The sequence below is a fragment of the Engystomops pustulosus genome, unplaced genomic scaffold, assembly GCF_040894005.1.
Source record: "Engystomops pustulosus unplaced genomic scaffold, aEngPut4.maternal MAT_SCAFFOLD_26, whole genome shotgun sequence".
In the NCBI taxonomy this organism is placed as follows: domain Eukaryota; kingdom Metazoa; phylum Chordata; class Amphibia; order Anura; family Leptodactylidae; genus Engystomops; species Engystomops pustulosus.
In genome coordinates this window covers 49589-121677 of record NW_027284962.1, presented here as the reverse complement: position 1 = coordinate 121677, position 72089 = coordinate 49589, and the positions used below count along the sequence as shown (strand labels likewise).

Genomic DNA, 72089 nt, shown 5'->3' with positions numbered 1-72089 from the left:
ATTCCCTAATGATGGGACCTCGATGAGCTGGGGTATTGTCCTCCATGCGAGGTTCCCACTCTCCAGCAGCTGTTCCCTAATGATTGGACCTCGATGAGCGGGAGCATTGTCCTCCATACGAGGTCCCCAGTCTCCAGCAGCCGTTCCCCAGTGATTGGACCTCGAAGAGCGGGAGCATTGTTCTCCATGTGAGGTCCCCAGCAGACATTCCCTAATAATGGACCTCGATGAGCTGGGGCATTGTCCTCCATGTGAGGTCCCCAGTCTAAAGCAGCAGTTCCCTATTGATGGGACATCGATGAGCTGGGGCATTGTCCTCCATGTGAGGTATATAGTCTCCTGCAGCTGTTCGCTAATGATGGGGCCTTGATGAGCCGGAGCATTGTTCTCCATGTGAGGTCCCCAGCAGCCAATCCCTAATAATGGACCTCGATGAGCTGGGGCATTGTCCTCCATGTGAGGTCCCCAGTCTCAAGCAGCAGTTCCCTAATGATGGGACCTCGATGAGCTGGGGCATTGTCCTCCTTGTGAGGTCCCCAGTCTCCAGCAGCAGTTCTCTAATGATGGGACCTTGATTAGCGGGAGCATTGTCCTCCATGTGAGGTTTCAGGTTCTTTAGTAGCAATTACGTAATGATGGAGCCTCCATGAGCAGGAGCACTGACCTCCATGCGAGGTCCCCAGTCTTCAGCAGCCGTTCCCTAATGATGGGACCTCGATGAGCTGGGGTATTGTCCTCCCTTGCGAGGTTCCCACTCTCCAGCAGCTGTTCCCTAATAATTGGACCTCGATGAGCCGGAGCATTGTCCTCCATACGAGGTCCCCAGTCTCCAGCAGCCGTTCCCCAATGATTGGACCTCGAAGAGCGGGAGCATTGTTCTCCATGTGAGGTCCCCAGCAGCCATTCCCTAATAATGGACCTCGATGAGCTGGGGCATTGTCCATGTGAGGTCCCCAGTCTCCAGCAGCTGTTCCCTTATGATTGGACCTCGATGAGCGGGAGCATTGTTCTCCATGTGAGGTCCCCAGTCTCCAGAAGCCGTTCCCTAATAATGGGACCTCGATTAGCTGGAACATTGTCCATGTGAGGTCCCCAGTCTCCAGCAGCTGTTCCCTTATGATTGGACCTCGATGAGCGGGAGCATTGTTCTCCATGTGAGGTCCCCAGTCTCCAGCAGCCGTTCCCTAATAATGGGACCTCGATGAGCTGGGGCATTGTCCATGTGAGGTCCCCAGTCTCCAGCAGTTGTTCCCTAATTAAAGGACCTCGATGAGCCGGGGCATTGTCCTCCATGTGAGGTTTCCAGTCTCCATCAGCAGTTCCCTAATGAAAGGACCTCGATAAGCAGGAGCACTGACATCCATGTGAGGTCCCCAGTCTCAAGCAGCAGTTCCCTATTGATGGGACATCGATGAGCTGGGGCATTGTCCTCCATGTGAGGTATATAGTCTCCTGCAGCCGTTCGCTAATGATGGGGCCTTGATGAGCCGGAGCATTGTTCTCCATGTGAGGTCCCCAGCAGCCATTCCCTAATAATGGACCTCGATGAGCTGGGGCATTTTCCTCCATGTGAGGTCCCCAGTCTCCTTCAGCAGTTCACTAATGATGGGACCTCGATGAGCTGGGGCATTGTCCTCCATGTGATGTCCCCAGTTTCTGGCATTTCCCTAATGATGGGACCTCGATTAGCGGGAGCAGTGTCCTCCATGTGATGTCCCCAGTTTCTGGCATTTCCCTAATGATGGGACCTCGATTAGCGGGAGCAGTGTCCTCCATGTGAGGTCCCCAGTCTCAAGCAGCAGTTCCCTAATGATGGGACATCGATGAGCTGGGGCATTGTCCTCCATGTGAGGTATATAGTGTCCAGCAGCCGTTCGCTATTGACGGAACCTTGATGAGCTGGAGCATTGTCCTCCATATAAGGTTTCAGGTTCTTTAGCAGACGTTCCATTATGATGGAGCCTCCATGAGCTTGAGCACTGTCCTCCACGTGAGGTCCCCAGTCTCCAGCAGCCGTTCCCTAATGATGGGATCTTGATGAGCAGGAGCACTGACCTCCATGTGAGTTCCCCAGTCTTCAGCAGCAGTTCCCTAATGATGGGACCTCGATGAGCTGGAGCATTGTCCTCCATGTGAGGTCCCCAGTCTCCAGCAGCCGTTCCCTAATGATGGGACCTCGATTAGCTGGGGCATTGTCCTCCATGTGAGGTTTATAGTCTCCAGCAGCCGTTCGCTAATGATGGGACCTTGATGAGCTGGAGCATTGTCCTCCATTGAGGTTTCAGGTTCTTTAGCAGCCGTTCCATAATGATGGAACCTCCATGAGCTTGAGCACTGTCCTCCATGTGAGGTCCCCAGTCTCCAGCAGCCGTTCCCTAATGATGGGACCTCGATGAGCTGGGGCATTGTCCTCCATGTGAGGTTTATAGTCTCCAGCAGCCGTTCGCTAATGATGGGACCTTGATGAGCTGGAGCATTGTCCTCCATGTGAGGTTTCAGGTTCTTTAGCAGCCGTTCCATAATGATGGAACCTCCATGAGCTTGAGCACTGTCCTCCATGTGAGGTCCCCAGTCTCCAGCAGCTGTTCCTTAATGATGGGACCTCGATGATCAGGAGCATTGTCCTCCATGTGAGGTCCCCAGTCTTCAGCAGTCGTTCCCTAATGATGGGACCTCGATGAGCGGAAGCATTGTCCTCCATGTGAGGTTCCCACTCTCCAGCAGCTGTTCCCTTATGATTGGACCTCGATGAGCGGGAGCATTGTTCTCCATGTGAGGTCCCCAGTCTCCAGCAGCCGTTCCCTAATAATGGGACCTCGATGAGCTGGGGCATTGTCCATGTGAGGTCCCCAGTCTCCAGCAGTTGTTCCCTAATGAAAGGACCTCGATGAGCCGGGGCATTGTCCTCCATGTGAGGTTCCCAGTCTCCATCAGCTGTTCCCTAATGAAAGGACCTCGATAAGCAGGAGCACTGACATCCATGTGAGGTCCCCGTCTCCTTCAGCAGTTCCCCAATAATGGGACCTCGATGAGCTGGGGCATTGCCCTCCAAGTGAGGTCCCCAGTCTCCAGCAGCCGTTCCCTAATGATGGGACCTCGATGAGCTGGGGCATTGTCCTCCATGTGAGGTTTATTGTCTGCCGCAGCCGATCGCTAATGATGGGACCTCGATGAGCTGGAGCATTGTCCTCCATGTGAGGTTTCAGGTTCTTTAGCAGCTGTTCCATAATGATGGAACCTCCATGAGCTTGAGCACTGACCTCCATGTGAGTTCCCCAGTCTCCAGCATCCGTTCCCTACTGATGGGACTTGATGAGCGGGAGCATTGTCCTCCATGTAAGGTCCCCAGTCTCCAGCAGCAGTTCCCCAATGATTGGACCTCGATGAGCGGGAGCATTGTTCTCCATGTGAGGTCCCCAGCAGCCAATCCCTAATAATGGACCTCGATGAGCTGGGGCATTGTCCATGTGAGGTCCCGAGTCTCCAGCAGCCATTCCCTAGTGATGGGACCGCGATGAGCCGGGCCACTGTCCTCCACGTGAGGTCCCCAGTCTCCAAGCAGCCGCTCCCTAATAATGGGACCTCGATGAGCTGGGACATTGTCCATGTGAGGTCCCCGGTCTCCAGCAGTTGTTCCCTAATGATGGGACCTCGAATAGCGGGAGCATTGTCTATCATGTGAGGTCCCCGGTTTCCAGCCGCTCGCTAATGATGGGACCTTAATGAGCTGGGGCATTGTCCTCCTTGTGAGGTCCCCAGTATCAAGCAGCAGTTCCCTAATGAAGGGACATCGATGAGCCTGAGCATTGTCCTCCATGTGAGGTTTCACCATCTTTAGCAGCCGTTCAATAATGTTGGAACCTCCATGAGCTTGAGCACTGTCCTGCATGTGAGGTCCCCAGTCTCCTTCAGCAGTTCCCTAATGATGGGACCTCGATTAGCTAGGGCATTGTCCTCCATGTGATGTCCCCAGTTTCTGGCAGTTCCCCAATGATGGGACCTCAATTAGCAGGAGCATTGTCTTCCATGCGAGGTCCCCAGTCTCTAGCAGCCGTTCCCATATGATGGGACCTGGATGAGCTGGGGCATTGTACTCCATGTGAGGTATATAGTCTCCAGCAGCCGTTCGCTAATGATGGAACCTCCATGAGCTTGAGCACTGTCCTCCATATGAGGTCCCCAGTCTTCAGCAGCAGTTCCCTAATGATGGGACCTCGATGAGCGGGAGCATTGTTCTCCATGTGAGGTCCCCAGTCTCCGGCAGCCGATCCCTAATGATGGGACCTCGATAAGCTGGGGCATTGTCCTCCATGTGAGGTTTATAGTCTCCAGCAGCCGCTCCGTAATAATGTGACCTCGATGAGCTGGAGCATTGTCCTCCATGTGAGGTTTCAGGTTTAGAGATGAGCGAACATGCTCGTCCGAGCTTGATGCTCGGTCGAGCATTAGGGTACTCGAAACTGCTCGTTGCTCGGACGAATACTTCGCCCGCTCGAGAAAATGGCAGCTCCCGCCGTTTTGCTTTTTGGCGGCCAGAAACAGAGCCAATCACAAGCCAGGAGACTCTGCACTCCACCCAGCATGACGTGGTACCCTTACACGTCGATAGCAGTGGTTGGCTGGCCAGATCAGGTGACCCTGGGATAGACTGCCCGCGCTGCTCGGATCATTCTGTGTCTGGATGCCGCTAGGGAGAGAGCTGCTGCTGGTCAGGGAAAGCGTTAGGGTGTTCTATTAGCTTACTGTTAGGCAGGAGTGATTCTCAAAGAACCCAACAGCCCTTCTTAGGGCTACAATAACGTTCTACTTTTTTTATTTTAATTTGCATCTAGTACCATTTTGTGAGGAATTAGCAGGGGGACTTGCTACCGTTGTGTTTAGCTCTTAGTGGCACACATATCCATAGCAAAGACCGAAGTGGGAAAATTTAGTAGGGGTTGGATTTCAATTAGGCACTAACTCAGTGTCATCTCATCTGGCATAGTAGTGTGCTTTGATACTTGGCTAGAAAATAGCCATAGGAGAATACAAAGAGCTTACTTACGCCTACAGTAGCGTTCTATATATTTGATTTCTGGTTGATCTGCTGGTGGCTGTACTTTCTGCAGTGCATGTACTAGCCAATTCTGAGCAATTTGTAGTGAGACTTGCGACCGCTGTGTTCTGCGCTTAGTGACGCACATATCCATAGCAAAGACCGAAGTGGGAAAATTTAGTAGGGGTTGGATTTCAATTAGGCACTAACTCAGTGTCATCTCATCTGGCATAGTAGTGTGCTTTGATACTTGGCTAGAAAATAGCCATAGGAGAATACAAAGAGCTTACTTACGCCTACAGTAGCGTTCTATATATTTGATTTCTGGTTGATCTGCTGGTGGCTGTACTTTCTGCAGTGCATGTACTAGCCAATTCTGAGCAATTTGTAGTGAGACTTGCGACCGCTGTGTTCTGCGCTTAGTGACGCACATATCCATAGCAAAGACCGAAGTGGGAAAATTTAGTAGGGGTTGGATTTCAATTAGGCACTAACTCAGTGTCATCTCATCTGGCATAGTAGTGTGCTTTGATACTTGGCTAGAAAATAGCCATAGCAATAGGATAGCATTGTTTGGTTTTAAAAACTCAAAAAAAAACAAAAAACACAAAAAAAAACAAAAAAAAGTTAAAAAAAAAATAAAGTTATAACTCTCATTTTAAAAATGTTTAACCCGAGGGCTAGGGGTAGAGGACGAGGGCGGGGACGTGGGCGTCCAACTACTGCAGGGGTCAGAGGCCGTGGTCCTGGGCGGGGTGAGACACCACCTGCTGATGAGGGAGCAGGGGAACGCCGCAGAGCTACACTCCCTAGGTTCATGTCTGAAGTTACTGGGACTCGTGGTAGAGCACTGTTGAGGCCAGAACAGTGCGAACAGGTGATGTCGTGGATTGCTGACAATGCTTCGAGCAATTTGTCCACCACCAGTCAGTCTTCCACGCAGTCCACCCATGTCACCGAAATCCCCACTCCTCCAGCTCCTGCACCTCAGCCTCCTCCCCCCCAGTCTGCCCCCTCCCAGGAAAATTTGGCATTTGAACCGGCATACTCTGAGGAACTGTTTTCTGGACCCTTCCCACAGTCACAAACCACTTGTCCGGTTGCTGCTGAGCAATTTTCCGATGCCCAGGTTTTCCACCAGTCACAGTCTGTGGGTGATGATGACCTTCTTGACGTAGTGGAAGTGTGTAAAGAGGTGTCCGACGATGAGGAGACACGGTTGTCAGACAGTGGGGAAGTTGTTGTCAGGGCAGGAAGTCCGAGGGGGGAGCAGACTGAGGGATCGGAGGATGATGAGGTGACAGACCCAAGCTGGGTTGAGAGGCCGGGTGAACACAGTGCTTCTGAGACGGAGGAGAGTCCTCGACCAGAACAGGTTGGAAGAGGCAGTGGTGGGGCCAGACGGAGAGGCAGGGCCAGAGCTGGTGCATCAGCGCCAAATGTGTCAACTAGTGAAGCTCCCGTGGCGAGGGATCTTGCGGCGAGGGCTAGATCTTCAGAAGTCTGGAGGTTCTTTAAGGAAACACCGGATGACCGACGGACTGTGGTGTGCAACATTTGCCAAACCAGGCTCAGCAGGGGTTCCACCACTACTAGCTTAACTACCACCAGTATGCGCAGGCATATGAATGCTAAACACCCCACTCAGTGGCAACAAGCCCGTTCACCTCCGGCCGTGCACACCACTGCTCCTTCCCCTGTGTCAGCTGCTAGTCAGCCCCCTGCCCAGGACCCTGCCACAAAAACCCCATCGTCGCCTCCACGATCCTCCACAGCATCCACCAGCGTTCAGCTCTCCATACCCCAGACGCTGGAGCGGAAACGCAAATATAGTGCAACCCACCCGCACGCCCAAGCCCTTAATGTGCACATCTCCAGATTGCTTAGCCTGGAGATGCTGCCCTATAGGCTAGTAGAGACTGAGGCCTTTCGCAACCTCATGGCGGCGGCCGCCCCTCGGTATTCGGTCCCCAGCCGCCACTACTTTTCCCGATGTGCCGTCCCAGCCCTGCACCAGCACGTGTCAGACAACATCATCCGTGCCCTGACCAACGCCGTTTCTGACAAGGTCCACCTGACCACGGACACGTGGACGAGTGCTGCCGGGCAGGGCCACTATATATCGCTGACGGCACATTGGGTTAACTTGGTGGAGGCTGGGACCGAGTCTGACCCTGGGGCTGCTCATATACTGCCGACGCCGAGGATTGCGGGGCCTACCTCGGTCCAGGTGTTTCAGGCCTACTATGCCTCCTCCTCCTCCCACCCCTCCTCCACCTCCTCCTCCGAACTACCATCCGTGGGCACGGCGCCATCAGTCGGTAGCTCTAGGCACAGCAGCAGTGCCGTCGCTAAGCGACAGCAGGCGGTGCTCAAACTGCTGAGCCTAGGCGACAAAAGGCACACCGCCCAAGAGCTATTACAGGGCATCACGGCGCAGACTGATCTGTGGCTGGCACCGCTGAACCTCAAGCCGGGAATGGTTGTGTGTGACAACGGCCGTAACCTGGTGGCGGCTCTGCAACTCGGCAGACTGACACATGTGCCATGCCTGGCCCATGTGTTAAATCTGATAGTTCAGCGTTTCCTCAAGACATACCCCAATCTGTCTGATTTGCTCACGAAGGTGCGCCGCATCTGTGCGCATTTCAGGAAGTCCAGCCCAGATGCTGCCACTCTCAGGGCAGCGCAGCGCCGCCTCCAACTGCCCGCTCACCGACTGTTGTGCGACGTGCCCACGAGGTGGAATTCAACACTGACCATGTTATCCAGAGTTTACCAGCAGCGCAGAGCGATTGTAGACTGCCAGATGTCAACTTCCACCAGAACTGGTAGTCAGGTCAGTCAGCTTCCTCAAGTCTACAATGAGGAGTGGACGTGGATGTCTGATATCTGTCAGGTGCTGAGTAACTTTGAGGAGTCAACACAGATGGTCAGTGGCGATGCCGCCATCATCAGCCTCACCATCCCGCTGCTTGGCCTGTTGAAAAACTCTCTGGTCAGCATGAAGTCGGAAGCTTTGCGCTCGTCACAAGAGACAGGGGAAGAATATTCCCTTGTTGATAGCCAAAGCACCCTCAGGTCTGTTTCTCAGCGCATATCGGAGGAGGTGGAGGTGGAGGAGGATGAGGAGGAAGAGGAGGAGAATGTTGGCGAGACACAAGAGGGGACCATTGTTGAGTCCTTTACTGTTCAGCGTGTATGGGCAGAAGAAGAGGAGTTGGAGGAGTTGGAGGAGGAGGAAATGGACAGTCAGGCCAGTGAGGGGAGTGAATTCTTACGCGTTGGTACTCTGGCGCATATGGCAGATTTCATGCTAGGCTGCCTATCCCGTGACCCTCGCGTTCAAAGAATTTATTCCAGCACCGATTACTGGGTGTTCACTCTCCTGGACCCACGGTACAAGCAAAATCTTTCCACTCTCATCCCTGCAGAGGAAAGGAGTGTGAGAATGCATGAATACCAGCAGGCCCTGGTGCACAAGCTGAAACAGTATTTCCCTTCTGACAGCGCTAGCGGCAGAGTGCGTAGTTCTGCGGGACAAGTAGCGAGGGAGAGTAGGCGAGCAGGCAGCTTGTCCAGCACTGGCAAGGGTACGCTTTACAAGGCTTTTGCCAGCTTTATGTCACCCCAGCAAGACACTGTCACCTGTCCCCAGTCTCGGCAGAGTAGGGCTGATCTTTACAGAAAGATGGTGAGGGAGTACGTAGCTGACCATACCATCGTCCTAAATGATCACACAGCTCCCTACAACTACTGGGTTTCAAAGCTGGACATGTGGCACGAACTGGCGCTGTACGCCTTGGAGGTTCTTGCCTGCCCTGCCGCTAGCGTCTTGTCCGAGCGGGTTTTCAGTGCAGCTGGTGGCATCATCACCGATAAGCGTACACGCCTGTCGACTGACAGCGCTGACAGGCTGACGCTTATTAAAATGAATAAAGGCTGGATTTCTCAGAATTTCCAATCTCCACCAGGTGAAGGAAGCTCAACCTGAATAATTGATCCACTCCTCCTCCTCCTCATTTTCCTCCTTCTCCTCCTCTTTGTACAGTAAAGCAGAGGAAAATGGCTATTTTTTGACAGGGCCCACTGGCTCTTGCTATAGTACTTCATGCATTTAATTTTTCTGGAGGGCCACCTACCCGGTCCTCTGTTTGAAACAATTTTTGTGAGTGCCACATACAGGCACTCAATCTATTCCATTTTATTGCAGGGCCACCTACCTGCTCCTCTGGTTTGAAACATTTTTGGGACTGCCACATACAGGCACTCAATCTATTCCATTTTACTGGAGGGCCACCTACCTGCTCCTCTGGTTTGAAAAATTTTTGGGACTGCCACATACAGGCACTCAATCTATTCCATTTTACTGCAGGGCCACCTACCTGCTCCTCTGGTTTGAAACATTTTTGGGACTGCCACATACAGGCACTCAATCTATTCCATTTTACTGGAGGGCCACCTACCTGCTCCTCTGGTTTGAAAAATTTTTGGGACTGCCACATACAGGCACTCAATCTATTCCATTTTACTGCAGGGCCACCTACCTGCTCCTCTGGTTTGAAACATTTTTGGGACTGCCACATACAGGCACTCAATCTATTCCATTTTACTGGAGGGCCACCTACCTGCTCCTCTGGTTTGAAACATTTTTGGGACTGCCACATACAGGCACTCAATCTATTCTATTTTACTGGAGGGCCATGTACCTGCTCCTCTGGTTTGAAAAATTTTTGGGACTGCCACATACAGGCACTCAATCTATTCCATTTTACTGCAGGGCCACCTACCTGCTCCTCTGGTTTGAAACATTTTTGGGACTGCCACATACAGGCACTCAATCTATTCCATTTTACTGCAGGGCCACCTACCTGCTCCTCTGGTTTGAAACATTTTTGGGACTGCCACATACAGGCACTCAATCTATTCCATTTTACTGGAGGGCCACCTACCTGCTCCTCTGGTTTGAAAAATTTTTGGGACTGCCACATACAGGCACTCAATCTATTCCATTTTACTGCAGGGCCACCTACCTGCTCCTCTGGTTTGAAACATTTTTGGGACTGCCACATACAGGCACTCAATCTATTCCATTTTACTGGAGGGCCACCTACCTGCTCCTCTGGTTTGAAAAATTTTTGGGACTGCCACATACAGGCACTCAATCTATTCCATTTTACTGCAGGGCCACCTACCTGCTCCTCTGGTTTGAAACATTTTTGGGACTGCCACATACAGGCACTCAATCTATTCCATTTTACTGGGAGGGCCACCTACCTGCTCCTCTGGTTTGAAAAATTTTTGGGACTGCCACATACAGGCACTCAATCTATTCCATTTTACTGGAGGGCCACCTACCTGCTCCTCTGGTTTGAAAAATGTTTGGGACTGCCACATACAGGCACTATCCAAATTAAATTGTCTCCATAGCAGCCTCCACACGTTGTCTCCATTGCTACCTCCAAAAGTCGTCCATATAGCTGCCTCCATACATCGTCCCTTTATCAAACGAGGTGTGTCAGGCAGAAATTTGGGTTGTTTTCATGGATTCCACATCAAAGTTGTTAACTTTGTCGCCACCCTGCTGTGTTATCCACAAAATATACTGGCAAACTTTTACCATTTAGGGATATTATTTCAGCGCTTCTTGCGCATCTGTTTACATTCCCCTCACCCGGCATATCCTAAACTTATAAGAACGCTACTACACTTGATCTTATACAAAAGGTTCTTAGAAGTGCTGTTTGGGGAGTAGCCTAGAGACAGGGGCTTGGATTGGCGAAAGCTCGCCTGGCAGCGGAGCGCCAGCTCCATGCGCATCATGCGCTTCTTGCGCATCTGTTTACATTCCCCTCACCCGCCATATCCCAAACTTATAAGAACGCTACTACACTTAACTTGGTGCAGGCTGGGACCGAGTCTGACCCTGGGGCTGGTCATATACTGCCGACGCAGAGAATTGCGGGGCCTACCTCGGTCCAGGTCTCAAAGGCCTACTATACCTCCTCCCACCCCTCCTCCACCTCCTCCTCCTCCGAATTACCATCCGTGGGCATGGCGCCATCAGTCGGTAGCTCTAGGCACAGCAGCAGTGCCGTCGCTAAGCGACAGCAGGCGGTGCTGAAACTGCTGAGCCTAGGCGATAAAAGGCACACCGCCCAAGAGCTATTACAGGGCATTCCACATCAAAGTTGTTAACTTTGTCGCCACCCTGCTGTGTAATCCACAAAATATACTTGCAAACTTTTACCATTTAGGGATATTATTTCAGCGCTTCTTGCGCATCTGTTTACATTCCCCTCACCCGCCATATCCTAAACTTATAAGAACGCTACTACACTTGATCTTATACAAAAGGTTCTTAGAAGTGCTGTTTGGGGAGTAGCCTAGAGACAGGGGCTTGGATTGGCGAAAGCTCGCCTGGCTGCAGAGCGCCAGCTCCATCCCAAGATCCAACTAACATAGTTGCAGCACCTTTAATCTACTACTAGTTCACTGCCTCCATAATAATAATAATAATAATCTTTATTTATATAGCGTCATCATATTCTGTAGCGCTTTACAAATCATAGGAAACAAATACAAATGTAATGTAACAGAGCACAACATTTGTATGGAACAACAGGAGTGAGGTCCCTGCTCGCCAGAGCTTACGGTTTATGAAGAAGATGATGGGGTAACACGAGGTAAAAGAATATTTAATGGTCAAGCCATTCTTCTTAGGGAATAGAAAAAAATATAATAAATGGAATTGCTGTCGCTTGAACCACTCAGCCGTCATCTTATATACCAGGTCCAGGGTGAATGGGACTGCAGAGAAGTCTGGTGCCTGTTGGTTGCTGGATAACAGATGGGAGGACGACACAGGACGGGTTAGTAGAAGAGTTAAAACTTCATGCAGTTAATGAGTGTTATAGGCTTGCCTAAAGAAATGGGTTTTAAGAGCACGTTTGAAACTTTGGAGGTTAGGTATTAGTCTGATAGTCCGGGGCAGAGCATTCCATAGAATTGGTGCAGCTCTAGAGAAGTTTTGGAGACGCGAGTGGGAGGTCCGCACTAGGGTAGAGGTTAATCTAAGATCACTGGCGGATCTAAGAGCACGGGTTGGGCGATAGACTGAGATAAGAGAGGAGAGGTAGGGGGGTGCAGCATTATACAGAGCTTTATGGATGAGGGTTATTATTATTTTAAACTGTATTCGAAAGGAGACTGGCAGCCAGTGCAGCGACTGGCATGAACTGTAAGCATACATGGTCCCCTTATCAAACGAGCTGTGTCAGGCAGAATTTTGGGTTGTTTTCATGGCTTCCATGTTAACTTTGTCGCCACCCTGCTGTGTAATCCACAAAATATACTGGCAAACTTTTATCATGTACCGATATTATTTGAGCGCTTCTTGCTCACCTCCTTTGGTTCCTCTCTGACACCCATTGGTTTGAAGCCTGAGTCCAATTAGGGTATGTCGCCATGCCACTCTCTAGCCTGCTGCCGCTGCCTCTGCATGCCGTCCCCTATAGTGTCAGGGTCAATTATTGGATGTTTTAGATGCTATCTAGCTTCATTCTGTCACTCTGTCATGGCCATGCTGTTGCCCATAATTTTGGCATAATGGTGCGATTAGGCAGCCTCAGAGGCATCCATGCATGCTGCCCCTGCTGTTTCCTGTCCATTTCCGTGGTGTTTCCATCCTTTTCTGAGGTTCCCAGGTGTTTGGCCAAGCTTCCCTGTGCAGAGCCTTGGTCCCCTTGAAAAATGCTCGAGTCTCCCATTGACTTCAATGGGGTTCGTTATTCGAGACGAGCACTCGAGCATCGGGAAAAGTTCGTCTCGAATAACGAGTACCCGAGCATTTTAGTGTTCGCTCATCTCTATTCAGGTTCTTTAGCAGCCGCTCCATAATGATGGAACCTCCATGAGCTTGAGCACTGTCCTCCATGTGAGGTTCCCAGTCTCCAGCAGCCGTTCCCTAATAATGGGACCTCGATGAGCTGGGACATTGTCCATGTGATGTCCCCAGCCTCCAGCGGTTGTTCCCTAATGATAGGACCTCGATGAGATGGGCCATTGTCCTCCACGTGAGGTCCCCAGTCTCCAGCAGCCGTTCCCTAATAATGGGACCTCGATGAGCTGGGACATTGTCCATGTGAGGTCCCCAGTCTCCAGCAGTTGTTCCCTAATGATGGGACCTCGATGAGCTGGGCCATTGTCCTCCACGTGAGGTTCCCAGTCTCCATCAGCAGTTCCGTAATGAAAGGACCTCGATAAGCAGGAGCACTGACCTCCATGTGAAGTCCCCAGTCTCCAGCAGCAGTTCCCTACTGATGGGACCTCGAATAGCGGGAGCATTGTCTTCCATGTGAGGTCCCTGGGTTTTCAGCAGCCGTTCGCTAATGATGGGACCTTGATGAGCTTGAGCACTGTCCTGCATGTGAGGTCCACAGTCTCCTTCAGCAGTTCCCTAATGATGGGACCTCGATGAGCTGGGGCATTATCCTCCATGTGAGGTTTCAGGTTCTTTAGCAGCCGTTCCATAATCATAGTATCATAGTATATAAGGCTGGAAGGAGACGCAAGTCCATCAAGTCCAACCTTTAAGAATTAAATAAATGTTTTATCCCCATAACCCGTGATACTTTTTCTCTCCAGAAAGGCATCCAGGCCTCTCCTGCACATGTACATAGAGTCCGCCATAACAACCTCCTGCGGCAGAGAGTTCCATAGTCTCACTGCTCGTACAGTAAAGAACCTTTGTCTATGTTGATGGTAAAATCGCCTCTCCTCTAGGCGTAGAGGATGCCCCCTTGTCCTGGTCACAGGCCGAGGTATAAAAAGATCTTTGGAGAGATCTTTTTATAATGATGGAGCCTCCATGAGTTGAGCACTGTCCTGCATGTGAGGTCCCCAGATTCCAGCAGCCGTTCCCTAATGATGGGACCTCGATGAGCTGGAGCAGTGTCCTTCATGTGATGTCCCCAGTTTGCAGCAGTTCCCTATTGATGGGACCTCGATTAGCGGGAGCATTGTCTTCCATGTGAGGTTCCCACTCTCCAGCTGCAGTTCCCTAATGATTGGACCTCGATGACCGGGAGTATTGTTTTCCATGTGAGGTCCCCAGCAGCCATTCCCTAGTAATGGACCTCGATGAGCTGGAGCATTGTCCATGTGAGGTCCCCAGTCTCCAGCAGCCGTTCGCTAATGATGGGACCTTGATGAGCTGGGGCATTGTCCATGTGAGGTCCCCAGTTTCCAGCAGTTGTTCCCTAATGATGGGACCTCGATGAGCTGGACCATTGTCCTCCATGTGAGGTTCCTAGTCTCCATCAGCAGTTCCCTAATGAAAGGACCTCGATAAGCGGGAGCACTGACCTCCATGTGAGGTTCCCATTCTCCAGCAGCAGTTCCCCAATGATTGGACCTCGATGAGTGGGAGCATTGTCCTCCATGTGAGGTCCCCAGCAGCCATTCCCTAGTAATGGACCTCGATGAGCTGGGGCATTGTCCTCCATGTGCGGTCCCCAGCAGCCGTTCCCTAATAATAGGACATCGATGAGCTGGGGCATTGTCCTTGTGAGGTCCCCAGTTTCCAGCAGTTGTTCCCTAAAGATGGGACCTCGATGAGCTGGGGCATTGTCCTCCATGTGAGGTCCCCAGTTTCCAGCAGTTCCCAATTGATGGGACCTCGATGAGCGGGAGCATTGTCCTCCATGTGAGGTCCCCAGTCTCCAGCAGCCGTTCCCTAATGATGGGGACCTTGATGAGCTGGAGCATTGTCCTCCTTGTGAGGTTTCAGGTTCTTTAGAAGCCGTTCCATAATGATGGAGCCTCCATGAGCTTGAGCACTGTCCTCCATGTGATGTTCCCAGTCTCCAGCAGCAGTTCCCTAATGATGGGACCTCGATGAGCTTGAGCACTGTCCTCCATGTGAGGTCCCTAGTCTCCAGCAGCCGTTCCCTAATGATTGGACCTTGATGAGCAGGAACATTTTCCTTCATGTGAGGTCCCCAGCAGTCGTTCCCTAATGATTGGACCTTGATGAACTGGAGCACTGACCTCCATGTTAAGTCCTCAGTCTCAAGCAGCAGTTCCCTAACGAATGGCTGATGTAAATGGTTTTGAATGGTCTGATCTGACACTTGGTGCCTCTCATCTCCCTTACATGTTCAAAAAACATCAGTGTGGGATGTGGTCAGAAGAGGTCCATTCCTCTGCCTGTCTGTAACGCTACCTATAGGGGGCGCTTTGTACCATATAATGCATCAGAAGATCCAGAAATTTCCTGTACACAAGTGTTTTATTCACAGGTAAAAACAAACAGAAAAATAAGTTTTCCTTATATAAAAGAGAGAGCAGATGTTATATACAAGTATATAAGAGACAGCGCAGATGTTATATACAAGTATATAAGAGACAGCACAGATGTTATATACAAGTATATAAGAGACAGCACAGATGTTATTTATATACAGGTACGAGAGAGCGCACGCTTTATACATAGACAGCACTGATATTATTTATAAAGGAGCACAAGCATTATACATGCACATACATATACAGGTATGAGAGACAGCGCACACATCATACATACACATATATAAGAGACACGTTGCCTCAGTGGTTCAGGGATATACATAGATATTTGCACTGCCTGTATATATCTGTATACTCCCGTAGGGGCTGCAGGTATATACAGCAATGCGAGCCGTGTCTGTGACTATATACAGATATGTGATGTACATACAGTACAGGTATATGGCTGGTGAGATATAGCAGGGGATATAGCATTACTACCCCCACCCTTTAGTGGTAAATCCTAAGCTGGGGCAGAAGGGAGTTGTGAAATAGTGGACTCCGAGGTCATCTTTATGAGGTACCATAATAGATTAAAGTAGTGGGAGGGTGACTACCGAATCTTGTGCATACGACCAGCAACATCGTTCAACGTGGCCCGACGTGCCATCGCCCATGGGGAGCCGCCCGACGCGCCATCGCCCATGGGGAGCCGCCCGACGCGCCATCGCCCATGGGGAGCCGCCCGACGCGCCATCGCCCATGGGGAGCCGCCCGACGCGCCATCGCCCATGGGGAGCCGCCCGACGCGCCATCGCCCATGGGGAGCCGCCCGACGCGCCATCGCCCATGGGGAGCCGCCCGACATGCCATCGCCCATGGGGAGCCGCCCAACGTGCCATCGCCCATGGGGGTGGGGAGGGAAGTGTCGCCCGACGTGCCATCGCCCATGGGGGGGGGGGGGGGGGGGTCAAACGACGTGCCATCGGCCATGGTGGGGTTTCAAACGACGTGCCATCGCCCATGGGGGGGAGGGGGGGCGGGCGCCCGACGTGCCACCACCCCGGGGAGTCACCGGAGATGACACGAATGGATATCACCCGGTGAGTTACCGGAGGTGACATCAGTAGCCACGACTGGATATCACCCGGAGGAGTTACCGGATACATATAAAACTTCTGTATTATAACATAAAAAAATCTAATAAAAGAAATCAGTAAAATCTATATAACACATCTACAAGGGCAGAGGAGCTGTAGATACCCAACACGTCTGACAGCTGAGATGATGGAAGAAGAAAGGTTTGTGCTGGTGATGGATCTTAAAGAGGACGTCCCCTCAGCTTTATGATAAGAAGTCTGTTCACTGCTGGACCTAGATCCTGTGAAGCCTTTAGGATAGAAGAGCGCCCCCCAAAGACACACAGGGTGAAGGATCTCATGGCCACATGACATTCTCTTATTAGTGAACGTCCTGCACTGTATGAGCTGCACTGTGCAGTCACCATAGTGCGCGAAGGCTCAGATGCTGTATCTGACCCACATGTTGGTGCCCCCTATGGTGGTGGAGTTATGAGTGAAGCGGCAGAGGTTATTGCACTTTATGTCCCCGGTCTCATGGTGTTCATGCTCCGATCTCTCGCTCGGTCACTGGGCTCTTTCCCAGGCTCCTCTCCAGCTTCCGGTGTTTTCTCGGAGCAGTGGATGAGGCAGCGGGAGGATCTTCTCGTAGGATTTGCCGGATGCGCTGGATGCAGACGTCCGTGGCGGCTCGGGTCTCTGGAGAAAGGTGTGCGAGGGTCAGGAAGCCGTGGGGGAGGTCGTCCACCACCTTCAGTGTCACCGGGCGATTGAGGGCCCGAAGTCTCTTGGCGAACATCACCGAGTCGTCCAGCATCGGGTCCAGGGCACAAGCCTGTGTAGAGAGGATAAGCGGGCATGAAGGGCAGAAGGACTACAAGGAGGGGTATATAGGGGTGATGTGGCATCTCTGCCTGGACTCACCACAATGTGGACGGGTGGCAGACCCTGCAGCATGCTGTCCGGAGCCAGTAGAGGCGACATGTATGGATTGTGTACAATGGCCGACGTCTGGAGGCTCATATTGGCCACCCCGTTCTGGGAGCGCAGGGGCTGGAAGCCCTCGGGAAACCCCAGCAGTAAGTGAGGGCTGGCAGGTGGAGGGGATGTGTCCTCGGCTGCGGGCACTGGGGGGATGTTCTCCTTGGAGTGTGCGGACGGTTCCTTGTCCGTGGAGTGCTCACTCTCGCTGTCTGTCAGGAAGAAGTTGACCTGATCTTGATGACTGCTGGGGGACTGTTGCTCGCCTGCGCCGGGGCTTGACTGGACAGACAGGGAGGGAGGAGACTGCTGGTTCCGGTCTTTGCCGCCTTCTGATCGGGTCTGGGCCCCTCTGTGTCCGGTGCTGTTCTCGCTGTACTGGTGGAGGCTGAGGTCCTGGATGGTTTTGCTCTTCAGAGACACTTGTCGGTTTATAGTGTCCTCTTCCACCAGCGCTGCCTCAGATACGCTTTTCCTGATGGTCTCTGAAATATGGACGTCCCGCGATGGTTACACATACGATATCCCCATGTATTAGCTCACCCCCCAGCGGATCACATGCCTTACCTGGACTCATCTTCTTATTGCCCTCCATGAGGGTGCTGAGCCAGGAGGCCGCGCCCTGTCGGATGTCTCGTAAGAACAACGCTGTTCCCCGCTTCATCTGACTGACGGCGCTCTGCTTCTCCAGCGCTCTCTCCTCTACCGGGACCCGCTCCGTGCCTGCACCATAGAGGAGAGCACAGAGTGACCACAGGTCCAAGGAGAGGAGGACCCTCCGAATTGGCAATGAAGGGGATCGTAGCATGCATTGGGAATAAAGGGGGGGGAGGGGGCATCGAATAGGGGGGTAACAAGCATTGGGCATAGAAAGGGGGGTAATAAGCACTGGGCATAGAACAGGGGGTAACAAGCATTGGGCATAGCATAGGGGGGGTAACAAGCACTGGGCATAGCATAGGGGGGTAACAAGCACTGGGCATAGCATAGGGGGGTAACAAGCATTGGGCATAGAATAGGGGGGTAACAAGCATTGGGCATAGAATAGGGGGGTAATAAGCATTGGGCATAGAATAGGGGGGTAATAAGCACTGGGCATAGAACAGGGGTTAACAAGCATCGGCATAGAATAGGGGGTAACAAGCATTGGGCATAGAATAGGGGGGTAACAAGCATTGGGCATAGAATAGGGGGGAAACAAGCATTGGGCATAGAATAGGGAGGTAATAAGCATTGGGCCTCGGAACCGCTGCTAGAACATCAGCAGGGGGTCTTTGGTACCTGCGTAGGCGCTCAGACACTTGGACAGGACGCTGAGGGGCAGTAGGGGGTCCATCAGGGTGAGCAGGCGGGACGGGGAAGCTGTGGCCTGCAGTAAAGTGGCGGGGTAGGCCACCATAATCCCATCCGGTAATCTGATGCCGACAGAGGCAGCGCGGAGCGACACGGTGATGCAGAGATTCCCACCGGCGCTGTCACCCGCCAGGCAGATCCGCTCTCCTGTGGAGCCTGAGGGGAAGATGGAGACGTCAGAAGTCGAGAGGCCAGAGGGGCTTCTGCAGGAGAGATGGACGCCAACCACATTAGGCCCCACTCTGTCTACACACCCAGGATCAGACCCCTCACCCGCTGTCTACACGGCCAGGAGGGACCCCCACGCTGTCTACACGCCCAGGAGCGGACGCCCCCCCCCCCTTCCCCCCCGCGCTGTCTACACGTCCAGGAGTGCCCCCTCACCCGCTGTCTACACGCCCAGGAGCGGACCCTCACCTTCTGTCTACACGCCCAGGAGTGCCCCCTCACCCGCTGTCTACACGCTCAGGAGCGGACCTCTTCCCCGCTATCTACACGCCCAGGAGCGGACCCCTTCCCCGCTATCTACACGCCCAGGAGTGCTCCCTCACCCGCTGTGTATGCGGTTACTTCAGTATATTATAAGCGATGCTCACCCAGGAGGCGGCAGTGGCGCAGCGCCCAGCAGTAGGCGTAGAAACATTCCTCCAGGGCCCTCGGGAAAGGCGCCTCCGGGGCCAGGGAGTAGTCCACGGACAGGATGGGGGCCTCCAGCTCCTGGGCCCACGTCCTCAGGTAGGGCTCGTGAGACTTGGAGGTCTGGGCTACAAAACCCCCACCATGGAAGTGAATAATCAGGTGAGGGGAGAGCGGGCCGGGTCGGGGTCTCAGGCGGAGGTCCAGGCTCAGAGGACCCTCAGGTTTGGTGAAAGCATTGAGTTCCTCGCTCTCCTGAAACAAAGATGGATGGAAAAGAAGGTGACATGTCTGAGATGTTACATGACCGCTCCCCTGCTCATGGTGCACAGCACACCCAGAGCTGCTATACATTGCGCTCCCCTGCACATGGTGCACATCACACCCAGAGCTGCAATACACTGCGCTCCCTTGCACATGGTGCACATCACATCCAGAGCTGCTATACACTGCGCTTCCCTGTACATGGTGCACATACACCCAGAGGTGCTATACACTGCACTCCCCTGCGCATGGTGCAAATCACATCCAGAGCTGCTATACACTGCGCTCCCCTGCAAATGGTGCACATCACACCCAGAGCTGCTATAAACTGCGCTCCCCTGCACATGGTGCACATCACATCCAGAGCTGTTATACACTGCACTCCCCTGCACATGGTGCACATAACATCCATAGCTGCTATACACTGTGCTCCCCTGCACATGGTGCACATAACATCCATAGCTGCTATACACTGTGCTCCCCTGCACATGGTGCACATCACATCAAGAGCTGCTATACCCTGCGCTCCCCTGCACATGGTGCAAATCACACCCAGGGCTGCTATACACTGCGCTCCCCTGCACATGGTGCACATCACACCCAGAGCTGCTATAAACCGCACTCCCCTGCATGGTGCACATCACATCCAGAGCTGCTATACACTGCGCTCCCCTGCACATGGTGCACATCACACCCAGAGCTGCTATACACTGCCCTCCCCTGCACATGGTGCACATCACATCCAGAGCTGCTATACACTGCACTCCCCTGCACATGGTGCACATCACATCCAGAGCTGCTATACACTGCACTCCCCTGCACATGGTGCACATCACATCAAGAGCTGCTATACACTGCACTCCCCTGCACATCACACCCAGAGCTGCTAGACACTGCCCTCCCCTGCACATGGTGCACATCACATCCAGAGCTGCTATACACTGCGCTCCCCTGCACATGGTGCACATCACATCCAGAGCTGCTATACACTGCCCTCCCCTGCACATGGTGCACATCACATCCAGAGCTGCTATACACTGCCCTCCCCTGCACATGGTGCACATCACATCCAGAGCTGCTATACACTGTTCTCCCCTGCACATGGTGCACATCAGATCCAGAGCTGCTATACACTGCGCTCCCCTGCACATCACATCCAGAGCTGCTATACAATACCCACGCCTGCACATGGTGCACATCACATCCAGAGCTGCTATACACTGCACTCCCCTGCACATGGTACACATCACACCCAGAGCTGCTATACATTGCTCTCCCCTGCACATGGTGCACATCACATCCAGAGCTGCTATACACTGCGCTCCCCTGCACATGGTGCACATCACATCCAGAGCTGCTATACACTGCGCCCCCCTGCACATGGTGCACATCACATCCAGAGCTGCTATACACTGCGCTCCCCTGCTCATGGTGCACATCACATCCAGAGCTGCTATACACTGCGCTCCCCTGCACATGGTGCACATCACATCCAGAGCTGCTATACACTGCGCTCCCCTGCACATGGTGCACATCACATCCAGAGCTGCTATACACTGCCCTCCCCTGCACATGGTGCACATCACATCCAGAGCTGCTATACACTGCCCTCCCCTGCACATGGTGCACATCACATCCAGAGCTGCTATACACTGCGCTGTCCTGCTCTATGGGCACAGGTTTTCACCTACCTGTCCCTCCCGGAGCTGGTATGATATCAGGCGCATGTGAACGGGGCCCGGTCCGGTGTGGGCCACAGGTGGGTTGATGGTGACGGTGCGCTGAGGGTCAGAGGACAGCGGCATCTCCAGGGACACAGGGGGTACAGTCAGGGTCTTGTTGATGCGCACAGCGGTGGAGGCGATGCCCACTAAAGACTGAGGAAGAGCGGGGGGACATTACATACCAATATACTTTGTGTCTGCTCTGCTTGCTGTCAGTGAATAGGAACATTCGGATACAAACCAGTGCAGGCCTGACACTGCTAACAGCTGGGAGTTTGTTACCGTGGATTCTATGTACTCACCGTCAGCACCTCCATCTCCGTGATGTTCCAGAAGGACTTCCAGAAGTTGACGTCCAGGTTCTGGGTGATTCTCTCAAACTCTGCTCCTCGAAGCTCGGGGTCGATAGCATACCGGCCACTGATAAAGAAGGAGCTAGCGGCTACACCTGCCGGAGAGGAGAGGGGGAGACGTGTGAGGCGGCAGAGAAGAGGGGAGGAGAGGGGGAGACGTGTGAGGCGGCAGAGAAGAGGAGAGGGGGAAACGTGTGAGGCGGCAGAGAAGAGGAGAGGAGAGGGGGAGACGTGTGAGGCGGCAGAGGAGAGGGGGAGACGTGTGAGGCGGCAGAGAGGAGGAGAGGAGAGGGGGAGACGTGTGAGGCGGCAGAGAGGAGGAGAGGAGAGGGGGAGACGTGTGAGGCGGCAGAGAAGAGGAGAGGAGAGGAGAGGGGGAGACGTGTGAGGCGGCAGAGAAGAGGAGAGGAGAGGAGAGGGGGAGACGTGTGAGGCGGCAGAGAAGAGGAGAGGAGAGGGGGAGACGTGTGAGGCGGCAGAGGAGAGGGGGGACGTGTGAGGCGGGAGAGGAGAGGAGAGGGGGGACGTGTGAGGCGGGAGAGGAGAGGAGAGGGGGGACGTGCGAGGCGGGAGAGGAGAGGGGGGACTTGCGAGGGGGGAGAGGAGAGGGGGGACGTGCGAGGGGGGAGAGGAGAGGGGGGACGTGCGAGGCGGGAGAGGAGAGGGGGGACGTGCGAGGCGGGAGAGGAGAGGAGAGGGGGGACGTGCGAGGCGGGAGAGGAGGGACGTGCGAGGCGGGAGAGGAGAGGGGGGACGTGCGAGGCGGGAGAGGAGAGGAGAGGGGGGACGTGCGAGGCGGGAGAGGAGAGGGGGGACGTGCGAGGCGGGAGAGGAGAGGAGAGGGGGGACGTGCGAGGCGGGAGAGGAGAGGAGAGGGGGGACGTGCGAGGCGGGAGAGGAGAGGAGAGGGGGGACGTGCGAGGCGGGAGAGGAGAGGAGAGGGGGGACGTGCGAGGCGGGAGAGGAGAGGAGAGGGGGGACGTGCGAGGCGGGAGAGGAGAGGGGGGACGAGCGAGGCGGGAGAGGAGAGGGGGGACGAGCGAGGCGGGAGAGGAGAGGGGGGACGAGCGAGGCGGGAGAGGAGAGGGGGGACGAGCGAGGCGGGAGAGGAGAGGGGGGACGAGCGAGGCGGGAGAGGAGAGGGGGGACGAGTGAGGCGGGAGAGGAGAGGGGGGACGAGTGAGGCGGGAGAGGAGAGGGGGGACGAGTGAGGCGGGAGAGGAGAGGGGGGACGAGTGAGGCGGGAGAGGAGAGGGGGGACGTGTGAGGCGGGAGAGGAGAGGGGGGACGAGTGAGGCGGGAGAGGAGAGGGGGGACGAGTGAGGCGGGAGAGGAGAGGGGGGACGAGTGAGGCGGGAGAGGAGAGGGGGGACGTGTGAGGCGGGAGAGGAGAGGGGGGGATGTGTGAGGCGGGAGAGGAGAGGGGGGGACGTGTGAGGCGGGAGGGGGCGCACTTACCGTAATAGGTGGACAGAGTCCCCTCAGCTGTCAGTGAGAGCATGACAGGAGGAAGAGGGGACAATGTCACATACTGATACCGAACACCACATACAATCACAGTATACAGCAGCGTGCTACATAAAGTATACAGGAGGAAAAGGCATGCGTTACAACAGAACAGGGGGTAGGTACATGTGACGGGGGTGTGGGGGTCTGGCCCTGGTTATCGCTGTCTGCTCTGTATTATCTATCTGCACAATTTCCCCTATAAGTGCAGAGAGACACGAGCTCAAGCTCCACCGCAGCCCCAAGACATGTAACACCCCGAGAACTGCACATAAAGCTGCAATACAGAACAAGCCGTCAGCTCCTGAGCATCACCCACCAGCATCGCCTCAAAAATCCTGCGAAGGATCACCACAACAATCACCCCCAATCCTTCCCAGCATCACCCCAACAATCACAGCCAATCCTTCCGAGCATCACCCCAACAATCACTGCCAATCCTTCCGAGCATCGCCCCAACAATCACCGCCAATCCTTCCGAGTATCGCCCCAACAATCACCGCCAATCCTTCCGAGCATCACCCCAACAATCACCGCCAATCCTTCCGAGCATCACCCCAACAATCACAGCCAATCCTTCCGAGCATCACCCCAACAATCACCGCCAATCCTTCCGAGTATCACCCCAACAATCACCGCCAATCCTTCCGAGTATAGCCCCAACAGTCACCGCCAATCCTTCCGAGCGTAGCCCCAACAATCACCGCCAATCCTTCCGAGCATCACCCCAACAATCACTGCCAATCCTTCCGAGCATTAACCCAACAATCACCGCCAATCCTTCCGAGCATCACCCCAACAATCACTGCCAATCCTTCCGAGCATTAGCCCAACAATCACCGCCAATCCTTCCGAGCATCACCCCAATAATCAACGCCAATCCTTCGGAGCATCATCCCAATCCTTCCGAGCATCACCCCAACAATTACAGCCAATCCTTCCGAGCATCACCCAAAAAACCACCCCCAACCCTTCCGAGCATCACCCCAACAACCACCCCCAACCATTCCGAGCATCACCCAAACAATCACCGCCAATCCTTCCGAGCATCACCACCAACAATCATCCCCAATCCTTCCGAGCATCACCCCAACAATCACCGCCAATCCTTCCGAGCATCACCCCAACAATCACCGCCAATCCTTCCGAGCATCATCCTCAACAATCACCAGCAATCCTGCAGAGTATCACAACAACCACCCCCAATCCTTCCGAGCATCACCCCAACAATCACCCCCAATCCTTTTGAGCATTACCCACGCAATCACCGCCAATCCTTCCGAGCATCACTCCAACAATCATCGCCAATCCTTCCGAGCATCACCCCAACAATCACCGCCAATCCTTCCGAGCATCACCCCCAACGATCACCCCCAATCCACCTGAGCATCACCCCAACAATCACCGCCAATTCTTCCGAGCATCACCCCAACAATCACCACCAATCCTTCCGAGCATCACCACAACAACCACCCCCAATCCTTCCGAGCATGACCCCAACAATCACCTCCAATCCTTCCGAGCATCACCCCAACAACCACCCCCAACCATTCCGAGCATCACTCCAACAATCACCGCCAATCCTTCCGAGCATTACCCCAACAATCACCGCCAATCCTTCCGAGCATCACCCCCAACGATCACCCCCAATCCACCTGAGCATCAGCCCAACAATCACCGCCAATTCTTCCGAGCATCACCCCAACAATCACCACCAATCCTTCCGAGCATCACCACAACAACCAACCCCAATCCTTCCGAGCATGACCCCAACAATCACCTCCAATCCTTCCGAGCATCACCCCAACAACCACCCCCAACCATTCCGAGCATCACCCAAACAATCACCGCCAATACCTCCGAGCATCACCCACGAAATCACCGCCAATCCTTCCGAGCATCACCCCAACAATCACCCCCAATCCTTTTGAGCATCACCCACGAAATCACCGCCAATCATTCCGAGCATCACCCCAACAATCACCGCCAATCCTTCCGAGCATCACCCCAACAATCACATCCAATCCTTCCGAGCATCATCCCAACAATCACTGCCAATACTTCCGAGCATTACCCCCAATCCTTTTGAGCATCACCCATGCAATCACGCCAATCCTTCCGAGCATCACCCCAGCAATCACCCATAATCCTTCCGATTATCAGCCCAACCAGCACCACCAATCCTTCCGAGTACCACCCAAACAAACACCCCCAATCCCTCAAAGCATCACCCCAACAACCACCCCCAATCCTTCCGAGCATCACCCCAACAATCACCGCCAATGCTTCCGAGCATCACCCCAACAATCACCTCCAATCCTTCCGAGCATCACCCCAACAATCACTGCCAATCCTTCCGAGCATCAGCCCAACAATCACCGCCAATCCTTCCGAGCATCACCCCAACAATCACCCCCGATCCTTCCGAGCATCATCCCCAATAATCAACGCCAATCCTTCGGAGCATCATCCCAATCCTTCGGAGCATCATCCCAATCCTTCCGAGCATCACCCCAACAATTACAGCCAATCCTTCCGACCTTCACCCCAACAATAACCCCCAATCCTTCCGAGTATCACCCCAATCACCGCCAATCCTTCCTAGCATCAGCCCAACAATCACCGCCAATCCTTCCGAGCATCACCCCAACAATCACTGTCATTCCTTCCCAGCATCACCCCAACAATAACCCCCAATCCTTCCGAGCATCACCCCAACTATCACCTCCAATCCTTCCGAGCATCACCCCAACAATCACCTCCAATCCTTCCGAGCATCACCCCAACAATCACCTCCAATCCTTCCGAGCATCACTCCAACAATCACCGCCAATCCTTCCGAGCATCACCCCAACAATCACCACCAACCCTTCCAACCTTCACCCCAACAATCACCACCAACCCTTCCGAGTATCACCCCAAAACCCCCCAATCCTTCCTAGCATCACCCCAACAATCACTGTCAATCCTTCCAAGCATCACCCCAACAATCACTGTCAATCCTTCCGAGCATCATCCCAACAATCACCGCCAATCCTTCCGAGCATCACCCCAACAATCACATCCAATCCTTCCGAGCATCATCCCAACAATCACTGCCAATACTTCCGAGCATTACCCCCAATCCTTTTGAGCATCACCCATGCAATCACGCCAATCCTTCCGAGCATCACCCCAGCAATCACCCATAATCCTTCCGATTATCAGCCCAACCAGCACCACCAATCCTTCCGAGTACCACCCAAACAAACACCCCCAATACCTCAAAGCATCACCGCCAAACCTTACGAGCATCACCCCAACAACCACCCCCAATCCTTCCGAGCATCACCCCAACAATCACCGCCAATCCTTCCGAGCATCACCCCAACAATCACCTCCAATCCTTCCGAGCATCACCCCAACAATCACTGCCAATCCTTCCGAGCATCAGCCCAACAATCACCGCCAATCCTTCCGAGCATCACCCCAACAATCACCCCCGATCCTTCCGAGCATCATCCCCAATAATCAACGCCAATCCTTCGGAGCATCATCCCAATCCTTCCGAGCATCACCCCAACAATTACAGCCAATCCTTCCGACCTTCACCCCAACAATAACCCCCAATCCTTCCGAGTATCACCCCAATCACCGCCAATCCTTCCTAGCATCACCCCCAATCCTTCCGAGCACCACCAAAACAATCACCCCAATCCTTCCAAGCATCACCGCCAATCCTTACGAGCATCACCCCAAAAACCACCCCAATCCTTCCGAGCATCACCCCAACAATCACTGTCATTCCTTCCCAGCATCACCCCAACAATAAACCCCAATCCTTCCGAGCATCACCCCAACTATCACCTCCAATCCTTCCGAGCATCACCCCAACAATCACCTCCAATCCTTCCGAGCATCACCCCAACAATCACCTCCAATCCTTCCGAGCATCACCCCAACAATCACCGCCAATCCTTCCGAGCATCACCCCAACAATCACCACCAACCCTTCCAACCTTCACCCCAACAATCACCACCAACCCTTCCGAGTATCACCCCAAAACCCCCCAATCCTTCCTAGCATCACCCCAACAATCACTGTCAATCCTTCCAAGCATCACCCCAACAATCACTGTCAATCCTTCCGAGCATCATCCCAACAATCACTGCCAATCCTTCAGAGTATCACCACTACAATCGCCGCCGATCCTTCCAAACATCACCCCAACAATCACCGCCAATCCTTCCGAGCATCATCCCAACAATCACCGCCAATCCTTCCGAGCATCACCCCAAAAATCACCACCAATACTTCCGAGCATCATCCCAACAGTCACTGCCAATACTTCCGAGCATTACCCCCAATCCTTTTGAGCATCACCCAAGCAATCACCGTCAATCCTCCCGAGCATCACCCCAGCAATCACCCATAATCGTTCCGAGCATCAGCCCAACCATCACCGACAATCCTTCCGAGTACCACCCAAACAACCACCCCAAATCCTTCCAAGCATCAACGCCAATCATTACGAGCATCACCCCAACAATCACCGCCAATACTTCCGAGTATCACCCCAAAAAACACCGCCAATACTTCTGAGCATCACCCCAATAACCACCCCAATCCTTCCGAGCATCACCCCAACAATCACATCCAATCCTTCCGAGCATCATCCCAACAATCACTGCCAATACTTCCGAGCATTACCCCCAATCCTTTTGAGCATCACCCATGCAATCACCGTCAATCCTTCCGAGCATCACCCCAGCAATCACCCATAATCCTTCTGATTATCAGCCCAACCAGCACCGCCAATCCTTCCGAGCACCACCCAAGCAAACACCCCCAATCCTTCAAAGCATCACCGCCAAACCTTACGAGCATCACCCCAACAATCACCGCCAATACTTCCGAGCATCACCCCAACAACCACCCCCAATCCTTCCGAGCATCACCCCAACAATCAACGCCAATACCTCCGAGCATCACTCAAACAATCACCGCCAATACCTCCAAGCATCACCCCCAATCCTTCCGAGCATCACCCCAACAATAACCCCCAATCCTTCCGAGCATCACCCCAACAGTCACTGCCAATCCTTCCGAGCGTCACCACAACAATCACAGCCAATCCTTCCGAGCATCATCCCAACAATCACCCCCAATCCTTCCGAGTATCACCCCAACAATCACCGCCAATACCTCCGAGCATCACCCACCCCAACAATTACCACCAATCCGAGCATCATGCCAACAATCACCCCCGATCCTTCCGAGCATCACCCCCCCCCCCCAACAATCAACGCAAACCCTTCCGAGCATAGCCCAAACAATAACCGACAATACTTCCAAGCATCACCCCAACAATCACTGCCAATCCTTCCGAGCATCTCCCATGCAATCACCGTCAATCCTTCCGAGCATCACCCCAGCAATCACCCATAATCCTTCTGATTATCAGCCCAACAAGCACCGCCAATCCTTCCGAGCACCACCCAAAAAAACACCCCCAATCCTTCAAAGCATCACCGCCAAACCTTACGAGCATCACCCCAACAATCACCGCCAATACTTCTGAGCATCACCCCAACAACCACCCCCAATCCTTCCGAGCATCACCCCAACAATCACTGTCAATCCTTCCGAGCATCAACCCAACAATCACAGCCAATCCTTCCGAGCATCAACCCAACAATTACCCCCAATCCTTCCGAGCGTCACCCAAACAATCACCGCCAATACCTCACAAACATAGCCCCAACAATCACCGCCAATCCTTCCGAGCATCACCCCAACAATCACCCCCAATACTTCCGAGCATCACCCCAACAATCACCCCCGATCCTTTCGAGCATCACCGCCAATCCTTCCGAACATCACCCCAACAATCACAGCCAAACCATCCGAACATCATCCCAACAATCACTGCCAATAAGTCCGAGCATTACCCCCAATCCTTTTGAGCATCACCCCAACAATCACCGTCAATCCTTCCGAGCATCACCCCAGCAATCACCCATAATCCTTCCGAGCATCACTGCCAATCCTTCCGAGCATCACCCCAACAATCACTGTTAATCCTTCCGAGCATCACCCCAACAATCGCAGCCAATCCTTCCAAGCATCACCCCAACAATCACCGCCAATCCTTCCGTGCAACACCCCAACAATCACCGGCAATCCTTCTGAGCATAGCCCCAATCATCCCCAATCCTTCCAAGCATCACCCCAACAACCAACCCCAATCCTTCCAAGCATTACCGCCAATCCTTACGAGCATCAAACTAACAATCACCCCCAATCCTTACGAGCATCACCCCAATCACCCCCAATCCTTCCGAGCATCACCCCAACAATCACCACCAATCCTTCCGAGCATTATCCCAACAATAAACCCCCAACCTTCCGAGCATCACCCTCAACAATCACCGCCAACCCTTCCGAGCATCACAACAACCACCCCCAATCCTTCCGAGCATCACCCCAACAATCACCCCCAATCCTTTTGAGCATTACCCACGCAATCACCGCCAATCCTTCCGAGCATCACCCCAACAATCACCGCCAATACTTCCGAGCATCACCCCAACAACCACCCCCAATCCTTCCGAGCATCACCCCAACAATCACTGTCAATCCTTCCGAGCATCAACCCAACAATCACAGCCAATCCTTCCGAGCATCAACCCAACAATTACCCCCAATCCTTCCGAGCGTCACCCAAACAATCACCGCCAATACCTCACAAACATAGCCCCAACAATAACCACCAATCCTTAGGAGCATCACCCCAACAATCACCCCCAATACTTCCGAGCATCACCCCAACAATCACCCCCGATCCTTTCGAGCATCACCGCCAATCCTTCCGAACATCACCCCAACAATCACAGCCAAACCATCCGAACATCATCCCAACAATCACTGCCAATACGTCCGAGCATTACCCCCAATCCTTTTGAGCATCACCCCAACAATCACCGTCAATCCTTCCGAGCATCACCCCAGCAATCACCCATAATCCTTCCGAGCATCACGCCAATCCTTCCGAGCATCACCCCAACAATCGCAGCCAATCCTTCCAAGCATCACCCCAACAATCACCGCCAATCCTTCCGAGCATAACCCCAATCATCCCCAATCCTTCTAAGCATCACCCCAACAACCAACCCCAATCCTTCCAAGCATTACCGCCAATCCTTACGAGCATCAAACTAACAATCACCCCCAATCCTTACGAGCATCACCCCAACAATCACAGCCAATCCTTCCGAGCATCACCCCAACAATCACCCCCAATCCTTCCGAGCATCATCCCAACAATCACCACCAATCCTTCCGAGCATCATCCCAACAATCACCGCCAATCCTTCCGAGCTTCACCACAACAATCACCACCAATCCTTCCGAGCATCATCCCAACAATCACCACCAATCCTTCCGAGCATCACGCTCAACAATCACAGCCAACCCTTCCGAGCATCACCACAAAAACCACCCCCAATCCTTCCGAGCATCACCCCCAATCCTTCCGAGCATCAACCAACAACAATAACCCCCAATCCTTCCGAGCATCACCCTAACAGTCACTGCCAATCCTTCCGAGCGTCACCACAACAATCACAGCCAATCCTTCCGAGCATCACCCTCAACAATCACCGCCAACCCTTTCGAGCATCACAACAACCACCCCCAATCCTTCCGAGCATCACCCCAACAATCACCCCCAATCCATTTGAGCAATACCCACGCAATCACCGCCAATCCTTGCAAGCATCACCCCAACAATCACCGCCAATCCTTCCGAGCATCACCCCCAACGATCACCCCCAATCCACCTGAGCATCACCTCAACAATCACCGCCAATTCTTCCGAGCATCACCCCAACAATCACCACCAATCCTTCCAAGCATCACCCCAACAACCACCCCCAACCATTCCGAGCATCACCCAAACAATCACCGCCAATACCTCCGAGCATCACTTCCAACAATCATTGCCAATCCTTCCAAGCATCAGCCCAACAATCACCGCCAATCCTTCCGAGCATCACCCCAACAATCACCGCCAATCCTACCGAGCATCACTCCAACAATCACCGCCAATTCTACCGAGCATCACCCCAACAATCGCCGCCAATCCTTCCGAGCATCACCCTCAACAATCACCCCCAATCCTTCCGAGCATGACCCCAACAATCACCCCCAATCCTTTTGAGCATCACCCACGTAATCACCGCCAATCCTTCCGAGCATCACACCAACAATCACCGCCAATCCTTCCGAGCATCACCCCAGCAATCACCCATAATCCTTCCGAGCTTTACCCCAACGATCACCCCCAAGCCTTCCGAACATCACCCCAACAATCACCCCCAATCCTTTTGAGCATTACCCACGCAATCACCGCCAATCCTTCCGAGCATCACCCCAACAATCACCGCCAATCCTTCCGAGCATCACCCCAACAATCACCGCCAATCCTTCCGAGCATCACCCCCAATCCACCTGAGCATCACCCCAACATATCACCGCCAATTCTTCCGAGCATCACCTCAACAATCACCACCAATCCTTCCGAGCATCACCCCAACAACCACCCCCAACCATTCCGAGCATCACCCAAACAATCACCGCCAATACCTCCGAGCATCACCCCCAACAATCATTGCCAAACCTTCCGAGCATCAGCCCAACAATCACCGCCAATCCTTCCGAGCATCACCCCAACAATCACCTCCAATCCTACCGAGCATCACTCCAACAATCACCACCAATTCTACCGAGCATCACCCCAACAATCGCCGCCAATCCTTCCGAGCATCACCCTCAACAATCACCCCCAATCCTTCCGAGCATGACCCCAACAATCACCCCCAATCCTTTTGAGCATCACACACGTAATAACCGCCAATCCTTCCGAGCATCACCCCAACAATCACCCATAATCCTTCCAAGCTTTACCCCAACAATCACCCCCAAGCCTTCCGAGCATCACCCCAACAATAACCCCCTATCCTTTTAAGCATCACCCACGCAATCATCGCCAATCCTTCCGAGCATCATCCCAACAATCACCGCCAATCCTTCCGAGCTTCACCACAACAATCACCACCAATCCTTCCGAGCATCATCCCAACAATCAACCCCGATCCTTCCGAGCATCACGCTCAACAATCACAGCCAACCCTTCCGAGCATCACCACAAAAACCACCCCCAATCCTTCCGAGCATCACCCCAACAATCACCCAGAATCCTTCCAAGCATCACCGCCAATGCTTCCGAGCATCACCCCAACAATCACCACCAATCCTTCCGACCTTCACCCCAACAATCACCCCCAATCCTTCCGAGTATCACCCCAAAAAACACCGCCAATACTTCCGAGCATCACCCCAATAACCACCCCAATCCTTCCGAGCATCACCCCAACAATCACAGCCAATCCTTCCGAGCATCACCCCAACAATCACCGCCAATACCTTCGAGCATCACCCAAACAATCACCCCCAATGCTTCCTAGCATCACCCCACCAATCACCACCAACCCTTCCGACCTTCACCCCAACAATAACCCCCAATCCTTCCGAGTATCACCCCAATCACCGCCAATCCTTCCTAGCATCACCCCCAATCCTTCCGAGCACCACCAAAACAACCACCCCAATCCTTCCAAGCATCACCGCCAATGCATACGAGCGTCACCCCAACAACCACCCCCAATCCTTACGAGCATCACCCCAACAATAACCCCCAATCCTTCTGAGCATCACCCCAACTGTCACCTCCAATCCTTCCGAGCATCACCCCAATTATCACCTCCAATCCTTCCGAGCATCACCCCAACAATCACCTCCAATCCTTCCGAGCATCACCCCAACAATCACCGCCAATCCTTCCGAGCATCACCCCAATCACCACCAACCCTTCCGACCTTCACCCCAACAATCACCACCAACCCTTCCGAGTACCACCCCAAAAAACCCCAATCCTTCCTAGCATCACCCCAACAATCACTGTCAATACTTCCAAGCATCACCCCAACAATAACCCCCAATCCTTCCGAGCATCATCCCAACAATCACCGCCAATCCTTCCGAGCATCACAACAATCACCGCCAATCCTTCCGAGCATCACCACAACAATTACCACCAATCCTTCCGAGCATCATCTCTACAATCACCGCCAATCCTTCCAAACATCACCCCAACAATCACCCCCAATCCTTCCGAGCATCATCCCAACAATCACCGCCAATCCTTCCGAGCATCACCCCAACAATCAACGCCAATACTTCCGAGCATCAACCCAACATTCACTGCCAATAGTTCCGAGCATTACCCCCAATCCTTTTGAGCATCACCCAAGCAATCACCGTCAATCCTCCCGAGCATCACCCCAGCAATCACCCATAATCATTCCGAGCATCAGCCCAACAATCACCGCCAATCCTTCCGAGCACCACCCAAACAACCACCCCAAATCCTTCCAAGCATCACCGCCAATCCTTACGAGCATCACCCCAACAATCACCGCCAATACTTCCGAGTATCACCCCAAAAAACACCGCCAATACCTCCGAGCATCACCCAAACAATCACCCCCAATCCTTCCGAGCATCACCCCAACAATAACCCCCAATCCTTCCGAGCATCACCCCAAAAATCACCTCCAATCCTTCCGAGCATCACCCCAACAGTCACTGCCAATCCTTCCGAGCATCACCACAACAATCACCGCCAATCCTTCCGAGCATCACCCCAACAATCACCGCCAATACTTCCGAGCATCACCCACCCCAACAATTACCACCAATCCTTCCGAGCATCATGCCAACAATCACCCCCGATCCTTCCAAGCATCACCCCAACAATCACCGCCAATACTTCCAACCATAACCCCAACAATCACCGCCAATCCTTCCGAGCATCACCCCAACAATCACATCCAATCCTTCCGAGCATCATCCCAACAATCACTGCCAATACTTCCGAGCATTACCCCCAATCCTTTTGATAATCACACATGCAATCTCCGTCAATCCTTCCGAGCATCACCCCAACAATCACATCCAATCCTTCCGAGCATCATCCCAACAATCACTGCCAATACTTCCGAGCATTACCCTCAATCCTTTTGAGCATCACCCATGCAATCACCGTCAATCCTTTCGAGCATCACCCCAACAATCACAGCTAATCCTTCCGAGCATCACCCCAACAATCACCGCCAAAACCTCCGAGCATCACCCCAACAATCACCGCCAATACCTCCAAGCATCACCCCCAATTCTTCCGAGCATCACCCCAACAATAACCCCCAATCCTTCCGAGCATCACCCCAACAATCACCTCCAATCCTTCGGGGCATCAGACCAACAATCACCCCCAATGCTTCCGAGCATCAACCCAACAATCACCGCCAATACTTCCGAACATCACCCACCCCAACAATTACCACCAATCCTTCCGAGCATCATGCAAACAATCACCCCCGATCCTTCCGAGCATCACCCCCCAACAATCAACGCAAACCCTTCCGAGCATAACCCAAACAATCACCGACAATACTTCCAAGCATCACCCCAACAATCACCGCCAATCCTTCCGAGCATCACCCCAACAATCACCGCCAATCCTTCCGAGCATGATCCCAACAATCACTGCCAATACTTCCGAGCATTACCCCCAATCCTTTTGAGCATCACCCATGCAATCACCGTCAATCCTTCTGAGCATCACCCCAGCAATCACCCATAATCCTTCCGAGCATCACCACAACAATCACCACCAATCCTTCCGAGCATCATCCCAACAATCAACCCCGATCCTTAGGAGCATCACCCTCAACAATCACAGCCAACCCTTCCGAGCATCACCACAACAACCACCCCCAATCCTTCCGAGCATCACCCCAACAATCACCCCCAATCCTTCCGAGCATCACCCCAACAATCACCACCAACCCTTCCGACCTTCACCCCAACAATAACCCCCAATCCTTCCAAGTATCACCCCAATCACCGCCAATCCGTCCAAGCATCACCGCCAATCCTTACGAGCGTCACCCCAACAACCACCCCCAATCCTTACGAGCAACACCCCAACAATCACTGTCAATCCTTCCAAGCATCACCCCAACAATAACCCCCAATCCTTCCGAGCATCATCCCAACAATCACCGCCAATCCTTCCGAGCATCACCACAACAATCACCGCCAATCCTTCCGAGCATCACCACAACAATCACCACCAATCCTTCCGAGCATCATCTCTACAATCACCGCCAATCTTTCCAAACATCACCCCAACAATCACCGCCAATCCTTCCGAGCATCATCCCAACAATCACCGCCAATCCTTCCGAGCATCACCCCAACAATCACCGCCAATACCTCCGAGCATAATCCCAACAGTCACTGCCAATACTTCCGAGCATTACCCCCAATCCTTTTGAGCATCACCCAAGCAATCACCGTCAATCCTCCCGAGCATCACCCCAGCAATCACCCATAATCGTTCCGAGCATCAGCCCAACCATCACCGACAATCCTTCCGAGCAAAACCCAAACAACCACCCCAAATCCTTCCAAGCATCACCGCCAATCCTTACGAGCATCACCCCAACAATTACCGCCAATACTTCCGAGTATCACCCCAAAAAGCACCACCAATACTTCCGAGCATCACCCCAATAACCACCCCAATCCTTCCGAGCATCACCCCAACAATCACAGCCAATCCTTCCGAGCATCACCCCAACAATCACCGCCAATACCTCCGAGCATCACCCAAACAAACACCCCCAATCCTTCCGAGCATCAACCCAACAATAACCCCCAATCCTTCCGAGCATCACCCCAAAAATCACCTCCAATCCTTCGGAGCATCATGCCAACAATCACCCCCGATCCTTCCAAGCATCACCCCAACAATCACCGCCAATACTTCCAACCATAACCCCAACAATCACCGCCAATCCTTCCGAGCATCACCCCAACAATCACATCCAATCCTTCCGAGCATCATCCCAACAATCACTGCCAATACTTCCGAGCATTACCCCCAATCCTTTTGAGCATCACCCATGCAATCACCGTCAATCCTTCCGAGCATCACCCCAGCAATCACCCATAATCCTTCCGATTATCAGCCCAACCAGCACCGCCAATCCTTCCGAGCACCACCCAAACAAACACCCCCAATCCTTCAAAGCATCACCGCCAAACCTTACGAGCATCACCCCAACAATCACCGCCAATACTTCCGAGCATCACCCCAACAACCACCCCCAATCCTTCCGAGCATCACCCCAACAATCACTGTCAATCCTTCCGAGCATCAACCCAACAATCACAGCCAATCCTTCCGAGCATCAACCCAACAATTACCCCCAATCCTTCAGAGCATCACCCAAACAATCACCGCCAATACCTCACAAACATAGCCCCAACAATCACGCCAATCCTTCCGAGCATCACCCCAACAATCACCCCCAATCCTTCCGAGCATCACCCCAACAATGACCACCAATCCTGCCGAGCATCATCCCAACAATCACCCCCAATCCTTCCGAGCATCACCCCAACAATCACTGTCAATCCTTCCGAGCATCAACCCAACAATCACAGCCAATCCTTCCGAGCATCAACCCAACAATTACCCCCAATCCTTCAGAGCATCACCCAAACAATCACCGCCAATACCTCACAAACATAGCCCCAACAATCACGCCAATCCTTCCGAGCATCACCCCAACAATCACCCCCAATCCTTCCGAGCATCACCCCAACAATGACCACCAATCCTGCCGAGCATCATCCCAACAATCACCCCCGATCCTTTCGAGCATCACCGCCAATCCTTCCGAACATCACCCCAACAATCACAGCCAATCCATCCGAACATCATCCCAACAATCACTGCCAATACGTCCGAGCATTACCCCCAATCCTTTTGAGCATCACCCCAACAATCACCGTCAATCCTTCCGAGCATCACCCCAGCAATCACCCATAATCCTTCCGAGCCTCAGCCCAACAATCACCGCCAATCCTTCCGAGCATCACCCCAACAACCACCCCCTATCCTTCCAAGCATCACCGCCAATCCTTCCGAGCATCACCCCAACAATCACTGTTAATCCTTCCAAGCATCACCCCAACAATCACAGCCAATCCTTCCAAGCATCACCACAACAATCACTGCCAATCCTTCCGTGCATCACCCCAACAATCACCGCCAATCCTTCTGAGCATCACCCCAACTATCACCGCCAATCCTTCCAAGCATAACCCCAATCATCCCCAATCCTTCCGAGCATCATCCCAACAACCAACCCCAATCCTTCCAAGCATTACCGCCAATCCTTACGAGCATCAAACTAACAATCACCCCCAATTCTTACAAGCATCACCCCAACAATCACAGCCAATCCTTCCGAGCATCACCCCAACAATCACCCCCAATCCTTCCGAGCATCACCCCAACAATCACCCCCAATCCTTCCGAGCATCACCACAACAACCACCGCCAATCCTTCCAAGCATCACCGCCAATCCTTCCGAGCATCACCACAGCAATCACCGCCAATCCTTCCGCACATCACCACAGCAATCACCGCCAATCCTTCCGCGCATCACCACAGCAATCACCGACAATCCTTCCGAGCATCACCACAACAATCAACCCCAATCCTTGCGAGCATCACCCCCGCAATCACCCCGATCCTTCGAGCATCACCCCCAACAATCACCGCCAACCCTTCCGAGCATCACCCCAACAACCGCCGCAAACCCTTCCGAGCATCACCCAAACAATCTCTGCCAATACCTCCGAGCATCACCCCCAACAATCATTGCCAATCCTTACGAGCATCACCTCAACAATCACCCCCACACCCACACCATCACTTACTTATTCCAGATTCATGCCGCTTGTAATTCTCCCCGAAGGACACAAGGCCGATGGAGATGGTCTGCAGGAAGGGGCGGATGGAAGGGGTGAACTGGAAGACAATGGGAATAGTAAAATTTAGGGTCACAGATGAAAGTAAAGGGTCAAACAAATAAAAGAAAACATATGAAGAGGAAGATTCTGCTACGTTATTCTATCTCACTCAGAGCCGACACATCCCCGACCTGTCCTGGACTCCTCATCATTCAGACACTGAAAAACTGTGCAGCCAGGGGGACAGAGGGGGGGCACAGAGCCAGGAGAGAGGAGGGGGCACAGAGCCAGGAGAGAGGGGAGAACACAGAGAGAGGGTGGGGGGAGGGGGGACAGAGCCAGGAGAGAGGGGGGGGGGGGCTCAGAACCTGGAGAGGGGGGGGGGCACAGAGCCAGGAGAGAGGGGACAGAGGGGGCACAGAGCCAGGAGAGAGGGGGGCTCAGAGCGTCTGGCAGAGTTTGTGTAATGTCCTTCCTTATCTCCGGCACAGATAAGTGATGTCATTCTATATCACTGGAGCCAAGAGAAGCTCAAGGCTGCTCCGAAGGTCGAGGCCAGAGGAGGCACGGATCCGGGGAAAGTGCGGGAGAGAGTGGAATCCTGAGAAAGCAGAGGGGGGGGGGTGACATCTGCCGGACCACCTGCTGATCCTTGTGCATTCATCTACAATAAGAGATATAAAACTGTGCCTCGAGGTACCGGGGGCCAGGAGACAACAAGGGCTGCAAATAGATCCCACCTATAGATCCCCCCCCCCCGAGGGTTATCACAGTTGGGGGTCAGATGCCAGTGACCCACCAGGCAATCAGGGGACACAGCACCCCCATGTGACTTCTAGTGGAGCAGCCCTATAAGGGGTTGGAGGTTCGGGCACTCACCTGGAAGCCGAGACAGCGGCCGTAGAAGCAGCCCTTGTGCATGGTGCTGTACTCCTTCAGGAACTCCTCGGACAAGCCTCGCTCCTGGCGGAAGAACAGGTCTCCATGTCGGTTAGCGGTGAGCAGACGCTGTGCAAAGCAGAGCAAAGCGCGCAGCTGGGTGAGGGCGGCCCCATAGGCCTCCAGCTCGGAGCAGTTGTGCACAGCCCTGAAGAAGATGCCGCGGCGGCTGGTGGTAACGTAGCGGCACTTGTGCAGAATGTGCTGAGTGCAGGCCAGGACCACCTTCAGGAGGCTGCGGTAGCCATTGGCCGGCGTGTCAGGGTCCAGGTCAAACAAGGGGCAGACAGCGGCAAGGGCCCGCACCGCAGGCTCCAGGCCCCGCGATTGCTCCTGGATACGGGAAAACGCCTGCACCAGCCGACAGGAGACTTCAGAGCCCGACTCCCCAAAGTGATGAATGTTGTCCTGGCACAGGGCGTCCACCGCCTGGAAGAGGGGACGGGGGTCCATCTGCTCCGGAGGCACAACCACCAGTCCTGAAAGACACAACGTAACAGGACATTAGACCCCCAGAGACCAGAGCAAGGGGGACCCAGAGGAGAGACCCGAGAGCAAGGGGGAACCAGAGGAGAGACCCGAGAGCAAGGGGGAACCAGAGGAGAGACCCGAGAGCAAGGGGGAACCAGAGGAGAGACCCGAGAGCAAGGGGGAACCAGAGGAGAGACCCGAGAGCAAGGGGGAACCAGAGGAGAGACCCGAGAGCAAGGGGGAACCAGAGGAGAGACCCGAGAGCAAGGGGGAACCAGAGGAGAGACCCGAGAGCAAGGGGGAACCAGAGGAGAGACCCGAGAGCAAGGGGGAACCAGAGGAGAGACCCGAGAGCAAGGGGGAACCAAAGGAGAGACCCGAGAGCAAGGGGGAACCAGAGGAGAGACCCGAGAGCAAGGGGGAACCAGAGGAGAGACCCGAGAGCAAGGGGGAACAAAAGGAGAGACCCGAGAGCAAGGGGGAACCAAAGGAGAGACCCGAGAGCAAGGGGGACCCAGAGGAGAGACCCGAGAGCAAGGGGGACCCAGAGGAGAGACCCGAGAGCAAGGGGGACCCAGAGGAGAGGCCCGAGAGCAAGGGGGACCCAGAGGAGAGACCCCAGAGCAAGGGGGACCCAGAGGAGAGACCCCAGAGCAAGGGGGACCCAGAGGAGAGACCCCAGAGCAAGAGGGACCCAGAGGAGAGACCCCAGAGCAAGGGGGACCCAGAGGAGAGACCCCAGAGCAAGGGGGACCCAGAGGAGAGACCCCAGAGCAAGGGGGACCCAGAGGAGAGACCCCAGAGCAAGGGGGACCCAGAGGAGAGACCCCAGAGCAAGGGGGACCCAGAGGAGAGACCCCAGAGCAAGGGGGACCCAGAGGAGAGACCCCAGAGCAAGGGGGACCCAGAGGAGAGACCCCAGAGCAAGGGGGACCCAGAGGAGAGACCCCAGAGCAAGGGGGACCCAGAGGAGAGACCCCAGAGCAAGGGGGACCCAGAGGAGAGACCCCAGAGCAAGGGGGACCCAGAGGAGAGACCCCAGAGCAAGGGGGACCCAGAGGAGAGACCCCAGAGCAAGAGGGACCCAGAGGAGAGACCCCAGAGCAAGGGGGACCCAGAGGAGAGACCCCAGAGCAAGGGGGACCCAGAGGAGAGACCCCAGAGCAAGGGGGACCCAGAGGAGAGACCCCAGAGCAAGGGGGACCCAGAGGAGAGACCCCAGAGCAAGGGGGACCCAGAGGAGAGACCCCAGAGCAAGGGGGACCCAGAGGAGAGACCCCAGAGCAAGGGGGACCCAGAGGAGAGACCCCAGAGCAAGGGGGACCCAGAGGAGAGACCCCAGAGCAAGGGGGACCCAGAGGAGAGACCCCAGAGCAAGGGGGACCCAGAGGAGAGACCCCAGAGCAAGGGGGACCCAGAGGAGAGACCCCAGAGCAAGGGGGACCCAGAGGAGAGACCCCAGAGCAAGGGGGACCCAGAGGAGAGACCCAGAGGAGAGACCCCAGAGCAAGGGGGACCCAGAGGAGAGACCCCAGAGCAAGGGGGACCCAGAGGAGAGACCCCAGAGCAAGGGGGACCCAGAGGAGAGACCCCAGAGCAAGGGGGACCCAGAGGAGAGACCCCAGAGCAAGGGGGACCCAGAGGAGAGACCCCAGGGCAAGGGGGACCCAGAGGAGAGACCCCAGAGCAAGGGGGACCCAGAGGAGAGACCCCAGAGCAAGGGGGACCCAGAGGAGAGACCCCAGAGCAAGGGGGACCCAGAGGAGAGACCCCAGAGCAAGGGGGACCCAGAGGAGAGACCCCAGAGCAAGGGGGACCCAGAGGAGAGACCCCAGAGCAAGGGGGACCCAGAGAGAGACCACAGAGCAAGGGGGACCCAGAGGAGAGACCACAGAGCAAGGGGGACCCAGAGAGAGACCACAGAGCAAGGGGGACCCAGAGGAGAGACCCCAGAGCAAGGGGGACCCAGAGGAGAGACCCCAGAGCAAGGGGGACCCAGAGGAGAGACCCCAGAGCAAGGGGGACCCAGAGAGAGACCACAGAGCAAGGGGGACCCAGAGAGAGACCACAGAGCAAGGGGGACCCAGAGAGGCCACAGAGCAAGGGGGACTCAGAGGAGAGACCCCAGAGCAAGGGAGACCCCAGAGAGAGACCCCAGAGCAAGGGGGACCCAAAAGAGAGGCCACAGAGCAAGGGGGACCCAGAGAGACCCTACAGAGAGACTCCAGAGCAAGGTGGACCCAATAGAGAGACCCCAGAGCAAGGTGGACCCAATAGAGAGACCCCAGAGCAAGGGGGACCCAGAGAGACCACAGAGAGAGGGGGCCTTACACATCTTGTGATCACAGGGTCAGGGGCGTCCGGTAGAGGAGCAGGGCTCAGTACCAGTTATTAAAGATGGTAACAGCCAAGAACATTGGGCACAGGTCACACAGCTGTACTAAATGTATATACTTAGCCCCCCTTCCCCACAAACAAAACAGGGCAGTGCAATGACACGCCTCCAGTGCACTTAGAGAAGTTATAATCTTGAAATATAAATCCATACAGAACAATCCTGAAGCTACTAGCAACATACACAAAGGTCTGATTACACATCTCTCCAGGGACAATACTGATCACACCTGCCCACCTCCCCGTCATCATCCTCACACCTGCCCACCTCCCCGTCATCATCCTCACACCTGCCCACCTCCCCGTCATCATCCTCACACCTGCCCACCTCCCCGTCATCATCCTCACACCTGCCCACCTCCCCGTCATCATCCTCACACCTGCCCACCTCCCCGTCATCATCCTCACACCTGCCTCCCCCCGTCATCACCCTCACGCCTGCCCGCCGCCCCGTCATCACCCTCACGCCTGCCCGCCTGCCCCGTCATCATCCTCACGCCTGCCCGCCTGCCCCGTCATCATCCTCACGCCTGCCCGCCTGCCCCGTCATCATCCTCACGCCTGCCCGCCTGCCCCGTCATCATCCTCACGCCTGCCCGCCTGCCCCGTCATCATCCTCACGCCTGCCCGCCTGCCCCGTCATCATCCTCACGCCTGCCCGCCTGCCCCGTCATCATCCTCACGCCTGCCCGCCTGCCCCGTCATCATCCTCACGCCTGCCCGCCTGCCCCGTCATCATCCTCACGCCTGCCCGCCTGCCCCGTCATCATCCTCACGCCTGCCCGCCTGCCCCGTCATCATCCTCACGCCTGCCCGCCTGCCCCGTCATCATCCTCACGCCTGCCCCGTCATCATCCTCACGCCTGCCCCGTCATCATCCTCACGCCTGCCCCGTCATCATCCTCACGCCTGCCCCGTCATCATCCTCACGCCTGCCCCGTCATCATCCTCACGCCTGCCCCGTCATCATCCTCACGCCTGCCCCGTCATCATCCTCACGCCTGCCCCGTCATCATCCTCACGCCTGCCCCGTCATCATCCTCACGCCTGCCCCGTCATCATCCTCACGCCTGCCCCGTCATCATCCTCACGCCTGCCCCGTCATCATCCTCACGCCTGCCCCGTCATCATCCTCACGCCTGCCCCGTCATCATCCTCACGCCTGCCCCGTCATCATCCTCACGCCTGCCCCGTCATCATCCTCACGCCTGCCCCGTCATCATCCTCACGCCTGCCCCGTCATCATCCTCACGCCTGCCCCGTCATCATCCTCACGCCTGCCCCGTCATCATCCTCACGCCTGCCCCGTCATCATCCTCACGCCTGCCCCGTCATCATCCTCACGCCTGCCCCGTCATCATCCTCACGCCTGCCCCGTCATCATCCTCACGCCTGCCCCGTCATCATCCTCACGCCTGCCCCGTCATCATCCTCACGCCTGCCCCGTCATCATCCTCACGCCTGCCCCGTCATCATCCTCACGCCTGCCCCGTCATCATCCTCACGCCTGCCCCGTCATCATCCTCACGCCTGCCCCGTCATCATCCTCACGCCTGCCCCGTCATCATCCTCACGCCTGCCCCGTCATCATCCTCACGCCTGCCCCGTCATCATCCTCACGCCTGCCCCGTCATCATCCTCACGCCTGCCCCGTCATCATCCTCACGCCTGCCCCGTCATCATCCTCACGCCTGCCCCGTCATCATCCTCACGCCTGCCCCGTCATCATCCTCACGCCTGCCCCGTCATCATCCTCACGCCTGCCCCGTCATCATCCTCACGCCTGCCCCGTCATCATCCTCACGCCTGCCCCGTCATCATCCTCACGCCTGCCCCGTCATCATCCTCACGCCTGCCCCGTCATCATCCTCACGCCTGCCCCGTCATCATCCTCACGCCTGCCCCGTCATCATCCTCACGCCTGCCCCGTCATCATCCTCACGCCTGCCCCGTCATCATCCTCACGCCTGCCCCGTCATCATCCTCACGCCTGCCCCGTCATCATCCTCACGCCTGCCCCGTCATCATCCTCACGCCTGCCCCGTCATCATCCTCACGCCTGCCCCGTCATCATCCTCACGCCTGCCCCGTCATCATCCTCACGCCTGCCCCGTCATCATCCTCACGCCTGCCCCGTCATCATCCTCACGCCTGCCCCGTCATCATCCTCACGCCTGCCCCGTCATCATCCTCACGCCTGCCCCGTCATCATCCTCACGCCTGCCCGTCTGCCCCGTCATCATCCTCACACCTGCCCCCTGCCCCGTCATCATCCTCACACCTGCCCGCCTGCCCCGTCGTCATCCTCACGCCTGCCTGCCCCGTCGTCATCCTCACGCCCGCCTGCCCCGTCGTCATCCTCACGCCTGCCTGCCCCGTCGTCATCCTCACGCCTGCCTGCCCCGTCGTCATCCTCACGCCTGCCTCCCCCGTCGTCATCCTCACGCCTGCCTCCCCCGTCGTCATCCTCACGCCTGCCTCCCCCGTCGTCATCCTCACGCCTGCCTCCCCCCGTCGTCATCCTCACGCCTGCCTCCCCCCGTCGTCATCCTCACGCCTGCCTCCCCCCGTCGTCATCCTCACGCCTGCCTCCCCCCGTCGTCATCCTCACGCCTGCCTCCCCCCGTCGTCATCCTCACGCCTGCCCCATCATCATCCTCACACCTGCCCCGTCATCATCCTCACACCTGCCCGCCTCCCCGTCATCATCCTCACACCTGCCCCGTCATCATCCTCACACCTGCCCGCCTGCCCCGTCATCATCCTCACACCTGCCCGCCTGCCCCGTCATCATCCTCACACCTGCCCGTCTGCCCCGTCATCATCCTCACACCTGCCCGTCTGCCCCGTCATCATCCTCACACCTGCCCGTCTGCCCCGTCATCATCCTCACACCTGCCTCCCCGTCATCATCCTCACACCTGCCCACTTCCCCGTCATCATCCTCACACCTGCCTCCCCCCGTCATCATCCTCACACCTCCCGTCATCATCCTCACACCTCCCCCGTCATCATCCTCACACCTCCCCGTCATCATCCTCACACCTCCCCGTCATCATCCTCACACCTGCCCGCCTGCCCCGTCATCATCCTCACACCTGCCCGCCTGCCCCCGTCATCATCCTCACACCTGCCCGCCTGCCCCCGTCATCATCCCTCACACCTGCCCCATCATCATCCTCACACCTGCCGCCTGCCCCGTCATCATCCTCACACCTGCCCGCCTCCCCCGTCATCATCCTCACACCTGCCCGCCTCCCCCGTCATCATCCTCACACCTGCCCACCCCCTCATCATCCTCACACCTGCCTCCCCCGTCATCCTCCTCACGCCTGCCTCCCCCGTCATCATCCTCACGCCTGCCCAACCCCTCATCATCATCCTCACACCTGCCCAACCCCTCATCATCCTCACACCTGCCCAACCCTCATCATCCTCACACCTGCCTCCCCCGTCATCATCCTCACGCCTGCCTCCCCCGTCATCATCCTCACGCCTGCCTCCCCCCCGTCATCATCCTCACAGCCTGCCTCCCCCCGTCATCATCCTCACACCTGCCTCCCCCCGTCATCATCCTCACACCTGCCCAACCCCTCATCATCCTCACACCTGCCCACCCCCGTCATCATCCTCACGCCTGCCTCCCCCCGTCATCATCCTCACACCTGCCTCCCCCCGTCATCATCCTCACACCTGCCTCCCCCCGTCATCATCCTCACACCTGCCTCCCCCCGTCATCATCCTCACACCTGCCTCCCCCCGTCATCATCCTCCTCATCATCATATCCTCACACCTGCCCAACCCCTCATCATCATCACGCCTGCCTCCCACCTCCATCCTCATCATACCTGCCTGCAGAAGGGAGACTGCTCACTCGCCTCGCTATGTGCTGGACTTTGCTTGTTGTGACATCTCAGTGTCCCCGTCATCATCCTCACACCTGCCCCGTCATCATCCTCACACCTGCCCCGTCGTCATCCTCACGCCTGCCCGCCTGCCCCGTCGTCATCCTCACGCCTGCCTCCACCGTCGTCATCCTCACGCCTGCCTCCACCGTCGTCATCCTCACGCCTGCCTCACCCGTCGTCATCCTCACGCCTGCCTCCACCGTCGTCATCCTCACGCCTGCCTCCACCGTCGTCATCCTCACGCCTGCCTCCACCGTCGTCATCCTCACGCCTGCCTCCACCGTCGTCATCCTCACGCCTGCCTCCCCCGTCGTCATCCTCACGCCTGCCTCCCCCGTCGTCATCCTCACGCCTGCCTGCCCCGTCGTCATCCTCACGCCTGCCTGCCCCGTCGTCATCCTCACGCCTGCCTGCCCCGTCGTCATCCTCACGCCTGCCTCCCCCGTCGTCATCCTCACGCCTGCCTCCCCCGTCGTCATCCTCACGCCTGCTCCCCCGTCGTCATCCTCACGCCTGCCTCCCCCGTCGTCATCCTCACGCCTGCCTCCCCGTCGTCATCCTCACGCCTGCCTCCCCCGTCGTCATCCTCACGCCTGCCTCCCCCGTCGTCATCCTCACGCCTGCCTCCCCCGTCGTCATCCTCACGCCTGCCTCCCCCGTCGTCATCCTCACCCTTGCCTCCCCCGTCGTCATCCTCACACCTGCCCAACCCCTCATCATCCTCACACCTGCCCAACCCCTCATCATCCTCACACCTGCCTCCCCGTCATCATCCTCACGCCTGCCTCCCCCCGTCATCATCCTCACACCTGCCTCCCCCCGTCATCATCCTCACACCTGCCCAACCCCTCATCATCATCCTCACACCTGCCCAACCCCTCATCATCATCACGCCTGCCTCCCACCTCCATCCTCATCATACCTGCCTGCAGAAGGGAGACTGCTCACTCGCCTCGCTATGTGCTGGACTTTGCTTGTTGTGACATCTCAGTGTCCTAGAGTCGTTCTGCCCACAGGCTATAAACCCTGAGGAGGAGGAGAAGGGGAGGAGAAAAGGAAGAGAGGAGGAGGAGGAGGTGGAGAAGAGAGGAGGAGGAGGGGAGAAGAAGAGGAGGGAGGAGGTGGAGAAGAAGAGGAGGAGGAGAAGAGGAGAAGGAGAAGAAGAGGGGGAGAAGAGGAGGAGGGGGAGAAGAGGAGGAGGGGGAGAAGAGGAGGAGGGGAGAAGAGGAGGAGGGGGAGAAGAGGAGGAGGGGGAGAAGAGGAGGAGGGGGAGAAGAGGAGGAGGGGGAGAAGAGGAGGAGGGGGAGAAGAGGAGGAGGGGGAGAAGAGGAGGAGGGGGAGAAGAGGAGGAGGGGGAGAAGAGGAGGAGGGGGAGAAGAGGAGGAGGGGGAGAAGAGGAGGAGGGGGAGAAGAGGAGGAGGGGGAGAAGAGGAGGAGGGGGAGAAGAGGAGGAGGGGGAGAAGAGGAGGAGGGGGAGAAGAGGAGAAGAGGAGGAGAAGAGGAGAAGAGGAGGAGGAGGAGGAGAAGAGGAGGAGGAGGAGAAGAGGAGGAGGAGGAGAAGAGGAGGAGGAGGAGAAGAGGAGGAGGAGGAGAAGAGGAGGAGGAGGAGAAGAGGAGGAGAAGAGGAGGAGGAGGAGAAGAGGAGGAGGAGGAGAAGAGGAGGAGGAGAAGAGGAGGAGGAGGAGAAGAGGAGGAGGAGGAGAAGAGGAGGAGGAGGAGAAGAGGAGGAGGAGGAGAAGAGGAGGAGGAGGAGGAGAGGAGGAGGAGAGGAGGAGGAGAGGAGGAGGAGAGGAGGAGGAGAGGAGGAGGAGAAGAGGAGGAGAAGAGGAGGAGAAGAGGAGGAGAAGAGGAGGAGGGGAAGAGGAGGAGAAGAGGAGGAGAAGAGGAGGAGGAGAGGAGGAGGAGAGGAGGAGGAGCAGCAGAGGAGGAGGAGGAGGAGGAGGAGGAGAAGAGGAGGAGGAGAGGAGGAGGAGAGGAGGAGAAGAGGAGGAGGAGAGGAGGAGAAGAGGAGGAGGAGAGGAGGAGAAGAGGAGGAGGAGGAGAGGAGGAGAAGAGGAGGAGGAGAGGAGGAGGAGAGGAGGAGGAGCAGCAGCAGCAGAGGAGGAGAGGAGGAGGAGAGGAGGAGGAGCAGCAGGAGGAGGAGGAGGAGGAGGAGGAGGAGCAGCAGCAGAGGAGATGGAGCAGCAGAGGAGGAGGAGGAGGAGGAGAGGAGGAGGAGGAGGAGGAGGAGGAGGAGGAGGAGGAGGATCAGCAGAGGAGGAGGAGGAGGAGCAGCAGAGGAGGAGAAGGAGGAGCAGCAGAGGAGGAGGAGGAGGAGCAGAGGAGGAGGAGGAGGAGCAGCAGAGGAGGAGGAGGAGGAGCAGCAGCAGAGGAGGAGGAGGAGCAGCAGCAGAGGAGGAGGAGGAGGAGCAGCAGAGGAGGAGGAGGAGCAGCAGAGGAGGAGGAGGAGCAGCAGAGGAGGAGGAGGAGTAGAGCAGCAGAGGAGGAGGAGGAGTAGAGCAGCAGAGGAGGAGGAGGAGTAGAGGAGGACAAGAGGAGGAGGAGATACAATACAGAACACTGGCTGCAGAGTACAGCAGTGTGAGGACACTTAGAGAAACTAGAATCCTGGAACATAGATTCATACATCACAGTCCTGCTGCTACTAACAATAATAGTAATACATTTATTTCCTTTAAAAAGTAGATACACAACATACACAAAGGTGTGATTACACTTCTCCCCAAGGCCGATGCCCAACACTGGCTACACAGAGCCCAGCAGTGTCAGGACCCCTCCAGCCCCTCACATGGTTAGAAGTGACGGCATCGCCGGCTGCTGTGCCCTCTGCCCACACTGCCCTCACTGCCCTCTGCACAGCATGAGCAGCAGCAGGACCCCGGAGACTGCTGCGGAGCAACAACAACATGCAAACTTACTGACACAGCTGCAGCATCTAAGCTAACAACCAGCAATGAGCCTACTGGACTCCTCAATGATAGGAAGGTACTGCAAGAGAGCGGCGCCCCCAAAACCCCTGGCGCCCCCTGACGTCTATAGAGCCTGGCGCGTACCCCCACCCCTGTAACATCTCCAGTGCGGCGAGTCCCCATTTCCCCACAACGTCTCCAGATGCACATTACTGGGGGGGAGCAGAGGGCACATTACTGGGGGGGAGCAGAGGGCACATTACTGGGGGGGGAGCAGAGAGCACATTACTGGGGGGGAGCAGAGAGCACATTACTGGGGGGGAGCAGAGGGCACATTACTGGGGGGGGGAGCAGAGGGCACATTACTGGGGGGGGGAGCAGAGGGCACATTACTGGGGGGGGAGCAGAGGGCACATTACTGGGGGGGGAGGCAGAGGGCACATTACTGGGGGGGAGGCAGAGGGCACATTAGTGGGGGGGGAGGCAGAGGGCACATTAGTGGGGGGGAGGCAGAGGGCACATTACTGGGGGCGGAGGCAGAGGGCACATTACTGGGGGCGGAGGCAGAGGGCACATTACTGGGGCGGAGGCAGAGGGCACATTACTGGGGGCGGAGGCAGAGGGCACATTACTGGGGGGGAGGTAGAGGGCACATTACTGGGGGGGAGGCAGAGGGCACATTACTGGGGGGGAGGCAGAGGGCACATTACTGGGGGAGGGGGCAGAGGGCACATTACTGGGGGTGGGCAGAGCGCACATTACTGGGGGTGGGCAGAGCGCACATTACTGGGGGGAGGGGACAGAGCGCACATTACTGGGGGGAGGGGACAGAGCGCACATTACTGGGGGGAGGGGACAGAGCGCACATTACTGGGGGGAGGGGACAGAGCGCACATTACTGGGGGGAGGGGACAGAGCGCACATTACTGGGGGGAGGGGACAGAGCGCACATTACTGGGGGGAGGGGACAGAGCGCACATTACTGGGGGGAGGGGACAGAGCGCACATTACTGGGGGGAGGGGACAGAGCGCACATTACTGGGGGGAGGGACAGAGCGCACATTACTGGGGGGGGAGGCAGAGCACACATTACTGGGGGGGGAGGCAGAGCACACATTACTGGGGGGGAGGCAGAGCACACATTACTGAGAGGGAGGCAGAGGGCACATTACTGGGGGGGAGGCAGAGAGCCCAGGAGCCAGGCCGTACGAGGACAACAAACCACAGAGGAGGGAAGCCCCAGGCAGAGCCCAGGAGCCGGCAAGTAGAAGGACAACAGAACAGTCTACAGAGGAGGGAAGCCACAGGCAGAGCCCAGGAGCCGGCATGTAGAAGGACAACAGAACAGACCACAGAGGAGGGAAGCCCCAGGCAGAACCCAGGAGCCGGCCCGTAGAAGGACAACAGAGCAGTCCACAGAGGAGGGAAGCCACAGGCAGAGCCCAGGAGCCGGCCCGTAGAAGGACAACAGAGCAGTCCACAGAGGAGGGAAGCCACAGGCAGAGCCCAGGAACCGGCACGTAGAAGGACAACAGAGCAGACCACAAAGGAGGGAAGCCACAGGCAGGGCCCAGGAGCCGGCCCGTAGAAGGACAACAAAGCAGACCACGGAGGAGCGAAGCCACAGGCAGAGCCCAGGAGCCGGCCCATAGAAGGACAACAGAACAGACCATAGAGGAGAGAAGCCCCAGGCAGAGCCCAGGAGCCGGCCGTAGAAGGACAACAGAGCAGACCACAGAGGAGGGAAGCCCCAGGCAGAGCCCAGGAGCCGGCCCATAGAAGGAAATCAAACCACAGAGGAGGGAAGCCCCAGGCAGAGCCAGGAGCCGGCCAGTACAAGGACAATAAAGCAGATCAGAGAGGAGGGAATCCACAGGCAGAGCCCAGGAACTAGCCCGTAGAAGGAAAACAGAGCACAGAGGAAGGAAGCCCCAGGCAGAGCCCAGGAGCCGGCCAGTACAAGGACAACAAAGCAGATCAGAGAGGAGGGAATCCACAGGCAGAGCCCAGGAACTAGCCCGTAGAAGGAAAACAGAGCACAGAGGAGGGAAGCCACAGGCAGAGCCCAGGAGCCGGCCTGTAGAAGGACAACAAAGCAGATCAGAGAGGAGGGAATCCACAGGCAGAGCCCAGGAACCGGCCCGTAGAAGGAAAACAGAGCACAGAGGAAGGAAGCCCCAGGCAGAGCCCAGGAGCCGGCCAGTACAAGGACAACAGAGCACAGAGGAGGGAAGCCCCAGGCAGAGCCCATGAGCCGTCCCGTAGAAGGACAACAGAGCAGACCACAGAGGAGGGAAGCCACAGGCAGAGCCCAGGACCCGGCCCGTAGAAGGAAAACAGAGCAGACCACAGAGGGGCCATTGTGACAACTTATCACCCTTTCATCCACTGCCCGAGCCCATCTATGGTACAAATCAATGTTAGCTGCTGGAGTCCTAGTCCTGAAGACATCATACACGGTTACATATGACGGGCAGGCTGTCGGAAGAGCCTCCTTCCTCTACATCTTGTCCATTTGACTAGTAATGTCCCATGCCACACATTCTCTGGCAGAACATTAACCCTTATTAATGGGAACCCAAGAGACCGGACAGAACTTCCTCTGCTCGGGGAACAAGACATATTTTGGTCAAGGTCATACAATTCCCATCTCCAGCTGTCCTATGGAATAACTCAGCTCGGGTGCCCTCTGTACACAGAGGCCTGGCCAACCATGATGAGGACCATATGTACGAAACACGTGCAGGTTCCAAGAACAACACGAACCCATGAGTCAGGAGATGCAACAACAACAACATGCCACCACTTGGCACAATAGGAGGGTCACGCCACCAGCTTTGTGGATTATAGAGCTTTCAGGAGATCCATGAAACAGTGACCAAAGGCGCCCTTCATATTAGGAACCAAACCGTCTCCACCCCGTTCTGTCCCCCGCCAGGCCTGGACCATACATGATGTCCATCATTCTGTGACCAAATCCAACTATGATGGAGAAACACCATTCATATTTACCTTCCCCTCGCTCCTTCACCGTCCATCTCACTCTATACCTTCCCCTCGCTCCTCCGTCCATCTCACTCTTTACCTTCCCCTCGCTCCTCCTCCGTCCATCTCACTCTTTACCTTCCCCTCGCTCCTCCTCCGTCCATCTCACTCTTTACCTTCCCCTCGCTCCTCCTCCATCCATCTCACTCTTTACCTTCCCCTCGCTCCTCCTCCGTCCATCTCACTCTCTACCTTCCCCTCGCTCCTTCACCGTCCATCTCACTCTTTACCTTCCCCTCACTCCTCCTCCCTCCATCTCACTTTTTACCTTCCCCTCGCTCCTTCACCGTCCATCTCACTCTTTACCTTCCCCTCGCTCCTCCTCCCTCCATCTCACTCTTTACATTCCCCTCGCTCCTTCACCGTCCATCTCACTCTTTACCTTCCCCTCGCTCCTCCTCCCTCCATCTCACTCTTTACCTTCCCCTCGCTCCTCCTCCATCCATCTCACTCTTTACCTTCCCCTCGCTCCTCCTCCCTCCATCTCACTCTTTACCTTCCCCTCGCTCCTCCTCCCTCCATCTCACTCTTTACCTTCCCCTCGCTCCTCCTCCCTCCATCTCACTCTTTACCTTCCCCTCGCTCCTCCTCCCTCCATCTCACTCTTTACCTTCCCCTCGCTCCTCCTCCCTCCATCTCACTCTTTACCTTCCCCTCGCTCCTCCACCGTCCATCTCACTCTTTACCTTCCCCTCGCTCCTCCTCCGTCCATCTCACTCTTTACCTTCCCCCCGCTGCTCCTCCGTCCATCTCTCTCTTTACCCTACCCTCGCTCCTTCACCGTCCATCTCACTCTTTACCTTCCCCTCGCTCCTCCTCCGTCCATCTCACTCATTACCTTCCCCTCGCTCCTCCTCCGTCCATCTCACTCATTACCTTCCCCTCGCTGCTCCTCCATCCACCTCTCTCTTTACCTTTGCCTTGCTCCTCCTCCGTCCATCTCACTCTTTACCTTCCCCTCGCTCCTCCTCCCTCCATCTCACTCTTTACCTTCCCCTCGCTCCTCCTCCTTCCATCTCACTCTTTACCTTCTCCTCGCTGCTCCTCCGTCCATCTCACTCTTTACCTTCCCCCCGCTGCTCCTCCGTCCATCTCTCTCTTTACCCTACCCTCGCTCCTTCACCGTCCATCTCACTCTTTACCTTCCCCTCGCTCCTCCTCCGTCCATCTCACTCATTACCTTCCCCTCGCTCCTCCTCCGTCCATCTCACTCATTACCTTCCCCTCGCTGCTCCTCCATCCACCTCTCTCTTTACCTTTGCCTTGCTCCTCCTCCGTCCATCTCACTCTTTACCTTCCCCTCGCTCCTCCTCCCTCCATCTCACTCTTTACCTTCCCCTCGCTCCTCCTCCTTCCATCTCACTCTTTACCTTCTCCTCGCTGCTCCTCCGTCCATCTCACTCTTTACCTTCCCCTTGCTGCTCCTCCGTCAATCTCACTCTTTACCTTCCCCTCGCTCCTCCTCCCTCCATCTCACTCTTTACCTTCCCCTCGCTCCTCCTCCCTCCATCTCCTCATTTACTTCCCCTAGCTCCTCCACCGTCCATCTCACTCTTTACCTTCCCCTCGCTCCTCCTCCCTCCATCTCACTCATTACCTTCCCCTCGCTGCTCCTCCATCCACCTCTCTCTTTACCTTTGCCTTGCTCCTCCTCCGTCCATCTCACTCTTTACCTTCCCCTCGCTCCTCCTCCCTCCATCTCACTCTTTACCTTCCCCTCGCTCCTCCTCCTTCCATCTCACTCTTTACCTTCTCCTCGCTGCTCCTCCGTCCATCTCACTCTTTACCTTCCCCTTGCTGCTCCTCCGTCAATCTCACTCTTTACCTTCCCCTCGCTCCTCCTCCCTCCATCTCACTCTTTACCTTCCCCTCGCTCCTCCTCCCTCCATCTCACTCTTTACCTTCCCCTCGCTCCTCCTCCCTCCATCTCCTCATTTACTTCCCCTAGCTCCTCCACCGTCCATCTCACTCTTTACCTTCCCCTCGCTCCTCCTCCCTCCATCTCACTCTTTACCTTCCCCTCGCTCCTCCACCGTCCATCTCACTCTTTACCTTCCCCTCGCTCCTCCTCCGTCCATCTCACTCTTTACCTTCCCCCCGCTGCTCCTCCGTCCATCTCTCTCTTTACCCTACCCTCGCTCCTTCACCGTCCATCTCACTCTTTACCTTCCCCTCGCTGCTCCTCCGTCCATCTCACTCTTTACCTTCCCCTCGCTGCTCCTCCGTCCATCTCACTCTTTACCTTCCCCTCGCTGCTCCTCCGTCCATCTCACTCTTTACCTTCCCCTCGCTCCTCCTCCGTCCATCATATTCTTTACCTTCCCCTCGCTGCTCCTCCGTCCATCTCACTCTTTACCTTCCCCTCGCTGCTCCTCCGTCCATCTCACTCTTTACCTTCCCCTCGCTGCTCCTCCGTCCATCTCACTCTTTACCTTCCCCTCGCTGCTCCTCCGTCCATCTCACTCTTTACCTTCCCCTCGCTGCTCCTCCGTCCATCTCACTCTTTACCTTCCCCTCGCTGCTCCTCCCTCCATCTCTCTTTTTACCTTCCCCTCGTTGCTCCTCGACCGTCCATCTCACTCTTTACCTTCCCCTCGCTCCTTCACCGTCCATCTCACTCTTTACCTTCCCCTTGCTCCTCCTCCCTCCATCTCACTCTTTACCTTCCGCTCGCTCCTCCTCCGTACATCTCACTCTTTGCCCCCACTATATACACCCCCAGACACCTGACATCTACCGTACACTGCTCCAGGCCCCCTATATACACTCCCAGACCCCTCACATCTACCGTACACTGCGCCAGCCCCCTATATACACCCCAAGATCCCTCACATCTACCGTACACTGTGCCAGCCCCCTATATACACCCCAAGATCCCTCACATCTACCGTACACTGTGCCAGCCCCTATATACACCCCCAGACCACTCACATCTACCCAACACTGCGCCTATATACACCCCCAGAGCCCCCACCCTGTATAAACCCTGCACATCTATTACCGTCCTCCATGTCTGTCGTCTTCTCCTCACATGAATATTCTATAGATCTGGAACTGAAGATCACAGATCAGGTGATGGCGCGTCACACTACACCAGCCCTCCGACACCTGACACCCCGTCCCTGTCCCGCTGACTCCAGCATCATCATCGCACCCGCCCAGGATGGCGGCATCATCGCACCCGCCCAGGATGGCGGCATCATCGCACCCGCCCAGGATGGCGGCATCATCGCACCCGCCCAGGATGGCGGCATCATCGCACCCGCCCAGGATGGCGGCATCATCGCACCCGCCCAGGATGGCGGCATCATCGCACCCGCCCAGGATGGCACCATCACCATCGCACCCGCCCAGGATGGCGGCACCATCACCATCGCACCCGCCCAGGATGGCGGCACCATCACCATCGCACCCGCCCAGGATGGCGGCACCATCACCATCGCACCCGCCCAGGATGGCGGCACCATCACCATCGCACCCGCCCAGGATGGCGGCACCATCACCATCGCACCCGCCCAGGATGGCGGCACTATCACCATCGCACCCGCCCAGGATGGCGGCATTATCACCATCGCACCCGCCCAGGATGGCGGCATTATCACCATCGCACCCGCCCAGGATGGCGGCATTATCACCATCGCACCCGCCCAGGATGGCGGCATTATCACCATCGCACCCGCCCAGGATGGCGGCATTATCACCATCGCACCCGCCCAGGATGGCGGCATTATCACCATCGCACCCGCCCAGGATGGCGGCATTATCACCATCGCACCCGCCCAGGATGGCGGCATTATCACCATCGCACCCGCCCAGGATGGCGGCATTATCACCATCGCACCCGCCCAGGATGGCGGCATTATCACCATCGCACCCGCCCAGGATGGCGGCATTATCACCATCGCACCCGCCCAGGATGGCGGCATTATCACCATCGCACCCGCCCAGGATGGCGGCATTATCACCATCGCACCCGCCCAGGATGGCGGCATTATCACCATCGCACCCGCCCAGGATGGCGGCATTATCACCATCGCACCCGCCCAGGATGGCGGCATTATCACCATCGCACCCGCCCAGGATGGCGGCATTATCACCATCGCACCCGCCCAGGATGGCGGCATTATCACCATCGCACCCACCCAGGATGGCGGCATTATCACCATCGCACCCGCCCAGGATGGCGGCATTATCACCATCGCACCCGCCCAGGATGGCGGCATTATCACATGCACCCAGGATGGCGGCATTATCACATGCACCCAGGATGGCGGTATTATCACATACACCCAGGATGGCGGCATTATCACATGCACCCAGGATGGCGGCATTATCACATGCACCCAGGATGGCGGTATTATCACATACACCCAGGATGGCGGTATTATCACATACACCCAGGATGGCGGTATTATCACATGCACCCAGGATGGCGGTATTATCACATGCACCCAGGATGGCGGTATTATCACATACACCCAGGATGGCGGTATTATCACCATCACATACACCCAGGATGGCGGTATTATCATCACATGCACCCAGGATGGCGGTATTATTATTATTGTTATTATCTGGCACAGACATCTCATTCCTGCGGTGACGTGCACATAGCTGCGGTATTACGAGACTTGCTGCGGCACGTTCCTCATGTACATAACACTGACAATACTGTGCGGTATATACAGGACACCAGAGGAGGAGGAGAACCCCTTATATAGACCCCGAGGGGCTTATTATACCTCTGTGTGACACAACAATCCCCTACCCCGAGGCCAGGAACAGACCAACCTTCCGAAATAAGCAGCACCCCCAACATCCACACACGTCACATGACTGCTCCCCCCAACATCCACACACGTCACATGACTGCTCCCCCCAACATCCACACACGTCACATGACTGCTCCCCCCAACATCCACACACGTCACATGACTGCTCCCCCCAACATCCACACACGTCACATGACTGCTCCCCCCACATGATATTCCCCCTGTGGTGCCAGCGGCAGGGAACCCCCCATGCACTTACGTATGGCGACTGTGCCCATGGTGCCGACACTGCGCTGCTACGTCCTCAGGTGTTTACATCTCACAGCTGCCAACTGATGACACTCACCTGCACACAGGTATCCAAGGGGTGGAGCACACAACTGCCGGCACCACATACCTGCACACAGGTATCCGGGGGCGGAGCACACACCTGCCGGCACCACATACCTGCACACAGGTATCCGGGGGCGGAGCACACACCTGCACACAGGTATCCGGGGGCCGAGCGCACACCTGCACACAGGTATCCGGGGGCCGAGCACACACCTGCCGGCACCTCATTGCTCCACACAGGTATCCGGGGGCGGAGCACACACCTGCCGGCACCACATACCTCCACACAGGTATCCGGGGGCGGAGCACACACCTGCCGGCACCACATACCTGCACACAGGTATCCGGGGGCGGAGCACACACCTGCCGGCACCACATACCTGCACACAGGTATCCGGGGGCCGAGCACACACCTGCCGGCACCTCATTGCTCCACACAGGTATCCGGGGGCGGAGCACACACCTGCCGGCACCACATACCTCCACACAGGTACCCGGGGGCGGAGCACACGCCTGCCGGCACCACATACCTGCACACAGGTGTCCGGGGGCGGAGCACACGCCTGCCGGCACCACATACCTGCACACCGGTATCCGGAGGCGAAGCACACGCCTGCCGGCACCACATACCTCCACACAGGTATCCGGGGGCGGAGCACACGCCTGCCGGCACCTCATTGCTCCACACAGGTATCCGGGGGCGGAGCACACACCTGCCGGCACCACATACCTGCACACAGGTATCCGGGGGCGGAGCACACACCTGCCGCCACCTCATTGCTCCACACAGGTATCCGGGGGCCGAGCACACACCTGCACACAGGTATCCGGGGGCCGAGCACACACCTGCCGGCACCTCATTGCTCCACACAGGTATCCGGGGGCGGAGCACACACCTGCCGGCACCACATACCTCCACACAGGTATCCGGGGGCGGAGCACACACCTGCCGGAACCACATACCTGCACACAGGTATCCGGGGGCGGAGCACACACCTGCCGGCACCACATACCTGCACACAGGTATCCGGGGGCCGAGCACACACCTGCCGGCACCTCATTGCTCCACACAGGTATCCGGGGGCGGAGCACACACCTGCCGGCACCACATACCTCCACACAGGTATCCGGGGGCGGAGCACACACCTGCCGGCACCACATACCTGCACACAGGTATCCGGGGGCGGAGCACACACCTGCCGGCACCACATACCTGCACACAGGTATCCGGGGGCGGAGCAAACACCTGCCGGCACCACATACCTGCACACAGGTATCCGGGGGCGGAGCACACACCTGCCGGCACCACATACCTGCACACAGGTATCCGGGGGCGGAGCACACACCTGCCGGCACCACATACCTGCACACAGGTATCCGGGGGCGGAGCACACACCTCCCGGCACCACATACCTGCACACAGGTATCCGGGGGCGGAGCACACACCTGCCGGCACCACATACCTGCACACAGGTATCCGGGGGCGGAGCACACACCTGCCGGCACCACATACCTGCACACAGGTATCCGGGGGCGGAGCACACACCTGCCGGCACCTCATTGCTCCACACAGGTATCCGGGGGCGGAGCACACACCTGCACACAGGTATCCGGGGGCGGAGCACACGCCTGCCGGCACCTCATTGCTCCACACAGGTATCCGGGGGCGGAGCACACACCTGCCGGCACCACATACCTGCACACAGGTATCCGGGGGCGGAGCACACACCTGCCGGAACCTCATTGCTCCACACAGGTATCCGGGGGCCGAGCACACACCTGCACACAGGTATCCGGGGGCCGAGCACACACCTGCCGGCACCTCATTGCTCCACACAGGTATCCGGGGGCGGAGCACACACCTGCCGGCACCTCATTGCTCCACACAGGTATCCGGGGGCGGAGCACACACCTGCCGGCACCACATACCTGCACACAGGTATCCGGGGGCGGAGCACACACCTGCCGGCACCACATACCTGCACACAGGTATCCGGGGGCCGAGCACACACCTGCCGGCACCACATACCTGCACACAGGTATCCGGGGGCCGAGCACACACCTGCCGGCACCTCATTGCTCCACACAGGTATCCGGGGGCGGAGCACACACCTGCCGGCACCACATACCTCCACACAGGTATCCGGGGGCGGAGCACACACCTGCCGGCACCACATACCTGCACACAGGTATCCGGGGGCGGAGCACACACCTGCCGGCACCACATACCTGCACACAGGTATCCGGGGGCGGAGCACACACCTGCCGGCACCACATACCTGCACACAGGTATCCGGGGGCGGAGCACACACCTGCCGGCACCACATACCTGCACACAGGTATCCGGGGGCGGAGCACACACCTGCCGGCACCACATACCTGCACACAGGTATCCGGGGGCGGAGCACACACCTGCCGGCACCACATACCTGCACACAGGTATCCGGGGGCGGAGCACACACCTGCCGGCACCACATACCTGCACACAGGTATCCGGGGGCGGAGCACACACCTGCCGGCACCTCATTGCTCCACACAGGTATCCGGGGGCGGAGCACACACCTGCCGGCACCTCATTGCTCCACACAGGTATCCGGGGGCGGAGCACACACCTGCACACAGGTATCCGGGGGCGGAGCACACGCCTGCCGGCACCACATTGCTCCACACAGGTACCCGGGGGCGGAGCACACACCTGCCGGCATCACATACCTGCACACAGGTATCGGGGCGCGCACGGCCCGTAACACATGGGGCGCGCACGGCCCGTAACACATGGGGCGCGCACGGCCCGTAACACATGGGGCGCGCACGGCCCGTAACACATGGGGCGCGCACGGCCCGTAACACATGGGGCGCGCACGGCCCGTAACACATGGGGCGCGCACGGCCCGTAACACATGGGGCGCGCACGGCCCGTAACACATGGGGCGCGCACGGCCCGTAACACATGGGGCGCGCACGGCCCGTAACACATGGGGCGCGCACGGCCCGTAACACATGGGGCGCGCACGGCCCGTAACACATGGGGCGCGCACGGCCCGTAACACATGGGGCGCGCACGGCCCGTAACACATGGGGCGCGCACGGCCCGTAACACATGGGGCGCGCACGGCCCGTAACACATGGGGCGCGCACGGTCAGTTACACATGGGGCGCACGGTCAGTTACACATGGGGCGCACGGTCAGTAATACATGGGGCGCACGGTCAGTTACACATGGGGCGCACGGTCAGTTACACATGGGGCGCACGGTCAGTTACACATGGGGCGCACGGTCAGTTACACATGGGGCGCACGGTCAGTTACACATGGGGCGCACGGTCAGTAATACATGGGGCGCACGGTCAGTAATACATGGGGCGCACGGTCAGTTACACATGGGGCGCACGGTCAGTTACACATGGGGCGCACGGTCAGTTACACATGGGGCGCACGGTCAGTTACACATGGGGCGCACGGTCAGTTACACATGGGGCGCACGGTCAGTTACACATGGGGCGCACGGTCAGTTACACATGGGGCGCACGGTCAGTTACACATGGGGCGCACGGTCAGTAATACATGGGGCGCACGGTCAGTAATACATGGGGCACACGGTCGGGCAGTAACCGCCCCTTTATGTGCACATTGTTTTGTCAGACACAGAATTGGCGCAGACACAGAGACGCTCAATCAGCACAAAGTACCAGAAAACTGGCGCAGACACTAGAACAGATCTGCCCCGTGTGTTATAGAGAAGAGAACCACCAGGGGGTAGAGCAGGGGAAGAGGGGGCAGGTGCAGCCCCATAGAATCTTGCCTGTCCATATGAGGGGTCCCTGTCTCTCTGTGGGGGCTGTCACCCTATATGAGGGGTCCCTGTCTCTCTGTGGGGGGCCGTCACCCTATATGAGGGGTCCCTGTCTCTCTGTGGGGGGCTGTCACCCTATATGAGGGGTCCCTGTCTCTCTGTGGGGGGCTGTCACCCTATATGAGGGGTCCCTGTCTCTCTGTGGGGGCTGTCACCCTATATGAGGGGTCCCTGTCTCTCTGTGGGGGGCTGTCACCCTATATGAGGGGTCCCTGTCTCTCTGTGGGGGGCTGTCACCCTATATGAGGGGTCCCTGTCTCTCTGTGGGGGGCTGTCACCCTATATGAGGGGTCCCTGTCTCTCTGTGGGGGGCTGTCATCCTATATGATGGGTCCCTGTCTCTCTGTGGGGGCTGTCACCCTATATGAGGGGTCCCTGTCTCTCTGTGGGGAGCTGTCACCCTATATGAGGGGTCCCTGTCTCTCTGTGGGGGCTGTCACCCTATATGAGGGGTCCCTGTCTCTCTGTGGGGGGCTGTCACTCTATATGAGGGGTCCCTGTCTCTCTGTGGGGGGCTGTCACCCTATATGAGGGGTCCCTGTCTCTCTGTGGGGGGCTGTCACCCTATATGAGGGGTCCCTGTCTCTCTGTGGGGGTGCTCGTAACACATGGGGCGCGCACGGCCCGTAACACATGGGGCGCGCACGGCCCGTAACACATGGGGCGCGCACGGCCCGTAACACATGGGGCGCGCACGGCCCGTAACACATGGGGCGCGCACGGCCCGTAACACATGGGGCGCGCACGGCCCGTAACACATGGGGCGCGCACGGCCCGTAACACATGGGGCGCGCACGGCCCGTAACACATGGGGCGCGCACGGCCCGTAACACATGGGGCGCGCACGGCCCGTAACACATGGGGCGCACGGTCAGTTACACATGTGGCGCACGGTCAGTTACACATGGGGCGCACGGTCAGTAATACATGGGGCGCACGGTCAGTAATACATGGGGCGCACGGTCAGTAATACATGGGGCGCACGGTCAGTAATACATGGGGCGCACGGTCAGTTACACATGGGGCGCACGGTCAGTTACACATGGGGCGCACGGTCAGTTACACATGGGGCGCACGGTCAGTTACACATGGGGCGCACGGTCAGTTACACATGGGGCGCACGGTCAGTTACACATGGGGCGCACGGTCAGTTACACATGGGGCGCACGGTCAGTAATACATGGGGCGCACGGTCAGTAATACATGGGGCGTACGGTCAGTTACACATGTGGCGCACGGTCAGTTACACATGGGGCGTACGGTCAGTTACACATGGGGCGCACGGTCAGTTACACATGGGGCGCACGGTCAGTTACACATGGGGCGCACGGTCAGTTACACATGGGGCGCACGGTCAGTAATACATGGGGCGCACGGTCAGTTACACATGGGGCGCACGGTCAGTTACACATGGGGCGCGCGGTCAGTAATACATGGGGCGCGCGGTCAGTTACACATGGGGCGCGCGGTCAGTTACACATGGGGCGCACGGTCAGTTACACATGGGGCGCACGGTCAGTTACACATGGGGCGCACGGTCAGTTACACATGGGGCGCACGGTCAGTTACACATGGGGCGCACGGTCAGTTACACATGGGGCGCACGGTCAGTTACACATGGGGCGCACGGTCAGTTACACATGGGGCGCACGGTCAGTTACACATGGGGCGCACGGTCAGTTACACATGGGGCGCACGGTCAGTAATACATGGGGCGCACGGTCAGTTACACATGGGGCGCACGGTCAGTTACACATGGGGCGCACGGTCAGTAATACATGGGGCACACGGTCGGGCAGTAACCGCCCCTTTATGTGCACATTGTTTTGTCAGACACAGAATTGGCGCAGACACAGAGACGCTCAATCAGCACAAAGTACCAGAAAACTGGCGCAGACACTAGAACAGATCTGCCCCGTGTGTTATAGAGAAGAGAACCACCAGGGGGCAGCGCAGGGGAAGAGGGGGCAGGTGCAGCCCCATAGAAACCTGCCTGTCCATATGAGGGGTCCCTGTCTCTCTGTGGGGGCTGTCACCCTATATGAGGGGTCCCTGTCTCTCTGTGGGGGGCCGTCACCCTATATGAGGGGTCCCTGTCTCTCTGTGGGGGGCCGTCACCCTATATGAGGGGTCCCTGTCTCTCTGTGGGGGGCTGTCACCCTATATGAGGGGTCCCTGTCTCTGTGTGGGGGGCTGTCACCCTATATGAGGGGTCCCTGTCTCTCTGTGGGGGGCTGTCATCCTATATGAGGGGTCCCTGTCTCTCTGTGGGGGGCTGTCACCCTATATGAGGGGTCCCTGTCTCTCTGTGGGGGGCTGTCACCCTATATGAGGGGTCCCTGTCTCTCTGTGGGGGGCTGTCACCCTATATGAGGGGTCCCTGTCTCTCTGTGGGGGGCTGTCACCCTATATGAGGGGTCCCTGTCTCTCTGTGGGGGGCTGTCACCCTATATGAGGGGTCCCTGTCTCTCTGTGGGGGCTGTCACCCTATATGAGGGGTCCCTGTCTCTCTGTGGGGGGCTGTCACCCTATATGAGGGGTCCCTGTCTCTCTGTGGGGGGCTGTCACCCTATATGAGGGGTCCCTGTCTCTCTGTGGGGGGCTGTCACCCTATATGAGGGGTCCCTGTCTCTCTGTGGGGGGCTGTCATCCTATATGAGGGGTCCCTGTCTCTCTGTGGGGGGCTGTCACCCTATATGAGGGGTCCCTGTCTCTCTGTGGGGGGCTGTCACCCTATATGAGGGGTCCCTGTCTCTCTGTGGGGGGCTGTCACCCTATATGAGGGGTCCCTGTCTCTCTGTGGGGGGCTGTCACCCTGTATGAGGGGTCCCTGTCTCTCTGTGGGGGGCTGTCACCCTATATGAGGGGTCCCTGTCTCTCTGTGGGGGGCTGTCACCCTGTATGAGGGGTCCCTGTCTCTCTGTGGGAGGCTGTCACCCTATATGAGGGGTCCCTGTCTCTCTGTGGGGGGCTGTCACTCTATATGAGGGGTCCCTGTCTCTCTGTGGGGGCTGTCACCCTATATGAGGGGTCCCTGTCTCTCTGTGGGGGCTGTCACCCTATATGAGGGGTCCCTGTCTCTCTGTGGGGGCTGTCACCCTATATGAGGGGTCCCTGTCTCTCTGTGGGGGGCTGTCACTCTATATGAGGGGTCCCTGTCTCTCTGTGGGGGGCTGTCACCCTATATGAGGGGTCCCTGTCTCTCTGTGGGGGGCTGTCACCCTATATGAGGGGTCCCTGTCTCTCTGTGGGGGCTGTCACCCTATATGAGGGGTCCCTGTCTCTCTGTGGGGGGCTGTCACCCTATATGAGGGGTCCCTGTCTCTCTGTGGGGGGCTGTCATCCTATATGAGGGGTCCCTGTCTCTCTGTGGGGGCTGTCACCCTATATGAGGGGTCCCTGTCTCTCTGTGGGGAGCTGTCACCCTATATGAGGGGTCCCTGTCTCTCTGTGGGGGCTGTCACCCTATATGAGGGGTCCCTGTCTCTCTGTGGGGGGCTGTCACCCTATATGAGGGGTCCCTGTCTCTCTGTGGGGGCTGTCACCCTATATGAGGGGTCCCTGTCTCTCTGTGGGGGCTGTCACCCTATATGAGGGGTCCCTGTCTCTCTGTGGGGGCTGTCACCCTATATGAGGGGTCCCTGTCTCTCTGTGGGGGGCTGTCACCCTATATGAGGGGTCCCTGTCTCTCTGTGGGGGGCTGTCACCCTATATGAGGGGTCCCTGTCTCTCTGTGGGGGGCTGTCACCCTGTATGAGGGGTCCCTGTCTCTCTGTGGGGGCTGTCACCCTGTATGAGGGGTCCCTGTCTCTCTGTGGGGGGCTGTCACCCTATATGAGGGGTCCCGGTCTCTCTGTGGGGGCTGTCACCCTGTATGAGGGGTCCCTGTCTCTCTGTGGGGGGGGGCTGTCACCCTATATGAGGGGTACCTGTCTCTCTGTGGGGGCTGTCACCCTGTATGAGGGGTCCCTGTCTCTCTGTGGGGGGCTGTCACCCTGTATGAGGGGTCCCTGTCTCTCTGTGGGGGACTGTCACCCTGTATGAGGGGTCCCTGTCTCTCTGTGGGGGGCTGTCACCCTATATGAGGGGTCCCTGTCTCTCTGTGGGGGGCTGTCACCCTGTATGAGGGGTCCCTGTCTCTCTGTGGGGGCTGTCACCCTATATGAGGGGTCCCTGTCTCTCTGTGGGGGGCTGTCACCCTATATGAGGGATCCCTGTCTCTCTGTGGGGGGATGTCACCCTATATGAGGGGTCCCTGTCTCTCTGTGGGGGGATGTCACCCTATATGAGGGATCCCTGTCTCTCTGTGGGGGGATGTCACCCTATATGAGGGGTCCCCGTCTCTCTGTGGGGGATGTCACCCTATATGAGGGATCCCCGTCTCTCTGTGGGGGGCTGTCACCCTATATGAGGGGTCCCCGTCTCTCTGTGGGGGCTGTCACCCTATATGAGGGGTCCCTGTCTCTCTGTGGGGGGCTGTCACCCAATATGAGGGGTCCCTGTTTCTCTGTGGGGGGCTGTCACCCTGTATGAGGGGTCCCTGTCTCTCTGTGGGGAGCTGTCACCCTGTATGAGGGGTCCCTGTCTCTCTGTGGGGGGCTGTCACCCTATATGAGGGGTCCCCGTCTCTCTGTGGGGGGCTGTCACCCTATATGAGGGGTCCCCGTCTCTCTGTGGGGGCTGTCACCCTATATGAGGGGTCCCTGTCTCTCTGTGGGGAGCTGTCACCCTATATGAGGGGTCCCCGTCTCTCTGTGGGGGGCTGTCACCCTGTATGAGGGGTCCCTGTCTCTCTGTGGGGGGCTGTCACCCTATATGAGGGGTCCCTGTCTCTCTGTGGGGGCTGTCACCCTATATGAGGGGTCCCTGTCTCTCTGTGGGGGGCTGTCACCCTATATGAGGGGTCCCTGTCTCTCTGTGGGGAGCTGTCACCCTATATGAGGGGTCCCTGTCTCTCTGTGGGGGGCTGTCACCCTATATGAGGGGTCCCTGTCTCTCTGTGGGGGGCTGTCACCCTATATGAGGGGTCCCTGTCTCTCTGTGGGGGGCTGTCACCCTATATGAGGGATCCCTGTCTCTCTGTGGGGGGATGTCACCCTATATGAGGGATCCCTGTCTCTCTGTGGGGGGCTGTCACCCTGTATGAGGGGTCCCTGTCTCTCTGTGGGGGGCTGTCACCCTATATGAGGGGTCCCTGTCTCTCTGTGGGGGGCTGTCACCCTATATGAGGGGTCCCTGTCTCTCTGTGGGGGGCTGTCACTCTATATGAGGGGTCCCTGTCTCTCTGTGGGGGGCTGTCACCCTATATGAGGGGTCCCTGTCTCTCTGTGGGGGGCTGTCATCCTATATGAGGGGTCCCTGTCTCTCTGTGGGGGGCTGTCACCCTATATGAGGGGTCCCTGTCTCTCTGTGGGGGGCTGTCACCCTATATGAGGGGTCCCCGTCTCTCTGTGGGGGGATGTCACTCTATATGAGGGGTCCCTGTCTCTCTGTGGGGGGCTGTCACCCTATATGAGGGGTCCCTGTCTCTCTGTGGGGGCTGTCACCCTATATGAGGGGTCCCTGTCTCTCTGTGGGGGGCTGTCACCCTAAATGAGGGGTCCCTGTCTCTCTGTGGGGGGCTGTCACCCTATATGAGGGGTCCCTGTCTCTCTGTGGGGGGCTGTCACCCTATATGAGGGGTCCCTGTCTCTCTGTGGGGGCTGTCACCCTGTATGAGGGGTCCCTGTCTCTCTGTGGGGGGCTGTCACCCTATATGAGGGGTCCCTGTCTCTCTGTGGGGGGCTGTCACCCTGTATGAGGGGTCCCTGTCTCTCTGTGGGGGCTGTCACCCTATATGAGGGGTCCCTGTCTCTCTGTGGGGGGCTGTCACCCTATATGAGGGGTCCCTGTCTCTCTGTGGGGGGCTGTCACCCTATATGAGGGGTCCCTGTCTCTCTGTGGGGGGCTGTCACTCTATATGAGGGGTCCCTGTCTCTCTGTGGGGGGCTGTCACCCTATATGAGGGGTCCCTGTCTCTCTGTGGGGGGCTGTCACCCTATATGAGGGGTCCCTGTCTCTCTGTGGGGGGCTGTCACCCTGTATGAGGGGTCCCTGTCTCTCTGTGGGGGCTGTCACCCTATATGAGGGGTCCCTGTCTCTCTGTGGGGGGCTGTCACACTATAAGAGGGGTCCCTGTCTCTCTGTGGGGGGCTGTCACCCTATATGAGGGGTCCCTGTCTCTCTGTGGGGGGCTGTCACCCTATATGAGGGGTCCCTGTCTCTCTGTGGGGGCTGTCACCCTATATGAGGAGTCCCTGTCTCTCTGTGGGGGGCTGTCACCCTATATGAGGGGTCCCTGTCTCTCTGTGGGGGGCTGTCACCCTATATGAGGGGTCCCTGTCTCTCTGTGGGGAGCTGTCACCCTATATGAGGGGTCCCTGTCTCTCTGTGGGGAGCTGTCACCCTGTATGAGGGGTCCCTGTCTCTCTGTGGGGGGATGTCACCCTATATGAGGGGTCCCTGTCTCTCTGTGGGGGGCTGTCACCCTATATGAGGGGTCCCTGTCTCTCTGTGGGGGGCTGTCACCCTATATGAGGGGTCCCTGTCTCTCTGTGGGGAGCTGTCACCCTATATGAGGGGTCCCTGTCTCTCTGTGGGGGGCTGTCACCCTATATGAGGGGTCCCTGTCTCTCTGTGGGGGGCTGTCACCCTATATGAGGGGTCCCTGTCTCTCTGTGGGGGCTGACACCCTATATGAGGGGTCCCTGTCTCTCTGTGGGGGGCTGACACCCTATATGAGGGGTCCCTGTCTCTCTGTGGGGGCTGTCACTCTATATGAGGGGTCCCTGTCTCTCTGTGGGGGGCTGTCACCCTATATGAGGGGTCCCTGTTTCTCTGTGGGGGGCTGTCACTCTATATGAGGGGTCCCTGTTTCTCTGTGGGGGGCTGTCACTCTATATGAGGGGTCCCTGTTTCTCTGTGGGGGGCTGTCACCCTATATGAGGGGTACCTGTCTCTCTGTGGGGGCTGTCACCCTGTATGAGGGGTCCCTGTCTCTCTGTGGGGAGCTGTCACCCTATATGAGGGGTCCCTGTCTCTCTGTGGGGGGCTGTCACCCTATATGAGGGGTCCCTGTCTCTCTGTGGGGGGCTGTCACCCTATATGAGGGGTCCCTGTCTCTCTGTGGGGGGCTGTCACCCTATATGAGGGGTCCCTGTCTCTCTGTGGGGGGCTGTCACTCTATATGAGGGGTCCCTGTCTCTCTGTGGGGGGCTGTCACTCTATATGAGGGGTCCCTGTCTCTCTGTGGGGGCTGTCACCCTATATGAGGGATCCCTGTCTCTCTGTGGGGGGCTGTCACTCTATATGAGGGGTCCCTGTCTCTCTGTGGGGGGCTGTCACCCTGTATGAGGGGTCCCTGTCTCTCTGTGGGGGGCTGTCACCCTGTATGAGGGGTCCCTGTCTCTCTGTGGGGGGCTGTCACCCTGTATGAGGGGTCCCTGTCTCTCTGTGGGGGGCTGTCACTCTATATATATGAGGGGTCTCTGTCTCTCTGTGGGGGCTGTCACCCTATATGAGGGGTCTTCCAGGCCTCGGTCGCTGTGCAGACAGGCGGGGGATGCGGTACCGGAACGGTTCTCTCCTCACCTGTATATCCGTTCCTCCCGGTCCCGCCCTCCTCCTCCTCTCCGGCCGGCGCCATCTTGCAGTGACGACATCGAACGACTGACAGGAGGTGCTGAGGCCCCGCCCAGGTCCGGTCACATGAGTTCTCCCTGTCCTCACGTGACCGGACCTGGGCGGGGCCTCAGCGCCTCCTGTCAGCCTCCGCACATTGTGAAGCAGGAGGGGGCGGGTCATTGCGGAGCCACCAATCATGTAGCGGGAGAGAGCTGCCCTGTGATTGGCTGCTGTGTGTTTCCATGCACCTCATTGGGGCTCTTTCAAATTACCTGCGGCTTTTCCGTGTGATTTTTTTGGAGTTTCCTGTTGGATGTAACTTAGCGGTGTGTCATTAGTGATACATGAGGCGATTGGTCTTTAGTGATTGGAAACTTTATGAAACAAAAGTCGCAATAATATCCCAATAGATCCCTACGAAGATATCTCCCAGCAGATCCCTCCACAGATCACTCCGCAGATCTCCCAGCAGATCCCTACACAGATCCCTCCGCAGATCCCTCCACAGATCACTCCGCAGATCCCTCCACAGATCACTCTGCAGATCTCCCAGCAGATCACTCCGCAGATCTCCCAGCAGATCCCTCCACAGATCACTCCGCAGATCCCTCCACAGATCACTCCGCAGATCCCTCCACAGATCACTCTGCAGATCTCCCAGCAGATCACTCCGCAGATCTCCCAGCAGATCCCTACACAGATCCCTCCGCAGATCTCTCAGCAGATCCTTACGCAGATCCCTCCACAGTTCTCCCAGCAGATCCCTACACAGATCCCTCCGCAGATCTCCCAGCAGATCCCTACACAGATCCCTCCGCAGATCTCCCAGCAGATCCCTACACAGATCCCTCCGCAGATCTCCCAGCAGATCCCTACACAGATCCCTCCGCAGATCTCCCAGCAGATCCTTACGCAGATCCCTCCACAGTTCTCCCAGCAGATCCCTCCACAGATCACTCCGCAGATCTCCCAGCAGATCCCTACACAGATCCCTCCGCAGATCTCCCAGCAGATCCTTACGCAGATCCCTCCACAGTTCTCCCAGCAGATCCCTCCACAGATCACTCCGCAGATCTCCCAGCAGATCCTTACGCAGATCCCTACACAGATCCCTCCGCAGTTCCCTTTGCGCAGTCATTGGCCGGTGCAGATTGCCCACAGAAGAGACGCAGCTTCCACATGTGGATTCAGGTGATAACTCCGGGACACGGCAGGACACCATGAAAAGCCGCGGCACAAGTCTGATACGTGCGCCCAATGCGGCTCACCTACTAAGGGCCGCGCTGCATTTCCACCGGACTTTTCACCGTTTTCAGGGATCGCACAACTGTGACAGGTATAAAAGAGGGGCTTGTGCTGGGATTGTGTCGCATGCGATCTGATTGTGCATGCGACAGAAATAAGGCGCCGGCCGCTGGACGATCTGGCTGATTTGGACTCAGCGCGGGATTTAACTTTCAAATTGTGTCACAATCCAATGCACCTACATGCACCAGGAAGAAGACGTTGAATTCTGGGGACCTGAGCGGGGAAGCGACACATGCAGGATATCGGGCCACGATCTTAGTGACTCCCCGCACAGCGCATTATACACGGACAATGTACTTACATGCACCAGGAAGAAGAAGGTGAACTCCAGGGACCTGAGTGGGGAAGTGACACATGCAGGATATCGGGGGCAGGATCTTAGTGACTCCCCGCACAGCGCATTATACACGGACAATGCACTTACATGCACCAGGAAGAAGAAGGTGAACTCCGGGGACCTGAGCGGGGAAGCGACACATGCAGGATATCGGGTGCACGATCTTAGTGACTCCCCGCACAGCGCATTATACACGGACAATGCACTTACATGCACCAGGAAGAAGAAGGTGAACTCCGGGGACCTGAGCGGGGAAGTGACACATGCAGGATATCAGGTGCACGATCTTAGTGACTCCCCGCACAGCGCATTATACACGGACAATGCACTTACATGCACCAGGAAGAAGAAGGTGAACTCCGGGGACCTGAGCGGGGAAGTGACACATGCAGGATATCGGGGGCAGGATCTTAGTGACTCCCCGCACAGCGCATTATACATGGACAATGCACTTACATGCACCAGGAAGAAGAAGGTGAACTCCAGGGACCTGAGCGGGGAAGTGACACATGCAGGATATCGGGTGCAGGATCTTAGTTACTCCCTGCACAGCGCATTATACACGGACAATACACTTACATGCACCAGGAAGAAGAAGGTGAACTCCGGGAACCTGAGCGGGGAAGTGACACATGCAGGATATCGGGCGCAGGATCTTAGTGACCCCCCGCACAGCACATTATACACGGACAATGCACTTACATGCACCAGGAAGAAGAAGGTGAACTCCGGGAACCTGAGCGGGGAAGCGGCACATGCAGGATATCGGGCGCAGGATCTTAGTGACTCCCCGCACAGCGCATTATACACGGACAATGCACTTACATGCACCAGGTAGAAGAAGGTGAACTCCTGGGACCTGAGCGGGGAAGCGACACATGCAGGATATCGGGTGCAGGATCTTAGTGACTCCCTGTACAGCGCATTATACACGGACAATGCACTTACATGCACCAGGAAGGAGAAGGTGAACTCCAGGGACCTGAGCGGGGAAGCGACACATGCAGGATATCGGGCCACGATCTTAGTGACTCCCCGCACAGCGCATTATACACGCACAATGCACTTACATGCACCAGGAAGAAGGTGAACTCCTGGAACCTGAGCGGGGAAGCGGCACATGCAGGATATCGGGCGCAGGATCTTAGTGACTCCCTGCACAGCGCATTATACACGGACAATGCACTTACATGCACCAGGAAGGAGAAGGTGAACTCCGGGGACCTGTGCGGGGAAGCGACACATGCAGGATATCAGACCTAGGATCTTAGTGACTCCCTGCACAGCGCATTATACACGGACAATGTACTTACATGCACCAGGAAGAAGAAGGTGAACTCCAGGGACCTGAGTGGGGAAGTGACACATGCAGGATATCGGGGGCAGGATCTTAGTGACTCCCCGCACAGCGCATTATACATGGACAATGCACTTACATGAACCAGGAAGAAGAAGGTAAACTCCGGGGACCTGAGCGGGGAAGTGACACATGCAGGATATCAGGTGCACGATCTTAGTGACTCCCCGCACAGCGCATTATACACGAACAATGCACTTACATGCACCAGGAAGAAGAAGGTGAACTGCTGGGACCTGAGCGGGGAAGCGACACATGCAGGATATCAGGTGCACGATCTTAGTGACTCCCCGCACAGCGCATTATACACGGACAATGCACTTACATGCACCAAGAAGAAGGTGAACTCCGGGGACCTGAGCGGGGAAGCGACACATGCAGGATATCAGGCGCAGGATCTTAGTGACTCCCCGCACAGCGCATTATACACGGACAATGCACTTACATGCACCAGGAAGAAGAAGGTGAACTCCTGGGACCTGAGCGGGGAAGTGACACATGCAGGATATCGGGTGCAGGATCTCAGTGACTCCCTGCACAGCGCATTATACACGGACAATGCACTTACATGCACCAGGAAGAAGAAGGTGAACTCCAGGGACCTGAGCGGGGAAGCCACACATGCAGGATATCGGGTGCAGGATCTTAG

The 72089-nt window shown here is 56.7% G+C and overlaps 1 protein-coding gene across 4 annotated transcripts; it reads right to left on the bottom strand.

The window, feature by feature from the left end:
- Positions 1–12783: 12783 nt before the first annotated feature.
- On the bottom strand, positions 12784–68521 carry LIPE (lipase E, hormone sensitive type). Of its 4 annotated transcripts, none has more exons than XM_072131489.1 (11): positions 56850–56949; positions 39031–39569; positions 38119–38209; positions 23171–23197; positions 21662–21807; positions 21327–21512; positions 19332–19626; positions 18664–18891; positions 17950–18105; positions 17326–17867; positions 12784–17236 (listed from the first exon to the last, which is right to left on the bottom strand). In XM_072131489.1, exons 1-11 carry the CDS (start codon positions 56866–56868, stop codon positions 16946–16948), a joined length of 2520 nt encoding a protein of 839 aa, XP_071987590.1. In that variant the 5' UTR covers positions 56869–56949; the 3' UTR covers positions 12784–16945. The 4 variants fall into 4 exon arrangements, with proteins under 4 accessions (XP_071987590.1, XP_071987591.1, XP_071987588.1 ...); XM_072131490.1 differs by lacking the exon at positions 56850–56949 and adding an exon at positions 45805–45888; XM_072131487.1 differs by lacking the exon at positions 56850–56949 and adding an exon at positions 68406–68521 and having other exon boundaries at positions 12785–17236.
- Positions 68522–72089: the final 3568 nt, after the last annotated feature.

What these genes read in the sequence shown, in the direction of transcription:
- LIPE (XM_072131487.1), bottom strand. Translation starts at nt 68,460, where the DNA reads ATGGCGCCGGCCGGAGAGGAGGAGGAGGGCGGGACCGGGAGGAACGGA. An exon ending in CGGGAGGAACGGATATACAG is followed by an intron (nt 39,570 to 68,405) that starts GTGAGGAGAGAA and finishes TGTGTCTTTCAG; the next exon opens with GACTGGTGGTTGTGCCTCCG. An exon ending in CAATAAGAAGATGAGTCCAG is followed by an intron (nt 17,868 to 17,949) that starts GTAAGGCATGTG and finishes TCCATATTTCAG; the next exon opens with AGACCATCAGGAAAAGCGTA.